General features: G+C 43.1%; 1 protein-coding gene across 1 annotated transcript; it reads right to left on the reverse strand.

Annotated features, from left to right (window-relative positions):
- Window positions 1-9138: 9138 nt before the first annotated feature.
- LOC147464453 (UDP-glucose 4-epimerase GEPI48-like) lies at window positions 9139-40514 on the reverse strand. Its single transcript, XM_086515096.1, has 9 exons — window positions 39662-40514; window positions 39494-39543; window positions 39287-39422; window positions 39105-39206; window positions 38797-39024; window positions 11102-11183; window positions 10098-10180; window positions 9925-10016; window positions 9139-9656 (listed from the first exon to the last, which is right to left on the reverse strand). The coding sequence occupies exons 1-9, from the start codon at window positions 39890-39892 to the stop codon at window positions 9557-9559; spliced, it is 1104 nt and encodes a 367-aa protein (XP_086371222.1). The 5' UTR covers window positions 39893-40514; the 3' UTR covers window positions 9139-9556.
- Window positions 40515-72089: the final 31575 nt, after the last annotated feature.

A 72089-nucleotide genomic window follows, 5' to 3' on the forward strand; every position in this document is an offset into this window, starting at 1 on the left:
TGTGCGCTGAGAGAGAGAGAGAGAGAGAGAGAGAGAGAGAGAGAGAGAGAGAGAGTAAGCATCACCCAAAGTCGACGAATAAATCAGGTGGTGATCCGGCTTTTATGATGGACCTCGTGCCAGAGAGAGAGACTTTTACTTTACTTATTAGTAAATATTGTTAATGGAAGCAAGCTACATGCTCTACTTGGAGGGCAAAGGTAGTCAGAGAGAGAGAGAGAGAGAGAGAGAGAGAGAGAGAGAGAGCATCACACAGATGCCCAAAGTCATCGAATAAATTAGGTGGAGATCCGGCTTTATGATGGACCTCATGCCAGAGAGAGAGAGAGAGAGAGAGAGAGAGAGGCATAACGTGTTTGAAGGGTCAAGCAGTAGCAAAGAGATGCACAAGCTGCTGAAAGAATTTGGCAAAGCTCAGCAAATATTATAGCAGAAGGAGCCATTGAAGCGATCGAGAGTTGCGTCTCACAAATATCAAGAATCCCTGCTCTATTGTGACCATATTGTAGAATGTCAAGATGACCAATCATATCGTGATTCCTATCAACAGCTAATAGCACTCTACCTTCTCACCTGAACCCACCACACTCAAATAAACATCTCAGAGTTTCTTTCCTTAGATGCCCAACGCAGAGACGACAACACATTTTTGAGATGTTTTGTTGGTTGTTACATTGACGGTGTTGCCCTACGCAAGTCATTCCCTTTGCCCTGATCCGCCACCATCTCAAGTCTATAACCTTCCCTCCCGATGCTTGTTATAAATTAGTCTGATAATCATGGCAAAAAGAAACACTCCTACACTGTCATGACTTTAACATGCATTAGATTTTTTAGTTTTTGTGTGTGTGTGTGTGTGTGTGTGTGTGTGTGTGTGTGTGTGTGTGTGTGTGTGTGTGTGTGTGTGTGTGTGAGAGAGAGAGAGAGAGAGAGAGAGAGAGAGAGAGAGAGACCACTTTGCAATTCAAGATCTAAGGTTGGGTTGAGATGGGGTGTTATTAGAGCACTTCTTCTGCAATCTGTGCTTCCATTCCCTCGGTTCAAATGGGACGAAGGCACTTACCCATCGTTTCATGCTAATTCTGCTCTCATTGATCAATAGTCACCTTGTGCAAGCACCTCAGCAATTCACACTATATAGCAGATAAGAGAAAGGTGTTTTTGAGGTGTTTCCTATTTGAAGGTGGGTCCAAAAGCAAGTGTTCTAATGTTTGGAAAATTAGCTTCTTCTAAGTTCAAGTCACATCCCTTCTTTGTGCCACCGCTTGTGTAAACACAACCTAAATAAAATTGGACCCATTGATCTCTTATGCCATGTGATAAATGATGTATTTTACAATCTTTACTAATTGCAAGCATAAAATCAAGTAATGATTCCGCTTTTGTAGAACATACTAGTTGCTCAATTGTAAGGAGGTGTAGACATAACCAAACACTTTAGATAATGTAAAAATCTTCCTATCATGGCCCTGTGCATCTATTACCATGATTTATCACTGTCCTAAACTCTTCAGAGTCTAGTAATGTCTATGATCATAGCAAATAAAAGATGCACTTTTCATTGTTGGTTTTCGCAAGTATGGCACTCAAAATATGGGTGAATTTTCATAAGCAACATTATATGTGCATGAGAGAGAGAGAGAGAGAGAGGTACTTGCTTCCTTCCGGAATTCTCATGCTACATTAAGTATTATCGATATGTGCACATAGGTGATAATGGTGTGCAGTTGTATTCTTTGATAGGATAGTTTTGCTCGGTTTATAGTTCACTCAAGAAATCTTGCTCGGTCTTTGAAACTCCTCTCCAAACCAAGGCGAATTAAAATGTAACATGCTTATTCTTTTGCTTGCTTGTTGATCCCCATGTCTATTCCATTGTGGGTGGGAATCTACTTTGTTTTCCGAATTTATCCCATCTTAGGGAATAAAGTCCCCACTCTCTTAAAAAAAGTTTTTAATGAGTTTAATTTTTTGTTGTTCATATCTCAAAATTTTGATGGGTTTCTGGTTCCTCCTCATATGTGTCTTTACTCTTGATTAGTATCCAATGACAAACATATATCCCTTGTAGGTAGTCCCTTCAACTTCCTCTTCGAGTCATGATTGTGAAATCATCAACTAATTGGTTACATTACGTCTCCCCAATCTCAAAAGAAAAATAAAAGCCTTTCAAAACATCTTAAGTGGTTTAGAAAATGAAAAGAGCCATCGAGGTGAAAAGTCAAAAGATTGTTTGGTGAAAGTCAAAAGATTGTTTGGTAAAGAGCTGGTAGACTTCACATTGGTACATATGTGTTTCTCTTCTCTTCCATTTTTCCTTTATAGTGTTTTTTTTTTTTTAAGTGGTTACACCTAGTAAACTTAAGCATAGGATACCAAGAGAGCAACCTTAACGGCACAGAGAGTTTGTTGATCAATAGAGCTTTGGAAAGGTTGGGCAGTCTCTTAATGCCTCTAAGTGTACCCATCTTTAAATGGAAAGCTTGGCGGTGGCAATGGCCGGAGGCTCGATGGCTAGTGTCGACGAAGAACACATGGAATCCTCCACTACCTTTGTCAATGAAAATTTGTCTATGGAAGGTATTATGGGGGGCCTGCCAAAACAAGCGACAAGATCTTATCCTATGGTATCGGCTTCGACAGGTGCTCGGATTGTAGAATGGCTAGGGAGGACATGCCCCACTTATTAATGGAATGTCCGTGGGTCAAAAGCCTAGCAGGTAAGGTGTGCAAATGGATTCAAAGTACCTAGAAGATAGGGTTCTCCAAGAATGATTTTCTTCTTGGAGGGAAAGGGATGAAAAGTCAAAAAGCTTTTGATATGTACTTAAGTTGTTATATTTTTCTTCTTCCACCATGTCTAGAAGGGCAGGAATGGCCGATTCTTTGATCAGGATCTCTTGGTAGCCAACTACTCAGAGATTATCCAAGAAACCAAGGTAATTATTATCAAGATTGGAAAAAGCAAGATCTTAGACGAATGGAATAGGATAACTTTCACACTCAAGTCTAGGACAATTTGATGTATGTGAGGTTGGGGCGTTTGGAGAAAAGCCTAATCATTGGTTTGCTATGGAATGTATGTGACTATGACTCGAACCGAGCATGATGTTGATGTAATAGTGTTCTTTTATTGATAGAGCCTCTCACATATTGTGAGATTTGCCAAAAAGAAAAAAGGATACCAATAGAGCAAAACCTATTTATATAAATTTCAAGGAAAAGCTAAAGAAAAGTGTCCTAGGGAAAGTTTAGCTACAAACTGAGATAGAAGGAGCGTTGTTTGTTGATCATTAATTTTGTGCTTCTCAACTACATTCACCATCTCACAAGCGTTGCGAGCCTAAGAGAATTTTGGTGCCAAAGCTAAACACTCTAAGATCTTTCAAGAAAAAGATGAGGAGAAAGGTGTGATGGAAATCTAGCTCGTATATTTTTGTTCATATCACGACCAAATAGATTTTTACATTAGAGAGTGTGATACATTCTTCTTAGGGAAAACAATAATAATAGAGAAAATCAACTAAATACCTAAAATTTGAAAAAATTTCCAAAATATCCCTTGAACCTCCAAAATCCCAAAACTACCTCTCATATTTTGCCGAGGAGAATTTCCAAAATGCACTTAAATTTTATTCAAAATTTATAAAATACCTCTGTAATCTCGTAAACATATTCAACGAATTGCAAAGGATGATAGAGTTAGGACTTTAGGTGGTATTGTGGGCTCTTAAGATGAAATAATTTTGTATTTGTAAACATAGATACCTCTATTTGTGAGCTCATTTGTGATTTTAATTTTTGAGAGGACCCTTAACAAGAGATCTATGTTATCGAAAAGAATAAATTGAGGAAAGAAATTGGAGCAATTCATTTAAATTTGGTACAAAGGATAAGTATTTCTAGAATTATTCAAATTGGGAGGTATTTTGGGACATTTCACAAATTTCAAGGGTATTCTTGTGATTTCCCCATAATAATATTAATTGCATCAATGAAAGAGAATTTTCACCATGATTATCTAGGGAGGTTTGATTGATATTGGAATGTGAGCGTTGCACATCACGTGAGTATGTGCCCACAATTTTACAATATTTTTATTGATAGGAATCTTTGCAAGATTCCTTCTCGCCACTCCGCGTGGTCTTTCATAGTAAGCAACATGGAAAGCTGAAAGACGAGGGGAGGAGGAGGAAGGTCGTGTTGTAGGTGCACGTCCAAAGATAACAAGCACAAATGTTATATATGACTGAAAATTATGACACCAAAAAGAGCAGTCATTTTTGTAGTCGATTTATACATTCCTCATCATTATTCCCCCTTTTATGCTTGCATGGATAGATATCATTCATTTTTTGATGTAGAGGAGGACACTGCTTATTTCAAAGGAAAAGGTGATGTTATTGTTTTTGGGGATATAAATGCTCGCACAAAAACATTGCAACGTGATACTCGATAATTTGATATAACATACATTTTAAGGGAGTTGGAGGAAGTCTTGTATGATCGTACTTCAATAGATGAGAAAGAGCAGGATCATTATGAAAAGCTGTTTTTACACATGGGTATGCTCATTGTCAATGGTGTATCTTTGTAGAGTGGAACCGATGGATTTTAATATATAAAATAATGTATCTCCATTATGTATAAACATGATGGAGATAGTGTGAATGACTATATACTACTCTCGGAAGTCATCTTGTATTGCATAAAGAGTTTAACGCTTAGCCAATGGTCCCCGAAATCAGACCATCGGACCTTATATATTGAACTTGCATGTGGAGAAGCAACTAAGCATGATAATCTTAATCAAAGGGAAGAGAATTTAATACTTTTTATGGATTTCAAATAGACACCAATGTATATTGAAATGATTGAACAAAAGTTATGGATGACAAAGCTTCAACATGACGCATTATTGAAAACTAAATGGGAAGCTTTCAAGAAATTTATTTGTTCTTATGTCGAAGAATGCTTTGTCTTCTCAACAAAGATAGATCACGCAAAAGATGATTTGATAAAGAACGTCAAGATGCTCGAACGTCCTTGAAAAAGCTTGATACAACTATGGACATAGACAACTATCAACGTTATTTACATACATACAAGGCATTGATTCAAAAGAAGAGAAGACGATAGAAAGTAAAGCATCAATTTTTTCAATTCCAAGCAAAGGCACGTGCATGTGAGATTTTAGAGAAACTTGAGGGACAAGCGGGTGGAGAGTTTTGGTAACTTGAGACTTGTGGATATGTACAAACATTGTAGGCAACTATATGAGCAACCAAATGCTGAAAAAATATCATTTTATGGTTCACTTCCATGTATGTCCTCTTGTTTTACTATTGAGGATGTGTGCAATGGACTCTAAAAGTTGGTCACTTGCAAAGTGAGAGATCTTCAAGGTATCAAGCCGGAAATGATTAAATGGTTGGGAGAGTTTACACATGAGTGGATGTGTGATATTGTCAATCTTGCACTTCAACATAGTACGCCTTTTGATTGGAGTACTAATTGGGTCAAACCTTTGCATAAACGAGGAGATGTAAAGAATGTAAATAATTATTGGACTATAATGATTGGGTCTCTTATGGCAAAGTTTCTTGGGTGCATATTGGAGATGAAATTGAGTGATTGGACTGAAGAGAATGACAACCGTGCAAAAGGACAAGCGGGTTTTTATCGATGCCATAGCACCATTGATCGTCTTGTCACTCTTCGTGTTCTCATGGAGGAAAGAGATTGTATTACTGCTTTGTGGACTTTAAGAAAGCCTTTGATATGATTCCAAGTAACAATTTGTGGAGAAAGATGGAAGAACTCCAAGTGCCAAGTAAGTTTATGCTTGTGGTTTCTCAAATCTATGAGAAAATGATGTGTCAATTGCGCATGGAAAGAGGAATTCCAAAAAAATTCCCAAGCACTATTGGGGTTAAACAAGGATGTCCGTTGTCACTAACTCTCTTTGGTCTATCCATCGATCAATTGGAACAAATGGTACTTGACTTTATCCAAGAAGAAGGCATTAAAGAGGTCATTATTTGCAATGCGAAAATTATGCTTTTGTTGTATGTGGATGATGTAGTGCTTCTAGCACACACTTTAGAGAATGCACAAAAGCTTATGGTTGTCCTTGAGAAATTTTGCTTGCACGGTGACCTAATTGTGAACAAATCCAAAACAAAGGTTATGCTTGTGAAAACCAACCATAAGGAGAAGCCATGCATTATGTCCAACAATGAGAGACTTGAAGTTGTTGAGAGCTTTAAGTACCTTGGCCTTGAGGTTCCGACCAACCACAAGTGGCATGAATGTGTTATGCACTATTTGGAAGCCAGAAAGAGAGCATAGTATGCATTTGAGAACATGTGTAATACGGAAAACATGAAGTGTTGGGTTCTCAACAAGCACCTTTTTGACACGTTGGTGACGGCAATTCTTCTTTATGAAGTTGAAGTGTAGGATGGGAGCATCTCAAAGTCGTATCAACGTCTACTTGGAAAGAGTTTGAGAATGTCCAAAAGCGTTTTCTTACAAACTTTCTCCAAGTTAAGACATAAACACTACATACGCTCCTACTTTTTGAGTCGGGATCTCTTCCATTTGAGGTTATGGGCATAGAAAGGGTTGTGGAGTACATGATAGAGATGCGTCAAAACCCCTCACATCAACTTCCTACAATTGCACGTGAATCAAGCAAAAAATCAAAAGACACAAAAGACCAAGATCTTGAGCACGGGATGGATGCAAGATATAAAGAAGTGGTTTGGAAGATGGGATGCATGACACTTGCTACATGATGCCTCAAGAGACTCCCAAGTGAAGGAAGCTTTTCTACAATGCCGATGTATTACGGCTTGGGAGAAATCTGATGGGTCACACTTCATACATTACACTATTCATATTGCCCCCAACTACAAAACCAGATTCTTTGCTCAAAGAGGAAACCGTACTCACCCTTACATGCTTCAGCCTATCCCCTTGTCAGTGACATGCACTATCGTAGCCATTCGGCTTAGCTCACTCCCTTCGATGCGAGACAGGGTGTTAGGGCAATGAAGAAGAGTCAAATTGATTGTGCACATCATGCTCACTGCAAGTTCAAGAGTCTGAGTACCGCCCAGTACTAAAGTGCTCAACACATCCGAACTTGCTTCCCTCACATTTTCAACCATGACTTGAACCTACACACTTTCCTCTTCCAGTCACAGTGTGGGCTCTCCAGTGCGACTCTCATCACCACAATTTTGGAGCATCAAGAATCATTTATCAGCCACACACATACTACATCACATGTAACTTTGGTCCCATAGATCATATTTGACCTCCGAGGACGATAATAAAAGCTATCTATCTATCTATCTATTTTTGTCTCTCTCCTTTGTACGATTTGTTGAGCCTATGTTCCCTCGATGTGTAGAGGGGGAGAAGGGACAAAAGCAGTTGCCTAAAGCAACAATTAGGACGTAGACGTCTCTCTCTCTCTCTCTCTCTCTCTCTCTCTCTCTCTCTCTCTCTCTCGGGATCCATTGTTGAGCAGCAAGGCGAGGGAGGGCGACAGAGACGCGTAAACATACGGTGGACTACCCGGGAGGAGGCACCTGGGGAAGGAGGGGGGAGAATAACCGAGGGATCTGATAAAGAAAGACTTTCTTTATTGGAGAGCCGATAAAAAATCAAAAGCCAATATGTAGTAGGTATGCGTCTTGTCATAGTATACAATAGCAAAACAATCGAAAATCTAAGATTCTCTGTGGAGATGATATCTCTCTTTGTCGATTGGAGGCAGGGAGGCAGGCCGCAGGGGGAGCGGACACTCTCTTTCTATTGCGGGCAAGAGAGCTGGCACAACAAGGCTCCTCTGTCTCACTCTCTTTCTAACTGTCGTGCGAGCTAGGACAATTGGTCTCTCCCTCTTTGGCAACGCTGGCGTCTGCCTAGATGGCTTAGCCCAACAGCATGAAGTATAGATATGATCGGGTGAGGGCTCAATTCCATACTCCCGTTTTGTGAGGGTAAGAGAAGGGGCAAGAGAGAAATTCCTCTAAATTATGGAGAAGAAGAGGGAAAAAAAAAATTTCGGCGGGGGGGGGGGGGGGGGGGGGGGGGGGGGGGGGGGGGGAGAAGATAAGATCAACTGCAAATGTTTGAAAATTTTACTTTATCAACCAAACCAAAATGTCGATGAATGAATGCAGTCGTTTGATGATGATGAAAATGGTTTTGCTTGTCATTTTAAGTTTGTTGCCTGGAACCCTGGTAAGAAAGCTTAGCGGCATTCTATACAATTTCTATCCTCTCTCATTGGCCCGGTAATTATTCCCCAAGTATGCGATGTAGATTTGCCTTTAGCCACCACAATAGCAACTTGTCGCTTCATCCCATCCCTATCCGAGAAAAAGCACTCGAGTGCGCTTGTTTAGAAGAAAAAATCATCTATCACGCCTGCATTGTACTTGCTTTCTGAAATTTGCTCATTTTTCAGTGTAACATCTCGCTAACACTGATGTTTCAGCTTTGACTGCTATATCCTTTTCTACTAACTTCTCTTGGTGAGGCCTCTAGAATCATCAAAAGTGGCCGTGTAAGAAATTATGTGTGAACGCATAGCTGAGACCCTTCCACCCTCCCAAAAGGCACCATCACTGACCAATCACAAGCAACCAGCTAAGAGATGGCCGCTAATCTTGTATCACAAGGGTCTAGATTAAAGCCATTTAAAGTACCATAATAGAAATATCAAAAATGTTTGAAAAAGTTGAATGTCACCCAAGATCAAAATATATAAATAGACCTTGTGCCAATGGTCTTTCCTTTGGTTTAATTTGAGGAAAACTTACAGAGAAGCATCTACATTCTACTGCAAACCTCTCTCAATCTGTTACTTCGTTGCCGAGAATTTTCTCTAAGGTGCTCAAAGAAAGCTCTATATCACCAAAAAAGAAAACCTATGTGAAGATTAGAGCAATCAATCCAAAATTGGTACGATCGTCTTCTTGGAGTTCTTAAAATTCAAGGGGTGTATTCTGAAATTTTCCACAAAGTACATGGGTATTTTGGTAAATTTCCATTAATTTAAATTAAGCAATTGTACAGCATGGATCAATGGTTTGAATTTGAATAAAACAAAGCACTCGGTTCTTGAAGCCGCAAATCTCTTCGCAGAGCTAGTAGCAATTTGAATTAAAAAAATGCTAAGGAGGTACAAATTTTTTGGTACAAGTTCACAAGCAAGTCTGTGAACTTCTGTGTGCAACAATAATTGAATGTTGTGCACGGAGAGTACACGCACAATTCCAAAAATAACCACTTCGCTGCTGCCCAACTTCCAAAAATGATAAGACAGAATACAAGACATGAGCACAGTAAATGCAGCAGCAGAAGGCTACTCTCCTGTTCGACGACTGCATGTCCAAATGTCGAATTGTACGAAGATTAATCAGCACTGTACAAAACGCCCACCATTGTCTTCCCAATTGAGTTTAGAATCTGATAATCTTTTGTGATGCTTCGTATCAACCAATAAGCTGATGCATGAAGCTGAAAGCCTTTAAGGCTAACTGTCTGTAATAAAATCCGGATCCCTATAGCCCCAAGGATTCTTACTAGCCCAGTTCCATTGATCTCGACACATATCATCTACTCCAAAGACAGCTCTATCACACAAAATTAACTATGAGCAAATTCCATCATGATCGGTAGGCAGAAGGATGATGTAGATGCAACTGCGTGCCCATGCCCACAAACCAAGCCTCAGACAAAACCCCATAATCTTCAGCAAAGAAACTCAGTAAACCCTTTTTTTTTGTTGGATCCAGCATGCACCGTGTGTGTGTGTGTGTGTGCGTGAGTGCGTGCGCGTCTTGAGATCTAGACATTGAATTTCAAGCTTGAATTTATGAACGTGGACGAGTGTGCGCTTACTTCCATTGTAGTTCCCTCTGTGCTTTTTCAGTGGAAGCATAAATTTCACTGCAGTCTCCTGGCCGTCGTTCAGCAAACTGGAGGGGTATCTTCTGCTAGGCAGAAAGTACAACCTTTCACATTGATTCAAGAGACACTGCTCGAGAGTATCCTTTTTATAATGGAAAGCTTACCTTCCCAGATGCTTTCTCAAAAGCTGCAACCATTTCCAATACAGAAGTTCCCTTCCCTGTTCCTAGATTATATACAGTGCAGCCTGATTTAAAACAGGCAAGGTGTCAGAATAAATCAGAGTAACAAGTTTCAAGACTAATTTAAAATAATGCCAATGACGCATCAATCACCGGCGGTAAAAGAACAGAGCCTTCCTTTCATAGCTATGGTAAAGGGGAAAACCCACCCAACATCCTAAAGAGAAGAAAAGATACCAGTGCCATCACATCAAATGGCCATCCTTCTTAGAGTAATGGACACGCAAGAAAGATGCCACAAACACGAAGGTAGGCTAGGGGAAGGACCTGCAGTGTCCTTTCCCCATAATGCAAGCGACCCATTGGCGACTAACGGAGGCCGAGAGCCATGGGAAGCTGCATTGGGGGGAAAGGACATTGCAAGTCCAGGGATGGGGACCAACCAAAGCAGCCCACGCGGACAGAAAATCCTTGTGCATGCCGATGTTTTTATGTGACAAGTACTGTGGCTGATGGCACAGTTTGTTACAATGTGCTGACTGCTTTTTGGGACAGGTACTGTGCCATCATGGTACCTGTCACAAACTGTGGGACAGTTTGTGACAGTGTGTTGACTGGTTTTTCTGCAGCTGATGTGTCAGCTAATGATGGCATTATTTTATAGTAGTCTTGGTCTTTTTTCTGACAGCTGATGTGTCAGCTTATGATTGTGCTTTTTTTATTATGGCTGTTGATGTGTCAGGTTCTGTATGGCAGTCCTCACTGCCTTGTTTTCTTTTGTGATGTGTGCTGACTCGTGAGTTGTCCAGCATCCAAGGTAGTCTCTAAAATTAGTGGCAGTCATGTACAGCGGATGGAGGGCTGGGATGCTCAGCTGGGCCTTGACGGAGAGAAACTGGACAATCAATTCCTCATTTGGAAGCCTAAACCACATTGTCTCTAAACTGCTATAATACACACTTTAAAACACAAGGAGACTTGCTAACCTATATCCTTTGTTGTGAAAACCTTTTTCAGAGCAGCAATGTGACCCATAGCCAAGTCCATGACATGAACATAATCACGAACCTGAAAACAAAAAGAGTAGATGTTAAATATTTTGCATGCAAAAGTTTAGCATGCCCAGAAAAAAGAAATATGGACTTGAAAAAAAAAACGTTCTATCCTTGCATGCACATTATGGCTTCAAATGAAACCCCTAGTAAATAAATGATGAATTGGAAGGGAATGCATACAACAAAGATCAAATTTTGAAAACTTGACTCTCCAGAGAAGCTTCTTAAGTCGTTACTTCAACAAAATGCAATTGCTACGCATATCTACCCAAGCTGTCAACAAATGAGTGCCCACCATCATGTGAAGAAACATGTGAAAACTCCCATTCTCTCACAAATTCTTGTAGAGTGAGTAGCGTCTCAGAAAACTAATGCAACGAAAAGGCCCACAAAAGTCTGATGGGAACCCATTGCTAGCCTGCATGTGGCCTCTAGTGTCCAATCTTAAGAGGCACAGCTCCAATGTACTTGACCATGCAGGGCGAGATTATTGATGAGGCGAAGTCACCATTTGGTCCAGAGTCTGAAACCCGTTCACTCTCTTAAAACTTCCCCAATTAAGTTTTGCTATTTTATACCTATTATTTTTTATTGTTAGGCATTTCATTTTTTGAAAAAAAGAAATAACAGAACGACGGAATAAAGTGGCCTGAGTCATAAGGGCACGTTGCCCCCCCCCCCCCCCAAAAAACAAACACACAACAAGGAAAGAGGAGATATCTTTATTATTACGGGGAAGTTTACAAGCACATGAAGGAAATTCTCATAGTTCCGTCTTGAATCTTGCACAAGTGGAAGTGAGAAAATAAAAGACTTGAGATACTGGGACTAAGGTCGTATACCCTATTGAGGAAGGCATGCTTGTTTTGTCTATAACTAGCTCTGATTGGTGAGACATCTTCGAAGACATTCATCAACCAGATGGACGACAGATCAAAGAAGAAAAGGTTAAAGAAGAATACAGCAAAGCTAGAGAACCGTATGCCAACACTCCAAATCGAGAACCAACCGTCCTTGATGCCGCTACAAGTAAACACCACCCAGGCGAACCACCACTTCTATGTGGTGGTTCGCCTAGAAGTGGATGTCTCCCAGGAGACTTCTGTCCACAGCTCCATTGAAGGAGTCTAATAGTCGAAAAACAGGCCTGGCCAAAAGAAGTCTCACAAAGAAAAGATGAGATTACCCACAAGCTGAATAACTGCTGCTTGAGCTGTGTACATCTTCATGACGTCAAAAAGGACTGCAACACCTCCAAAACAAAAATGAACTTACAGGAAAAGGATGATGAAGCAAGACTAATTCAATCATCATTGAGTTGTTAAACTACAAAAAAAGGGCAAAACAAAGCAATATTTACTCAATAATGAAGTCATGACTAGATGAGTAATGACTAAGAAGAGTTAAGCAAGCTAGTTGAGAGAGAGAGAGAGAGAGAGAGAGGGAGATGTATTTAAGTGTCACAACAAAATGAAGCATAATCCTACCAAAAATGTCACGTGCGCATTGCACTTGAGCCACGTGGACAAGCTACTGCTACAGGTCAGCATTAGTCTTAGTTAACTTAGGATCTAGCTTGGCAGTTTGTCAGCCTCTAGCAAGACATGCATGATTATGCACGTCTAGTTGCATACCCTCATTTGCACAATGCAATCACTTAAGCATATAGGCATATGAACAATCACTTAAGTGACAAGTCATTTATTAATAAGTGACTTTGACATGAAATTTATAAAAAATAGGTAGGGCAAATGGCTAAAAACCTATAAAAGAGACACTTGGCCTCCAATTTTTAGGCAAACCACAACCATTACCCGCAGGGCCATCAAGTGCCCCCAATACCCCAACATCCCTAGCGTTTCCATCAACACCATCCCCAACACCTTCAGCATCAGCAAATCAGCCTACCGTTTTTGCATGAAGTATTCAGCATTTAGCCATTGTATCAGCATTGTGCAAGTAGTCTAAGCAAGTATTTGCTCTGGCAATAGAGCAAGGGGGCCCTTAAGGGTGGTTGGGACCCGACATGCGGTGTCATCTCTCTCTCTCTCTCTCTCTCTCTCTCTCTCTGTGTGTGTGTGTGTGTGTGTGTGTGTGTGTGTGTGTGTGTGTGAGGTGCAGCGGAAGTGAATGTTGAACTTTGCTCAAGATGAGTGCTCCGAACTGTGCTCAAGGGAACGTTCCTTTTACTTACGGAAGGGAGAGCCTTTCGTTCCTTTAGTCAGAGAGTGCAAATGATCAAACAACGTGAATGAACTGTGAATGAAGGTACTGAGCTTGAGAGAGAGAGAGAGAGAGAGAGAGAGAGAGAGAGAGAGAGAGAGGAGAATACGACACCAGAATGTTGTCAAACCCTCCTCCAAGGGCCCTACTCTCTATGGCGAGAGAGGTCTATGTTATTGATTGCACAAATCTGGTACAATGGTCATAGATGGACTTGCCGACGATGTCGACGACAATGATGCTGGCGATGAGACGGGCTGAAATCTGAAAACGCTAGGGGCTGAAATCTGCAAATCTGGTATCTAGTGAATTCTGATACTGTCGGCGAGGACGGCGATGCGCTGAAAACGCAGATGCTGAAATCTGCGATCAGCGGGCTGAAACTGAAAACGCTGGCTGATCTGACCACGCGACGAGGATCTGCTGCGAGACGGTGAAATCTGCGAGGTTTGGGGCTGTTGTTGCGGAGTCTAAGTGCTGAAAATGGAAAATGCTGATGATCTGGGTTGATCTATCGCCAAGAATCTACAAAACGCTAGACTGATCTGCAAGTTGCAAAAACGCTAGGCTGATCTTGTGCCTGCTGCAAAAACGCTAGGCCTCCTCCTGCAGAAACGCCAAGGCTGATCTGCAAGAGAAAACGCTGGCTGGTCCTGGTGGCTGAAAAACGCTAGGTTGTCTTGCCGGTCTTGCTAAGAAGGTGCACTGCAAGTGTAGTACTTATTCTCCCTCTTCTGTCAGAAAGTGCTAGCGCTAGGTTTCTTTTAAAGGAGCTAGCAAATTTGCCCTACTCACTTTCCCAACAGTCACTTATTAATAATAAGTGAAAAATGGCTAAAATAGGGAGAATGGGTTCTATGCACTGTAAAATGCTCATGATGGCTACTGATTGTAATTCTGATGATCATGCTATGTGCAACCAAAGGATATGCAAGTACTCTTAAGTGCCTCGACATGCATGGCCTGCGAACAGACTCACAAAGGTGCCAAAACACTTCCTAAGCTGACCTGAACCCTAGACTTGAAGTAGCTTGTCCACATGCACATAGGGTTAGATGTGCACGTGACTCTCTCTCTCTCTCTCTCTCTCTCTCTCTCTCTCTCTCTCTCTCTCTCTCTCTCTCTCTCTCTCTCTCTCTCTCTCCGGTCACCTGCTGCTAAGCTGCACCACCGCCTGTTGCATCGCCATCGCCTATTCGCCCCTGCTGGCTGGCCTGGAGACGCACACCACCTGGGCTACATCCTGCTCCCTGCGCCACTTGGGTTGCACCCCTCATCCCCGCCTGTGCTACAGTCCCCGCATGTAGGCCTTGACACCCAGCCTCCTCCAAAGCCCACTCGCTTTCAATCTTGCTGCGCACGCGCACACACACACACACACACATCCAAACACATACACACCCACATACATACATACATACATGCCCACATCTCCCCTCACACCCACACACAGACACACACATACACATCCACAAATACACATACCCCCCCTCCATCATGGCCCTCTTGCCTTTGTCTTGTTGATCACCCACCGAAGCAAGGATTGAGGCCCTCGACATGGCAAAGGGAGCAACAAAGGAAGAAATGTCGAAGATGGACGAAAAAATACACGCCACAATCAAGGAAAACAAGAGGATGATGAACTTCGCCCTTTAACACCATCATCAACCGCCTCTCCAAGCTCGAGGAGGGAGAAACCTACAACAAAGCAAGAGAAGCATGGAAGAAAAAGGAGGAGAGATGGGAGATGGAGAGGGAGCAAGAGGAGGAATGGTTGAAGAGGCGAGAAGAATGGACCAAAGAGAGGGAGGACATGAGAGAACATATTGAGCTCCTCAAAGCCTCGATCGCATCTCTCACCCCCGAAGGAGGAGAGATGACCACGGACACAAAGGAAGCCCTCAAAGAGGAACTCACCAAGGCTTTGACCGCTAGCATCGAGGACAAATTAGAAGCCACTAAAAAGGGGTGGGTCGAGGTAGTGAAGAAGAATATCAAGGAGGAGGTAAAAGAGGAGGCACAAAAGGAGGAAGTCCTCATTGTGCACACCACCCTTGAGGAGGAGAAGTTGAGACAAGACCGACGTCTCAACATCCGCGTCACGAGCATTATGGAAAAGGAAGGCTCCACCCTTGCCGTCCGATGGAAAGGCATTATGCAAGAAACTCGGCTATAATGAAGAGGAGTCATCCCCTTTCATCAAAGCTTGGAACACGGGTAAAGACCTTACAAGGAAGAAGCCCTCATCCTACACTTCTCTTCCAAAGAAGCACGGACTACTTTCCTTCGCAAGAGGGTGATCTTGAGAGGGCTTGATGGACCACCCATCTACCTAGATGACGATCTCCCACCCATGCAAGTGGCACACCGGCGCGCATGCATGCCTAGAGTACACCAAGCCCGCAAGGAGAGGAAGAGGGCCTCACATAGAGATGGTCGAGTCATCATTGATGGCAAGGCCATAGCATAGGGACTTGCGACCTATGGGACACTCTATGAGGAGATACACATGGCAGTTTGGAACTGCAACGGCTCTCTATGGACACACCCAAGGAGATTGGAAGAGGTGATACATGGTAGAGACATCATCCTACTCACAGAGACACACAAGATCTCAGAGAGAGGTCACCCCAAGTAGGACTATCAGGATTCAATGGGAGTCTACACACAGGAAGTGTACACGGGCACAACACCTCCAGAGGATCTGGCGGAGTAGCCGTCCTCTATCGCCGCTCACTTCAACAGTATACAGATAGTAGCCCGTGATCCAGAGGCACGCTATATGTGGATACGGATTGAGCTATCTGAGGAGCACGTTCTCTATAGTGCCATTTGGTACTTTGCACCCAGCAAATCTAGGTTTGCACAGACAGGCGAAGGAGACACGGAGGAGGTTCACACACACAAAGGAGAGGAAGGAGGAGATCATGGAGTACTCTAGACTGGGTGAAGTCTTCCTCACGGGAAATTTCAACACCAAGACACAGAGTAGATAATATTTATGACTTCAACGACCCAAAGCTACTCTCCACCATGGAGGACACAGGGGCAACGAGGATCTCCAGAGATGCCACCACACCCACACCATATTGGAGACACCTACTTCACTTGGGATCACAGCACCGTCTCGTTATTTATAATGGGATGGCGCAATGGCCATCATCCGGCGGATTGACTTCTATACCGCCATCAATAGCCAGCGAAGGTAGTACACTGGATTACTCATCGGCTTTAGGGAGACAACCACCTGCTCACATCCTTCACCATCCCACCATTACCTATTGGAGCTAACCACGCATATCTCGCCCTCTCTTTCACTGGCTCACCTATCTCACCCACACCACTATACACTATACACTTCACACATGAGCTAGCCAGAGTTTACTCATCACATGGTATATGAGGAGATCTACATTCTCGACCCAACACGCCACACTCTACACTCACTAGCCACCTCTCCGCAGTTTTATACACCTCAACCCTCAGCTGCTTTCCACACACTACCCATAATGGTCGACCCCCACCCTCTGGGACGATGGGGAGTGCAGAGATCTTTACAAACAGCTACGAGCTCGACGAGCCTTGGAGGAGATTATCGAGAGTGAGGTCAGGCGACAGATGAAGGCCATCACACGCCGTAAACGGCGGGCCTTCGAAGAGACGTAGGAGCTTGAGCTATACCACCTTCTCATGAGTACAGACTATGCCACAGCATGGAGGATTCTAAGAGAGCCACGCCCCACCACCCCCCTAGAGGACCCTCAAGTCTGGCATGACTATGCCGAGCGCTTATACCAGATACTTGGCAGCCACTCATCCCAGAGCCATCTCATCCCCGACCTATCACCTCCACTTTCTTCACATCTAGTATGGTGGAGAGGGCCATTCGACGCCTTCAACATGGCCGCTCAGCAGATCACATTGGACTACACAGTGAGCATCTGATATATGCGGCAGACACTCTCTCCCTTTTGATAGCACGTCTTTTCAACCGTGCTTTGGTTGGGGGACTACTAGAGGAGTGCACACCATTGTGCCCATCCACAAATCTGGCGACACCCTGGATGCAAGGAACTACAGGACTATCATGATTGGTCACACATTGGCCAAATTGTACGGGGCAGTTCTTGAGGCAGAGCTTAGCACATATACAGATGGCATCAGGGCTATGCACGCCAAGACAAGTAGGCTTACGATGCACTTCTCAACTATCAACCACATTTTTGTGCTTCGCTGCCTGATCGACGGAGCGAAAGCACGGAAGAGGAGACTCTACTGCTGCTTTGTGGATTTCCGCAAAGCCTTTGACACCATCCCCAGAGAGAGACTCTTTCAGAGCCTTCAAGAGCTACGAATACCATTTGAGATGATATGGGCCATCCAATTTTTGTATGCAGAAGTCCTAAGTAGAGTGCGATGCCCAGGTGGACTATCAAATCCCATTGCTAGCACCATTGGTGTGAAGCAAGGATGCCCCCTTTCCTCAACTCTATTTGGTCTCTACATCGACGAGATACTGATGATATCATTCTAGTTTCTGAGACACAGGAGGGACTACAAAGCCACCTACGAGCCTTGGATGATTTTTGCACACATCGAGGGCTCACAATGAACCTTGGCAAGACCAAGGTCATGACCTTCCACACCTCCAGGAAAGTTCGGAGCAGAGGAGTACTCACAGCAGCAGGCGGGCAAGTCGAGGTGGTTGGTTCAAATGTATACTTGGGGGTGACTTTTACTGGCACCACTGGCAGATTATCCATGGCCCAGGTAGCCCGAGACCAGCTTACATGAGGATATGCAACACTCGCCACCTTAGAGCACAGATGCCATCAGGCCCACTTCCATGAGCGCCGTACCAAGGAGTGGCTTTTTGATACTCTAGTTACACCTGCCATGATGTATGCCGCTTCAGTATGGGTACCAGGGCTATCAGCATCTCTCTAGGCACAGATAGAGCCCCCACAGATCATCACGCTCTCTAGTTTGCTCCTCAGCAAACCCTCAGTACCACATGACATAATAAAAGCAGAGTTAGTTGCACCACTAATGCTAGTAGAGGCCCTCTTTCATACCGTTTGCTTCATCCAACGCATGCGAGGGCTCCCACCAGAGACACTCATCTGCAGAGCTTTTGAGGCATCGATACAGCTGCATCAGGAGGGGGACACAAGGGCATGGTACTCATAGGTTATAGAGTGGTTTAGATCTCATGGCTTGGCCATACAGATCTACCTCCTTTTCAGTATGATCTTGACTCCCCTCGTAGACGCCTCTCACACACCGAGAGGAATCGAGTTCTCAGACAAGATCTCTGGCAGCTATACATAAAGGAGACATGGATCACACCCAGAGAGCCTCTTCCCACAAAGGGCCAGTACTACAGAGACCACTTCCTCACCATTCTAGCAGATGGTTTCATCCAGAGATCGAGATACATGGATATCTACATGCCACATAGAGCACGGGTCGCCATCGGACAGCTCAAGAGTATCATCACACCAGCTAGAGATTGAGGCAGGGAGAGTTGCACATGTCCCCAAAGCAAAGAGGATATGCAAACTTTGCACATCAGAGATTGAGAGCAAGGAGCATTATGTCTACAGATGTAGAGCATATGAGGAGATCAGAGGCAGATATCCAACCTTGTTTGCAGATCAACCCACTCTACATCATATTTTTTAGTTCAAAGACCAACGACAGTTCGGCCACTTCCTCCTAGAGGCACAGCAACATCGGGACTCCCTCCTCCAAGGAGCATCAGCTGACGAGTGCCAAACACAGCTCAGACTTTTTTCAGAGGACCATAGCAACACCACCACCTCCAACCATCCAGAGAGGAGTGACTCTACAGTAGGCTGAGGAGGTCTGAGCTCACAGATGCCCACGTACCCATGGACGTAGGGCACCTCGCCTACACTAGAGAGAGATCCAGGAGCACTACTATAGATCTCTAAAGGAGAGACGCATTTGGGCTTTTGCACATCCAGCCGCCATCTTACACGGATTGTTCACACCCTACCCGCCCATGTATTATATATTGGATGGAGCTAGAGATAGGATAGCATTTCTTCTCATGATTGTATCTACCCCACAGCATATAGGATTGCACCTTTTCCTCATTTTGGAGCTTTACCCCCACCCTTGTATCACCGCCCTCCTTCCTCAGTCATTATACAGGATAGTCACTTTTATTTTTGTACCTTTTATCCTTTACGGATACACAAAGGACACCCACCTCATGTACTTTGATTTGTCTCATAGGCCGACTTCGGCCTTTTTATTGACGTTAAAAAATCTTTCTTTCTTTTCTTTCTCGCTAGAAAAGGGGTTGTATTTTGTGTACATAAGAGAACTCTGAAGATACACAATGGCCTATCACCAGAGGAAGTACAAAAGTGGGCTAAGAAGTAGTGAACTATACATACACCAATGGTGTAAAGAGCTTGCCAGTCCGTCATCCCATCTAGCCCAATCTATGTAAGTCCTCTCACCTAGCCGAGAACCTTCTGCATCTCACACATATGCATTCCATACAAGTGGCTCCCTCGCTACCTCCTCGATAGAAGAAGGCACGTGTCAGGTCAAAGCAAGACAAAAGTCCTTCCAAATCCTCAACAAGCAACGCATAAAAGGTGACAAATGGGACGTATCCAAGGGTGCATTTGTGAAGATGAATCTGATTGTCGGGCGCCAAACACCGAAAGAATCTAGAGATCCAAAATGAGGAGAGGTATGTGGCAGAGCATATTATACACACACACACACACACCTAGATGAGTCCGGGATAAGCCCAGATTCACCCTTGAAGGAAGGTGCAAGGTATAGCCCAGATTCACCCTGAAGGGAGGTGCAAGGTATATATATATATATATATATACACACACACACACACACCTAGATGAATCCAGGATGAGCCTAGATTCACCCTTGAAGGGAGGTGCAAGGTATAGCCCCATGGTAGTCACCCACAAGACAATATAACCATCAGTTCCATCATGCATAGTATTGACTAAATACCACAACATCCCCACTAACGTCATCAGTGCCCAATAGTGGGAGTAGAACTAGGTACTAACATATGCTCCCCAACACAACACATACCACACACATACATGAGCATAGATCAACACAAAGGTCAGCATACTGAGTTCTGTCATGACTCCGGAGATCAAGGGCAAGACTCAGCCATAATGAAGCCTAGCACTAAAAGAAGTATTAAATCGGAAAAATTAGCACAAAAATGGGGTAGTTGATAGGCACCACTAAAGATTAAAAAAATTATCACAATAGAATGATGCAAAAACTGTTTCCAAGGCCCTGCTCCTGGAAACAATCCACGAACTATGAGCTTCACAAGCAGTGCCTTGCTCTGCATCTCTGGATCAATGATCCCCTATCCTCCCTCCTCTCGAGGTAAAATCACCGTGTTCCAATGGACTCGTGGTCGAGTGTCAATAGAGCCATCCATGCCACCTCACAAAAAGTTGCGTACAAGGTGCCTTAAATGCGCCATGATGCCCGAGTGATGAGTCATGCAGGATGTGGTGAACCAAGCCGTTGCAAGAAGAACTTGATTTACCACAAGGGCTCGAGATAAATGCAAGGATGACCAATGGCAAAGTTTCTTCCTAATGGACTGTAGCATGGGTGCAAACTGCTACTCAACGGACGGCCATGGAAACCCAAATATCTCCAAGTCTTGCCTTTAGGTAGGTACGTGAAATTATCATGTGCACCCCAGAGACAATCTTCATCTACTCCTACTAGAAAGCCAAAAGACTTATGTTAGTTTATGAGAGCACCACTGGCCATGCCAAAAGTAGCAAGGGCATCCCGTAGATTGTCCAAAGTGGGCGTGTCCTATCGAACAAAAAGCATAGTGTCATCAGCATATTCTTGATCCAACAAATCTAGCGAGTGGAAGTCCCCTTGGGACGCTTTCGGAGGTGGGCAAAGCAAACCTTATTCATCCTATCTGCTTTGAATATCCATGCATGGTAGGCAAATTTGGATTTCTCGATCTAAATGTGACCGTCTCTCTAGTGTCAACCTCACACTCACCCAAGAACTCATCTCTTGGAAACCCCTCAAGTTGTCGGCGAATGCAGCTCAAGCGGTCGAGTAGGTCACACTTTCTACAAAACACGCGTCGTCGCCGCTCTGCAGTGGTCCGTCTGCAAGCTTCAGAGGACGCAGTGATGCATGTAAGCAGATGGGACACTGGATCTGAAGCAGCAGTGTGTGTCCAAACATCCCGAATCAGCTGAGACAATGAAGCATCCTCTAACACCAAGTCGGGTATGCGCGATCCATGTCTAGGCATAGAGGAAACTTCAAAACTCAAGAGCAACAAGAAATTAGAATGGGGCCTGATCAAAGAGCACTGTGCCAGGCCAAATCGTAATTGTACCACCATAGGATGTTGCCCATGTGCCCACATAAAATCTGTCTAGTCTCTCTAGCAGACGACCTGATTGTCGTCTAAAACCCCACAAAAACTGCAATGACTATGGAGTGCGAGCCACGGATGAAAATATGCCAGGTATCTGTGCCAGAAACTGCAAAGAGGAATTTGTCCCAAGCATCTTTCACATGGTGCCACATATGGTAAGGATGGTGTCACAAGCTTGGGCACCCCAAGTCGGAAATCTGACATGACACACGAGAGAATCACTTAACAATACTTCAACAACTTTAAAATCACAGTTCAATTTGGTTGACACAGCCTGGCGTAGTTCCGTGCCTAGAGAGATTGGCCCCAAAGACTGGCGCCCCTTTCGGTAATTATTTTTATATTAATGCTTGAGCGAAGTACACCTCACGAGGGGTCCTCTACTCTCAGACTCTACATCCAGATGCTCTGCAAAGTGAGGCCCCTAGGGTCCTTTTTATTCTTACAAGGGATGCCCAAAAGCAGAGCCCCAAAAGCTTCCAAACTTAAAAGCAAAAAATCCTAAAAACATCTAGCTTCAAAATCTGGCCCAATAGCATCAACGCGATTTGCGGAAATCCATACAGTCCATACAACTGTCAGCGCGAATTGCGGAAAGCCGTACAGGCTGCCACATCCCATATATAGGAGTGTCCAAGGTGGGCGCCCAGCTCAAGTGGACGGTCGGCCCTAAACTCGGGCGATTGGACAAGGTACAACCTAGACTATGGGTGGCCAGCCCAAAGACACTAGCCGTACAAGGAAGTGCCCTTGTGAAGCAAGGGAGTGGTGTAAATCTAACACTCTGAGCACCCTTACCTTTCAGCTTCACCTGCAATGTTTTCACAACAGGACTATTCGAGTGGTCATACTTGCTCGCAAGGCAAAGTTAGTACAAGGCTGGTTTCTGCGACACTAGTAAGGCTACCTAGCGACTTGTACGGTCGGTGTTTCAGTGTAACAGGGAATGGGCGGAACACAGCCCAAACGTTCCGAAACGGCGTTCCGGACAAGTTCCGTTCCCGAAACGGAGTCGGGAACGGGACGCCGTTCCGAAGCGGGGTGTAACCGGAATGGTGTTACGGGGCAGAACATGAGGCGGAACGGTGGAACACCAGGCGGAACGGACAAAAGTAGGCATTTGGGGTTGTTTGGGAGACATATTTGGGCCAGTTTGAGAGCAGGAGTTGATTTGGGACTAAGCTGAATGGAGGTAATTCAAACCTTATTGTAGTCGACCATTCCAGTCCCGTTCCGTCCCCCCCCCCCCTTCCCGTTCCCGTCTCGTTCCGCATCCTCCCATTCGCGTTCCAAGTAACTATGCGGTGTTTACATCGCAACAGTAGCTACATCCACAGTACCCACGAGTTTGGAAGAATCTTCATCGGTTATGCATCCACAAGCATCAGAAGCAGTCAGCATCAGAAGAACAAAAAAGTATCCAAGAATAGAATTTCGACAGTTGTGCCTCACCTTTAACAGAGGGATGTCACGTGCGCACTTCACTTGCGTACGTGGACATATTCTGCTACAGTCTAGCATGAGTCATTAGCTTAGAACCTAGCCTAGCACCTTTGTGAGCCTCTAGCAAGACGTGCATGTCCAAGCCAGTCATAGTTGCATACCCTCTCTTGCACAGTACCACATTTTAGCACTTGGGCATTTACTCCACTAAACCACCGAGTGCATTTTATAAATAAGTGACTATTCATTCACCCTTGTTGGAATATAGGTAGGGCAAATGGCTGAAGGACCTATAAAAGAAATCCTTTGGGCACTAGTAGAAGGCAGAGGAGTAGTGAAGGAGCCTCTCAAGAACCAAGCCGTACCAAGTGCCACAGGAACTTGGTACTCTCCATCAACGTTTTCAGCCCAGCAGGATCAGCGTTTTCAGCCAGCAGGATCGCATCAGACTTCAGCCCTTAGCCTCGTCATGGTTGCAGACCCTAGCCATTGACATCACTAACAATTACCGGCATTCAGCCATAGCGTCATCGTTGTCGTCGTCGTCGACATAGACCCCATCCGTACCTCTTCCTCCTCCTCGTCGACGACATAGAACCCATCAGTACCTCGTCATCCTTGACATAGACCCATAAGTACCTCATCATCGACATAGACTCCATCAGTACCTCATCGTCCACATCATCGTCGTCGACATAGACCCATCAGTACCTTGTCGTCGTCGACATAGACCTAGCAGTACGTCGTCGTCGTCGTCGTCATAGAACCCATCAGTACCTCATCGACGTCGTCGTTGTCGACATGGGCTTGTCTTCAGTCTGTCCTCGTTGTGCCTTTTTGGGGCACTTTACAGAGATGTGCCCTTCTTCCCCGCAACCAAAACACTTCTCCTCTTTGAGATAATTATCCCTCTCTAAGAGTCAATGGAAGACGTGTATCTTTTTTTTCCTGGGAATTCTTTTTCTTTCTATTTTCTTTGTTCGAGATCTGTCTAGTCCTCTGAGTCATAATTTCATCAATAAGGTAGGTCAAATTCCCTGCATGTATCAAGAATCCCCGTTTTGCATGACCCATTAGTTGTTCAATAGAGTCACACTTTTGTTCAAGGCAGTAATCTAGGATCTCCGTAGGGAGTCTGCAACTCAATCTGTCCTTTAAAGGTGGCCTTCTTAAACGAAGCTGTCCGTAGAAAAGAATCCTAAAACCTCTCGTAATATGCGTCCAAAGAATCTCCCTTGGTTATCCGAAGATGGTTCCAAGCGGTTCTTACATCTCGTTCGTACTCCTGGGTCAACCAAAAAGAAATAAAGAGCCGTTTGAACTTCAACCACTTGACTAGGGCTTCTTTCCTCACAAGAAGAGTGGACCACCATATTCGAGCATTTCCTTTTAAAAATGATGCAGCCCTCTTGATCTTGGAGTGCTCTGAGTAATGCCCTCTAGAGAAAAAAATTGAATGTCCACCCTCTTCAAATTCCTTTGCCTTCTTGCTCTTATCTTCAAGGAAATTGTATTGGTTGGCTCTGTAAAAGTGCTTCTTCTTAGTACAAACATGTGGTCGTCGGAGTCCGAACTATCAGAGGATGACTCCTCCGTAGAGCTATCAAAAATTGGTCGGAATATGATCTTCTTTACCTTTTCTTTTTCTTTCGAAAGCTTTGCTTTTTGCTTCGCTTCTTGTCCTCACTCGAGTCGGAAGAGCTAGAAGAACTGTCAGAAGAAGAGGAAGAAGATAGTCCTTCAAAACGCACACGCTTCTTTTGCTTTCTTGCAGATGCAAAAGAAGATTGACGGCCCAAGTAACCAGGGTAGTCAATCCCCTTCTTACGCTTCTTCAATTGCTTTTTCGATTGATTCTTTGTGTCCAAAAGCTAACTGATCTGGGTCTGATTCACCTCTTGAAGTTCTTCTTCAGTAAACATCCTCGGAGTAGAAGGTTTCTTGATTGCCAATTTAATTGGTGGTTCGATGGCTTTTTGCCACTGAGTATGCACCTCAACCATAAACTGTTGGGTCAAAAATTTTGTAAACTAGGGATCTTTAGCAAACTGATTTTAATCTGCTTTGTGCAATCGCCAAACTGTTGTCGACGTTGCATCTTCAAAAGTTCATACAATGTAGGCCGAGGTGCCCGTACTCACCTTCTACTAGATCGCTTGAATTTGTCGTATTGCCTCCTCTCGCCTCAGCGGTTGCAAAAGAGGTCAATTGATTCTTTTCGGAATCTATAAGTGTCGCGAGAAAAAGGGATCGGATTTTCTGGTAGAAGAGAAATCCGTCGTGCTCTGATACCAATGTAACAAACTTAGACACCCCAAGTCTAGATTTTGTCGCGACAAAGCCGAGATTCCTTACCACTAGTTCTGTAATTGGACACTTAAGTGTCCTGAGACACTAAAGTGTCTTACTTTCCTTCCAAGTTTTGGCAATTTATTTGTCAAGGTAGAAAGAAGTTTTTTATACCTTGCTTCTACCATAGGTTGGTTATAAGAGAAAGAAAACACTGGATTTTTCTCCATGTCAATATACAATCCGTACGGATAGAATCCTGGTAAGTTCTAAGTCATAAATTTTAGTAAAATTTCAAGCTGTTTTGCCAAAAAAAAATCATAAAATTCTTCTATCTTTTTATAGAGATGGCCTTTTTTATGTTTAAAAAAGCCAAGTGTTAGCACTTAGTGTTACAAAACAATGGAATGCACTTTAAAGACAAGTTTTCACACGCAAGTTATAGACATAATTTCATACTTGAGCGCGTGCTGAACAAGAGCATAATTTTGGTCTTCCAATTGGGGTTATTCTAGTGTAATTTGAAAACCACAAATGACTTTATAGTTGAAACCAAGAAACTACGTATTTTTTGGACTCCCTAACTCAAATAAATCTCGTTGCTTGAACTATAACTTGAATTTTTTATCGTGAAAAAACTCTTGAAAATCTTGAGTTCTCCATAATAACATTAAAACCAAGGTTTTAAGCACCCCATTTGTGTATGTACCACGTAGTTTGATATATTTAGTTGATCTACATAGAAAGTTTAATATTATTTGAGGTTTTGAATGCTGATGTCTCAAGAATGAAAATATCAAAGTTCTCTCTTATGCGGTTTTGAATACCAATAATTGTTGCATACCAAAGCTCTTCTACTTGCCACTTTGAGTCCTCAATGGAAAGGGTAAGCAATGTATCACTTTCTAAAACTCACAAATACATCAAAAACATATTTTCTTTTGTATACAACGATATGCTTGAAATGGCTATATCAAACACACAAAACTTTCCATTATTTTTTATACTCCCAAGTCGATTTCTTTGCACATGAAACTTTCAATTATCTGTAGCTCAAACCATCAATCGCAGTCTTACGAGATCAACTTGATGGGTATAGTTCTTGATCATGGTAGATTCTAAAATGCGAGGTTATATTTTTAAAAGACGTTCTAGCTATAACATATTTAAGCATATCAAGAGGGATTCTTAAATAAACCGACTAATGCAAGTAGCACTTAATTTAAATTTGTAAAAAAAGACACTTGGTACCAAACTAGTGTTGAAACAATTCACAAATCACGAGAGTCAACATGGCCGGCGTGGTTCCGTGCCAAGAGAGATTGGCCCCAAACACTAGCGCCCCTTTCGGTATTTCTTTTATATTAATCTGTGAGCAAAGTACAACTTCCCGCGGTGCTCGCTCTCTCTGAAAAGTGAGCCCCCTTGGGACACTTTTAAAGATTACAAGGGTTGCTAAAAGCAGAGTCCCAATAGCATTAAAACTCAAAAGCAATGCTTCCCAAAAGCAACTTGGCTAAAATCTGCCAACAAAAAGCAGCCACGTGATACTCTGCCACGTCAGCCTGTCCGTATTGCTTTGTCCGTACAGCAAGGGCTACCACGTAATCAATTTGTGACAAACACCATCCAGCTCGGTACGAGTACCTCACCTTGAAAAGGAGAGGGATGCCACGTGCACATCTAACTCAATGTGCATGTGGACAAGTTGTTCCTACTACTAGGGTTTAGAAGTCTAGGAAGTGTTATGGCATCCTTGTGAGCCTGTACGCAAGCCGTGCATGTCCAGGCACTTAAAGTTGCATACCCTCTGATTGCACAACCCAGGATCATTAGCATCATGAGCATTTTCCGCCATAGGACCCAGTTTTGCGATTGCATATGAACTACTATTTTCGGGGTGGAGGTGCATGGGCGGATTTCAGAAGGGCGCCAAATTGTGATTGATTCGAAGGTCAGGTTCGTAGGCGGAGATTCACACGCGAACGCCTTTTATGGAGCTTACCGGACGCAAGGCTTGAACTCAAAAAGGCTATCGCCCATTTTCAGGTCCGCTTGGCCCCTCCTTTCCGTGCACGCCTCTGGAGACGACTCGTCGTGCCCTGCTGCTCGCGCACTGTCCAACGTTTGTAGAGCCTCCCTTTCCCACACACTGGCCTTGAAGCTCCAAAGGCTCAAGCCTTTTTAAGGACGCTTTCCTGCAGACCAGACCCTCGAGCAACCCCTATATAGAGGTGATTTCCTGCCTACAGATAGCATAAGGGGTACTCTCCTCCAAAGGAGGTTGTCACACTTGCAGAGCCACAAAAGTTTTCCAAGGGTGAGCTCCACCGCTTGCAATAAAGCGACACGAGCAAAGGAAAGGTATTGTCTCGAGGTAGAAGGCACATTCAAGAAAAAAGGCTTCTACAAGCTATATCTGACGAAAACTTCGAACCTCAAGATCTCTCAAAGCAAACTCCAAGGCTTCACCAAGCACTTCAAAGGAAACCATCCATCAAGCATTCAAAGGAGCAATCTTTTCTCACTCTCTCACTAAAATTCTTGTGATTCCAAAGCTTCAAATGTTTGCATTCAAGCACAATTTTGCTATGTATGTTTACATATCCATCACTGAGGATATTGGCGTGTGCACTTGTAAGACACTGGCCTTGGGCTAAGACCACTCCATTGCACCATGAGGGATTGGGAGATTAGAAAGATCATTTCAAGGGGAGGAGCATTAGCATTAGTTTTTTGTTTTGCATTAGTATTACTTAGCTTTGCATATTCATTCAATAAAACTCACGAGCAAGCTATGGCAGCAACAATAGCAGCAGCAACACCAAGATGGTGCAGGTAGCAAAGTTGGAAGACGAAGTAGGAGTGGAGGAGGACAAACGATAAAGCTGTGGCAATGAAAGTTTTTTTGCAGACTCTTGGACTAGAGCTGTGTGTTGGACTCCTGAATTGAAGTTGTGCTCCTGGATTGAAGTGTTTATCATAAGTTGTCTCCTTGATTGGAGATGGTCCTCTGAATTGGGGATGATGGTCAACCTGGATTGGCGTGGCTATTTTCTATGTCATAGTCCAAACCACAAGTGTCATGGATGCTTGAGAATCGGAAACTTTCCAGAAACTTTCTAGAGCTTTCCAGAAACTTCTAAATTCTTTCAGAATCTTGTCCAAGCTTCTAGAAACTTCTAGAATCTCCTGGATACTTTTAGAACCTTCTAGAATCTTCTAGATCCTTCAAAATTCTTCTAGAGCCTTCTAGTGATGATGTAGGCGATGACACAGGCGATGATGCAGGTAGTGACTGACTCTCAAGCATCCATGACAACAAGGGGAGGGTTGTTGGGAATTGTGGGCTTTGTCCTATGTTGGTGTGTATCTCCTCTATCCTACCGGGATGCATAGGTGGCACAAAACCATGTGTTAGCATGTAAAAAAGATACTCAGTGTGGGTACCCATGGGAGTCATTACTAGAGGGTGTGGACTCACCAAGAGTTAGTTAATGGACTCCTACAGTGGCTTGAAAGGTCACCCACGAGTTTGCAAGTTGGATGGGCTGATTTGGAGCCTTTGTATGATATCATCAGTGATGCCAAATGCGATGCCTTAGCCAGCTCTATATAATGAGCCTTTTGTAACAGACTTGGACACTCCAAGTCAAGAATCAACCGCGACAGCACCAAAATAACCACTTCAAAACAATTCACATATCACAATAGATTTGCACTGGCCCGGCGGAGTTCCGTGCCTAGAGATATTGGCCCCAAAAACTGGCGCCCCTTTCGGTTTTTTTTTTTTTATTAATCAGTTCAAAGTACAAGAGAGTGGGTCGGGATTCACTATCAGACTTTGCATCCAGATGCTCTAAGAAGTGAAGGCCCAAACCACTTATTTAAATGTTTACAAGGGATGCCAAAAGCAGAGCCCCAAAAGCTTCAAATCAAAAGCAACTGCTCTCTCTCTCACAGAGAGTCAAAACTTGAAAGCAAAAGCATTCTCTCTCTTTCTCATTGCGTAGAGAAAAAGCAAGATTTGCGTTGCTCAAAACCTTTTTTTTTCTTTTTTTTTTCAGTCTCTGCGATTTCCGGAAATTAGGGTTTCTGACAGAAATTAGGGTTTGTGTCACAAAACGGGAGCGTACACGAGCACTTAGAAAATCTGAAAATTATAATTCTTTGAAAACATGAGAGAAGGGAGAAGATTGACACAATATGATGGGCTGGTCCCCCCCCCCCGTTAAGAGTATTCTTTTATTCAGGGAGAATTCTTATACAAGCACGAGAACCCGAGGAAACCCCTCCATTCTGTAGTCTTAGACCCGAAGGTCGTGCTTTCCCGTAAAGGGCTTGGGCACAAGGCCGTTCCTTCCCGTGAGGGACTTATGCGCGAAGCCGTACTTTCCCGTAAGGGACTTAGGCGTGAAGCCGTACTTCTCATGAAGGGCCTTCCCGTGAGACGGGAGATTCCTGCAAAACAAACCACACAAAGCAGCAATTCTCAATGCGTATCAACACCTTATACCTGTCGCTCCTTGCTCGGAGAATCAACCTCCCTACTCAGTCGTCACGCGAGCACTTGCAAATTCCGCCGCCAGTCTCTGCTCCAGATTCCCAGCGCTTGCACTTCCTGCTGCTTCCGGCTCCTCCAAACTGAAACGCTGGCTACCCTTTTATAGGGTCTGACACCTGGCAGGAATAGGGGTCCAAAAGCAGAGCTTGGCGCTCCTAGAGAGAGGAGAGAGAAAATCGCATTTTTTAGAGAGAGAGAGAGAGAGAGATCGCAATTCAGACCCCCTACGTAGGTTTTAACGCTGGCTTCTTTTTTAAGGGCCTTGCTTGCTTTTTTTTATTAATAAAAGCCTGGTCACTTAAAAGTGACCGACCACTTTAATAAAATAAAGTGTGAACCTGTTCAAACTTTAAAAACTCACTCAATTAGTGAAAACAATGCTACACGGACACATTTCAAGCGTCCCCAGGTACGGGACACGACACAGATGCAATGCAGACACAAACTCCTCGCGGGAAAACATCTGTCCTCCCGCGACTGTTCCTGCTTTTCGTAAAAAGCTTCATTGAACCCATCTTTATTCTTGTGCTTGCGTTCTTACGCGTATTTTCTTACTCAGTTCGGATTTCCTCCTTAGCCTACGGGATGCCCCCTTACTGATGCACCCGTCACCCATCATGTGACGCATCAGAGGCACTCGTAACCCGGCCCTTTCCACCGAACTTACGGAAACTCCTTCGCGATGTTTACCGTCACCCATCAAATGACACATCAGAGTTGTCCGTTCCTGATGGCAGTTCCTGTAGCTACAATCTTTTTAACAGTTCTTAGTGCACATAATAAAATATCCAAAAAAAAAGAGATTTAATCATTAAAAATAAGAAAATAGTCCAATTAGCAACATCCCTCTGGCTTCTAAACAGTTGACCTCAACTGTAGTGCTTGGACAGTATCTCGGGATAAGCTGCTAATTCCTCCTGCGTCATCCACTGAGCATCTAGATTCGAATAGTTCTTAAACTTAACCAAATACTTCCGTGTTATCTTTCCGGATTTGAGAGACCGCTCTTGATGACTTACTATCTGCTCCGGTTGGAGTATTTCTTTTGTTTCCTCAACCTCAGGAGGTTCCTCAGGGCTAGGCTGGCTCGGAGGCGGTCCTACATACGGCCGGAGTAAACTGACATGGAAAGCATTATGGAACTTCCAATTAGGCGGTAGCTCTAATCGGAAAGCGACATTATTCACTCGCTGAGTGATCTTAAACGGCCCATAATAACGGGTAGAAAGTTTTACTACTTTCCCCTTATGAGACGCTTGTTTCTTAAGTCTTGCCTTTTCAAACTTGAGTAAGACTAACTGTCCGACTATTAAGTCTAGATTCCTTCTGTGCTTGTCTACAGCTTTCTTATGCTTTTCCTGAGAGCGTAGAATAGCTCTCCTAACTTGCCCGTAGGCGGTGTCCAAATCCCGGACAAATTCATCTGCTGCAAAGATCTTATCCTTAGTTAAAAGGATGGGTGGAAGCAAAGGCTTACCATAAAGAATCTCAAAAGGTGCTTTCCCCGTCGATGAGTGTATGGTATTGTTATACGCATACTCGACAAGAGGCAAATATTTCTCCCAGTCAGATTGCCGGTCTGACACATAAGCTTTTGGTCTGACACATAAGCTTTTAACATATCCAATACTGTGGAATTGGCTATCTCACTTTGCCCGTCCGTTTGAGGATGGTAGGCACATGAAAAATTCAGCTTTGTACCAAGATTATCCATCAAGGCACGCCAAAAATTTCCTGTCATGCGAGGATCTCGATCACTCACAATAGACTTAGGCATTCCATGGTGCTTAAAGATCTGTGCTAGAAAGACCCTAGCCATATGATCTGCTTTGATCGTTTTCTTGACTGGTATAAAGTGTGCTTGCTTGCTAAACCTGTCCACAATGGTCCAGATCGCGTCATTTCCAGTCTGAGTTCTAGGGAGGTCCATGATGAAGTCCATGGCAATACTTTCCCAAGGTTCATTAGGCACAGGCAAAGGTTGTAGCAACCTAGGCGTCTTATGCCAATCATACTTCACTTTTTGGCAAACCAAACATTCCCTGACATACTTATCAATGTCTGCTTGAAGGCTAGGCCAAAAGAAATATCTTTCCATTGCTAAGGTTGTAGGGAGAATACCCCGATGACCCGCATAAGGCGAAGCGTGTGCTTCTTCCATGATCTTCTTTCTTAATGGTTCCGCCACACATATGGCCTGATGGTGGTAGAGATAACCGTCCCGAATGGAATAGGGAAACTCATTCTCTCCACGATGTAGCTTTCCCCAGATGGTGGAGAAGTCTGGATCATTCGGATATAAATCCGGTAGTGCTTCTAATTCTTGGTGATACACCGAAGTGATAGCGTTCACCCTTGGCCGCCTAGACAGTGCGTCTGCGACTACATTCTTACTCCCAGCCGTGTGAAGGATCTGGAAGTGAAACATAGACAAAAAGTTTACCCACCTCATCTGCTTCTCAGATAGTTTCCTTTGCGTAAGAAAATACCGCAAACTCTGGTGATCAGTCTTGATCACAAAATCCGCTCCTAGAAGATAGTGCTTCCAGTTGGATAAGGCGTGAATCACAACCGTGAGTTCCTTTTCGTAGATTGATGCATGCAACTCTGCATCCTTAAGCTGTCTGCTTTCATAAGCCACTGCATGGCCTTCTTGGTTTAACACTGATCCGATGCAATCACTTGAAGCATCGCAGTGAACCTCAAATGGTTTCCTTAAGTCAGGCACTATCAAAATAGGTCCATGGCTTAGCAAGTACTTGAGCCGATCAAAAGCTCCTTGTTGTCTCGATCCCCATCTGAAAGGAATCTTCTTCTTTGTCAAATCATGAAGTGGTCCTGCTACATGAGCAAATCCTTGGACAAACCTTCGATAATATGAACATAATCCCAGAAAGCTACGTACATCATGTACCGTAGTGGGAATAGGCCAATCTTCTACCACTCGGATCTTGGCAGGATCCATACTCACTTTATTGTGGGAGACTATATGGCCGAGATAGTGTATCTCAGAGAGAAAGAACTCGCTCTTCTTTGCATTCACATCCAACTCATGCTTTCGCAATTCTTGAAACACTAAGTCCAAGTGCTTCCGATGTTCCTCTTCTGACTTAGAGAAGATGAGTATGTCGTCAAAGAATACTCCCATAAAAGCTCGATACGGGCTGAAAATGCGGTCCATCATGCAATTGAACGTCGCAGGAGCATTGGTCAAGCCGAAAGGCATTACCAAGAATTCATATAGTCCAAAGGTTGTGCGGAAAGCAGTCTTATGGACATCCTCAGGGGCGATCCGTATCTGATGATACCCACTCTTTAAGTCTATGCGACTAAAGACACTTGCACCCTGCAACTTATCAAGTATATCATCAATCCGAGGGATCGGAAAGCAATTCTTGATTGTGATCTTGTTTAAAGACCGATAGTCTATGCACATTCGAAACGTGCCATCTTTCTTTTGCACCAGTAGAACTGGAGAGCAGTAGGGTGAAGCACTTGGCCGTACTAACCCTTTCTCTAGAAGCTCGTTGACTTGCTTCAAAATTTCCTCTTGCTGAACAAGACTTACCCAATAAGGGGATTGATTGGGAGGCGAGCTACCCGGTATGAGATCTATGCGGTGATCTTCCGGGCGTACCGGAGGGAGTTCATCAGGAAGTGTTTCCATGAAACAATCCTTGTACTTTTCAATAAATTGAAGACGCTTAATTTCCAGACTAGAGAGAGAGTCCCTACTAGTTTTATCCTTTGCAAAAATCATGTAAGCAGAAACACACTTCTTCATTTCTTTCTTAATGGAGATATGGCTTACAATTGGGAACTGCCAATCACCTGCATCAGCATGAATCTTTATTTTCCTACCCCCATGATCAAAAGTGAGGGTCTTTTCCACATAATCGGGAATAGGTGTCATGTGGAAGTGCCATGGCATACCCAAGATGATATCACATCCCTCGATGGGTGCCATCAAAAATGATTCGCGGTCCTTGTACTCGCCAATCCGAAGATTGAGCTGTCCTTGCACGGGAGTTGCATTGGTTGTCAACCCCTCGAATGCAGATCCGGATGTAACCGGTGTGCCAAGCTGAGCCGGTGTGAGGCACAAACGTTCCGCAATATCCAGGGAGATGAAGTTATCCGTGGATCCTGGATCATAAAGAATCACTACTCACTGGTTGTTCAAAGACCCCCAGCCCTTCAGAAGTTGACACTTCCCTTTCTCCATTTCTGTGTTTCCTTGAACATCCGGAATGGAGTTCGAGTTTGGTGGTGCGGGTTCCTTCCTTGCTTTCTCTTGCCTCGTAGAGGCTTGCTCTTGCCGTTGCTGCTTTAGCAGGCAGTCCGGTTTCATATGTCCTTTCTCGCCACAGTAGAAGCATCTTCCTTCCTCTCTGAAAGTTTGAAGTTGAGTAGGAAAAAGGTACTTAGTTCGCTTGCCAGTGCCCTCTGGCTTCTTAGAATGATCATCGTCTCTAGATGGAGGGCGTTTTCTTCCTTGGCCCCCTTGATCATCGTAGACCCCTCTTTCTCTTGCACGGTAAGTACTATGCTCCATCTTTCTGGGCGTCCCAGTTGAGTGCAAATCCTCAGCAATGATTGCTGACTCTATCATCCTCTGAAGATTATCATGCGGATACACCTTCATACTCTTTCGAAGCTGCGGTTGGAGACCCGCTTCGAACTTTCGTTTCTTCTCCTTGTCGGCAATCTTCATGAAGGGAGTGACCTTCAGAAGATCCGACCAATACTTGTCCACATAGGTCGTTACTCTTTCATGTTCCTTCTGGGCAAGCCAGTCCCATTCCTTCCGTGTGTCCTGCTCGAAGTCAGGCGGAAGAAATTGTTCATAAAATTCAGATTTGAAGCTCTCCCAAGTTTTGGCCTGAGAACCTTCCAGAATCTTGGCTAACCACCAATTACTTGCCGTTTCCTTGAGGTGCATCCCCACATGGCGTAATTTGGATTTTTCTGTGAAGTGCCCATTGGTAAAGGCGACTTCAAACTGTCTGATGAAGGACAGTGCTTTGGAGATGTCTCTCCGTCCGTTGTAGGTTTCGAACTTGATGTCCTTGTCGCCCGATTTGAAGACTCTCATGCGATGTTGAGACTTGCGACCATGCTTCTTGAATCGAGGTTTAATTTTAGGTTGATGTAGGGTAGTGGCAGTAGTAGCGGCTTCCTTCTTCTGACGAGATGATCGAGAGGTAGAAGTATAATTAGGAGAGTAAGATGGAGATGAGATAGAGATGTCCTTGCTCTTGTCTAGCAAAGAGAGCGCTTTTTCTTGGCCTTTCCTTGAAGTAGGCCGTTCATTCCGATCCGTAGATCCTTTGTGCACCTCGGCACGTTCTTCTTCTCTTGCCTCCTATGGTCTCACGCCAACAGTGTTGTCTGGATGCTTGGCTGCATCAGTTCCATTCGTTTTCTTCATTCCGCACAAAAGCTTTTGGACGTCTGACAACAGTAAGATTTGTTGCAACTCCGCAAGCTGAGCTTGCACTTGTTGAAGCTCCTCTTCAACGCTTCTCCCTTGGCTCGACATGGTTCTTCCCGTTCTTCCCGGAATCGTCCTTCTTTGCAGAGAAAGAGAGGAGTCCGAGCTCTGATACCACTGTCACAAAACGGAAGCGTACACGAGCACTTAGAAAATCTGAAAATTATAATTCTTTGAAAACATGAGAGAAGGGAGAAGATCGACACAGTATTGGGGACCAGAAGATGGACTGGTCCCCCCCGTTAAGAGTATTCTTTTATTCAGGGAGAATTCTTATACAAGCACGAGAACCCGAGGAAACCCCTCCGTTCTGTAGTCTTAGACCCGAAGGTCGTGCTTTCCCGTAAAGGGCTTGGGCACAAGGCCGTTCCTTCCCGTGAGGGACTTAGGCGCGAAGCCGTACTTTCCCGTAAGGGACTTAGGCGTGAAGCCGTACTTCTCATGAAGGGCCTTCCCGTGAGACCGGAGATTCCTGCAAAACAAACCACACAAAGCAGCAATTCTCAATGCGTATCAACACCTTATACCTGTCGCTCCTTGCTCGGAGAATCAACCTCCGTACTCAGTCGTCACGCGAGCACTTGCAAATTCCGTCGCCAGTCTCTACTCCAGAATCCCAGCGCTTGCACTTCCTGCTGCTTCCGGCTCCTCCAAACTGAAACGCTGGCTACCCTTTTATAGGGTCTGACACCCGGCAGTAAAAGGGATCCAAAAGCAGAGCTTGGCACTCCTAGAGAGAGGAGAGAGAAAATCGCGTTTTTTAGAGAGAGAGAGAGAGAGAGAGAGAGAGAGAGAGAGATCGCAATTCAGCCCCCCTGCGTAGGTTTTAGGGTTGGCTTCTTTTTTAAGGGCCTTGCTTGCTTTATTTTATTAATAAAAGCCTAGTCACTTAAAAGTGACCGGCCACTTTAATAAAATAAAGTGTGAACCTATTCAAACTTTAAAAACTCACTCAATTAGTGAAAACAATGCTACACGGACACATTCCAGGCGTCCCCGGGTGCAGGACATGACACAGATGCAATGCAGACACAGACTCCTCGCGGGAAAACATCTGTCCTCCCGCGACTGTTCCTGCTTTTCGTAAAAAGCTTCATTGAACCCATCTTTATTCTTGTGCTTGCGTTCTTACGCGTATTTTCTTACTCAGTTCGGATTTCCTCCTTAGCCTACGGGATGCCCCCTTTCTGATGCACCCGTCACCCATCATGTGACGCATCAGAGGCACTCATAACCCGGCCCTTTCCACCGAACTTACGGAAACTCCTTCGCGATGTTTACCGTCACCCATCAAATGACACATCAGAGTTGTCCGTTCCTAATGGCAGTTCCTGTAGCTACAATCTTTTTAACAATTCTTAGTGTACATAATAAAATATCCAAAAAAAAAGAGATTTAATCATTAAAAATAAGAAAATAGTCCAATTAGCCACAGTTTGCAGGAATTTTAGGGTTTCTGGCAGAAATTAGGGTTTCTGCTGTCCGCCACGTCATCACTTTGTGACACCTTTTGTACACACTTTTAAGTTGAATCAATCAATCTACTTCTGCATCTCCTTTCGAACCTTTGAGGTTTTAGTAAAATAGCCTCCAAAGAAAGCAATGTCAAACTACTGAATGGCTTTCTGGGTATCCTTGTGTCTTGAGAAAGTGTCGAGCTTTATGCTTTGGCCTCCATCTTTGAATTCCTTCGTGCTCTTTCTCAGCTCACAGTTATCATACTTAGGTTCTCGAATCAGATGATTCCTCTTGTTGCCAAGAGTAGTGCCAAAGGTATAAGAATCATCCTCAGAGCCGTCAATAGTTTTTGTTTTCAAACGACGGGATCTCTTGTAATTCTTGTGAAATCTCTTCTTCTGATACTTCCATTTCCTCGACCCTCATTTTACGTTCGCAGTAGAACTAGGAGAAGAACTTGAGTCATCTTCACTCAGTGAACACGCCGGCGGTGTCTCTCTCTAGCTCTGTTCTATGCTAACTCCTCAAAGGTAGATTGCCGGCCGAGATATCTGGGAAAGACTCGGACTTCCATCTCTTAAGGGAGTGTTTCCCATGTTTGAGAAATTCGTTGCTCTTTCACTCCGTATTCTAGTTTTAAAGTTTTCAGTAATGTTCGCGTGTTGTTCTAAGATTACCACCTTGTCAGTGCCAGCCCAATGACAAGCAACTTCTCCACATGGAGTGGGCTTCTTTTTTTTATTCTGCCTGTTTGGTCAAGATATGCTCGCCATGTTCAGCAAGTGGACTCGTCTATTCAGTCTCTAAGAATTCCTCTTAGGTTGTTCTAGTGAGAGCTATTGGAGCCTAATCCTTTGGAACGGTTCTTGATGTGTCCCTAAAGCTCCAAAGTCATCTTAGAAATATCAGCTTCAAATCCCCACGTATCAATCATTCATACTAAAAAAATGAGGAAGTAACATCTGTGTTTTATTTTAACAAGCAATCTTGACATACTTGGCAGATAGCTAGGCAAAAAACATCGGTATTGATGAGGCCGCACCATCTAACTTCTCACAGCATGCCAAATCTAATAATGTTTGATGGCAATTGTGAGATTTTTTCTTCGGCAGCTCTTGAGGGGCCTCATTAGCTGTCTTGGCGACTAAATTTCTAAAAAACTAGCACAAATTATGGATAAAATCGAGCTGTAAATTGGTTGAAGTATTTGTTAAATCATACATCAAGTATGGTAGATAGCCCTTTTTTCTTGAACTCATCAACCTCCACATCCTCCTGTAGGCTTCAAAGACCTCTGCCAATATCAGACACAATAATATTGATACTTCAACTACATCCAATCTAAGAAGGCTTCAGAGAGCCCTATCAAAAAAAAAACAGTCAAAATTCCTATTTGGCCGCCATATGAGGCCCTATGAACTTGGTCAAGAAATTCATCCCCCTCGTGATGAGGAGCCATTTCTGCCAGATTCATACCCTCCTCTAGTCACTTCACATCCTGCCCCCCCCCCCCCCCCCCCCCAAAAAAAAAAAAGAAATTGTCACTCACTTCTCTACCGTCAGAGAGATGCATGAATGTGCTGAATTAATCCTGGCAGATTAGAAGGCACAAATATCAAGCCATTTATCTACAGTCACAAAAATGCATGAATGTGATCAAGCATCTATCCACTGTAACAAAAAGATATGAGGGAACTCACCCCTGTACCATCTCTTGTTGGATAGTCCTGCCCAAAAACTGTCAACTCATTTCGCCTTCCTACAGCAACTTGCTGGAGGAAAGGCATGAGATTGTTTGGAATGCCTCTAGGATCCTCTCCAATCAATCCACTTGGATGAGCTCCAACAGGGTTGAAATAACGTAGTAGAATGATCCTCCAATCAGGGTCTGCTACCTGAAGATCTCGAGCAATTTCTTCGACAAAAAGCTGGAAGAATGTGCACATACTGAAGATGCCAACCCAAGCGAAATAACAAAGTGTCATCTTTGTGTGACAGTCAAAAATACCTTGGTGCGGCCATATGGATTCATGGTTGATAATGGAAAATCTTCTGTGCACGGAACAGCTTTAGGTTGGCCATACACAGTTGCCGACGACGAGAACACAAGCTGTAATGAGGACATGATCAGAGAAACGAAGTATGTGCACACCAATGAAAAGATATTGAATGCAGGCTATGAAGCCTTGCCTTTTTACAATCATGTTTGCCCATAACTTCAAGAAGGTTGATGGTGCCAATCATATTGTTCCTGTAGTAATACAAAGGTTTGGCAACGCTCTCTGCAACAGCCTTCAGCCCAGCAAAGTGGATAACAGCATCAAACCTGCATCAAAAATGTCAATTGTTTGAGACATGAGGCCAAGTAAATCAATTGACGACAGCATACACACATACTTTGCAAGGGAAAAAACCATCTCAAGAGCATCCCTCTCTCGAAGGTCCACCTGCAAGCAAAAAATATTTCCAGAAAATATGAGCATCAATTAAGAGGGTTAAATCTATTGACCAATTTTGCTGTTAGCATAGATCTGCATGTTGAAATTGTGGCAAGTAGGCTCATACCTGAAAGAAGTAGAGGTTATGGCCATTTTTGCCAGCCAGATCTGCAACTCTCTTAATAGACTCCTCCACAGAATTGTCAAGGCTGTCAATTACGACAACCTTGTAGCCTTCCTGCAAAAGCTGCAATGTGGTATGGCTTCCTATAAAGCCAGCTCCGCCGGTGACAAGAATGGTCTTCTGATGATGGTGGGGATCTGAACCATTCGAGATCCCCCTCATGATGTGGTTCATGGTGCTGAATACACCAGAATGCTGCAATTATTCTGTGACAAAATGCCACAACTGTGGAACCAGATTTTCAGAAGAAGGTTCAACAAGGATGTAAATCAATCCTGCTGCTTCAAGGCACTATCAAATTCTGGGTTCTGTCAAAACTCTATGGTGAGGTAAAAAACAACCATGTCCAATGTGCATCCAAATATAATGCACGACTCCACAAAAGCCTTGCAGAAAAGCAGAGCCTTCCAAGATGCCACCAAAAATGCAGAACCAAATACAAAGCACCGCGTTACCACCGCAAAACAACACGCAGAACTAGGACGAGAAGAGTTGAATTGGGTTTTTGCGGGCACCAAGGAGGTGGCTCCTCGATCAAAAACGACACGCAGAACTAAGAGCAAGGAGGAGGCTAGGAGCTGAATTGCGTTCAATGCGTTCTTTACGAACACACCCGTGCCACCACGCAAGCCACACGAAAAGCAGTGCAATGTAACAGAAACGTCTGATGCATACGAGCTTTGTACTCTCTCTCTCTCTCTCTCTCTCTCTCTCTCTCTCTCTCTGTGTGTCTGTGCCCCCTTCTTGAAGGAAGCGCAGAGAGAGAGAGAGAGAGACGGCTAGAGAGGGGGAGGAGAAAGACGGTATACTTGTTGGAATTTTAGAAAGATAAAATTGGCTGCCACGTGGTCCTCTCTCACGACCCTGAAGTGGCCCTACCTATCCTAAGTGGCAGATCTGCTCACCCTTATTGTTCTACCCTTCTCAACGTGGATTATTCCTAATCAAAGTGTCCAATGCCTAAATAGCTAGCCAAGCCTGCATAAAAGCATAGCCTCATTAATTACACATCTAGCCGACGTAGTCGTGGCTTTGATTATTCAAAAGCCAATGATGTGGCTTTTTTTCAAGAATATAAAGGTTAGCTACGATATTCAATCCTCCCCATAGAGTAGGTCACACACTCTCTCCCATCGAGCTAGAGGCCCTCGCTCTCCCTTCCTAAACAAGTTACGCAAGGCGAATGAGTAGGACACTCTTCTCTATTGCTCCTGCCCTCCTAGTGTCCTTGGTTGCTAGCCGTATGTAACCTTCCCAGTGCTCATAAATTGTAACAAAAAGCCCAATTGCAGGCAGGCTCTCTATTGACAGTCCTTTATTGCTACATCCCAGACCTAGCATGGTAAGAACAAGTGAAAGGGTCACGACGGCTTTCAAAAACAATAAGAAAGTGATAAAATTGTTAGGTTGAATTAAACTGGTATCAGTGTTTGGGAAAGGATTGCCTCAGCTTAGTCTTGAGCCGATTACAAATCGAGACTAGCTAACTGCAAACCATGGTAAACGAAAGAAAAACCGACGAAATATGTTAGAAAGTCGTCCAAAAATTTTGCAAATCTCAAAATTTCTGCTAGTATTTCTGATTTTTTTCTTTGTGAGGAAGAAACTCGATCAGCAGCCGCTTAATAAAAGAGACTTTCTTGAACATTAACACTGACTGGAATCAAGCTATAAAATGCAAGAAATGTAAAGCCATGTGAAGTTGTGAAATGAAAGGTGAAATAAAAAGAACTAATTAATATATATATGTATGTGTATAGAATTTATTAGAATTATGCAAAGTGAAGCTTCACTTTAGCATTCTAAAACAATAGAATGCAAAAAAAACATGTCATGCTCATGTTAAGCCATGACAACATCCAGGGATCATAATTACATCCACCCCTACTACCCCGCCTCCACATCCTTGATGCCCAAGGTCCATACTCTTGTCATTTTGAGATCTTTTAATTACTGATGGCCAAGATTTGCCCCCATCCCAGGCATTCCGTCAGCTGACAACAAGGCACAAGTACTCCTAGACCAATCCTCCGAGTGATGCTTGCATCCGAGTGCCCATATTAGAACATGTGTGTGTGTGTGTAAAATTTACTAAAATTTATGCAAGGTGAAGCTTCACTTTAGAATTCAAGAAAAGTAAAGACATGTTACGATGTGAAATGAAAGGTAAGTCTCCATCATGTAGGATATGAAATGAAAGGAGTCTCCCTAACCCAACACAACACTAAGGGTTTCTTTTAGAAAGCCAAAAATTGTGAGGCACTCGCGTGCTACGCTCGTGAGATAGACTATGATTATTGAGAGTGGGGAAAAGTGGGAAGGAGTAGACCCTACGAGTGGACCCTTGATTATGGAGGTTGGGAATGATTGGACCTTATGAGAATCCTAAAGGCAATTCCCTCGGTTCTTAGATTGGTATCAGAGCTCAGGGAGAGGGGAGCTATGGAGGAGGGGGAAAGCATTTCATGGAGATGCATGCTCTCTCTCTCTCTCTCTCTCTCTCTCTCTCTCTCTCTCCAAGTTGTGATGGCATGGGCAGGGCCCCTTACGCGGAAGGTGAAGTGTGTTATGGCTACTCTCAATGATGTTTCTCTCGATGTTATCTCTCTCTCTTGTCAGACAAGCCCAAAGGAATGGTTCCTTTCATGGAAGAACTCGGCAAGGCAAAGGGCAACGCAAAAATTGCATCCTAGGCGAGAAGGGGGGAATTCATGTTGCACAAAAATAGGAAACACCGGGCTCTTTAGGTGTGCAAGGGAATGGGGAGTATTATTCAACCCTGCGGCTCATGCTGTCAAGCCCTCCATCGAGTATTTTCTTCATGTTCGTCTTTGGCGCACCTGCAGGTTTCGGCCATGGCTTCGCTTTCCACATGTTCACATTCTTTGATATATTTTTTTCAGGCGCCCAAGGGCAGCCAAGGGGCCCATCCCATGGGCACTAGCGGCATGGTGCCTAGCAGAGATGGTAGTATTTTTGCAAGGGCTAGTTGCTTTCGAATTTGCAGCACTTTCAAGTTAATCGTACATAGCAGCGGGCATAAAAGCCTCGAGATATACTATGGTTCAGGAAAGACCCTCGACAAGAGATAGAAAATTATGGTCATGGACCTCAAGTGGGTTTGAATTCAGCAAGGCCGATGGTATTCCATTAAATGTTGGGTCTCGGAGCAAGGCTTGTTCGGTTGGATTTTCATACAATACCGAAGTCACATCTTCTAATTTCACTATGGTGGCGAATATAATTTTGCATCGTAATTAGATGGTACAAGGGCTCAAATGTGGCAAAATGCAAATTCTTTATAGGGATTTATGATGAGCTTATGCAGACAAGCAAGATTACCTAGCAGTATGGCAAATCAAATACCGCCAACACTCGAAATGTTCAGAGCGGGTTTTCGAGAGTCAAGGAATCTTCGACACATGCAAGAGATCATGCAGAGAGCAAATTACCGAGCGTGGACCTTAAGGTTGGAAAATTTTTATGATTATGTTACGTTTCTGACTTCACATATCATTGTATATTGTAGAAGCCTCCATCAAGTTTTCAAAGTAACTTTGGGATACAAAAGCAAGGCTTGTCGCTAGAATTCTTGAAAGGAGGGCAACAGGTTTTGAACAATTGTGTAAGACACCATCGGGTGTGATTTTTCGGTGTCTTGTAAAGCATCAATTCTTCATGGTTTTGGTAAGGAGTATTGCAGGTGCAAGCAATCCGATTGTAGCTGACGAAGAATTGAAGTTGATTTTCGAACAAGGTTTGGTAGCATTACAAGCCGCCACTTGGTCATGAGGCATGCGGCTAACTACTCCATGATGGTGTTCAAATGCACGCAAGGCATGAGTGGCAAATCATGTAGAGGCTTCTCTAAGGGAATCCAAATTATGGCATTATGCACATCATTTCGTCTAGTATTTCAATAACAACAGGGTCTTCAAGTTCAGGCAAGGCCTGCGGCATGTAAGGCAATGATGCTCGGCATGGCCGACTAGTTGCTTTCATTTACGAAGCTAGAATGTTGCATTTGACGAGGTTCTAAGGGTAATTGACAACGAATATAGGTACACTTTGTTCATAAAATTCAGACTTGTCGAAATTTTATGCTTCCAATATGGCGTCCTACTTGACATGGTCGGGGAACGGCAAGCACAATTTTCTTTAAATTCTGTCTTGACTTTCAGTTTGGACACAAGGTAACTTATGGGTGTATCGGCAATGAAGGGTCATAAGATTAGAGCACGGCTTCGTACGACCACAGTACATAGACCATATTTTACCTATGGAGTACGACTTCGTATGAGGCTATCCATGAGCAAGGCTTGTGTAGACAATTGTTGTCTTACTGCTTTCAAAACATTTGAAGCTTGTGCCTCCAACATAGTGTAGAGGGACAAGCCATGCAAAGCTATGGAAAAGCAAGGCTTTCAAGAGCATGACTATATACCTATGTATACGCATTGGGTGCATGGTCACTCCAAAGCATTTACTGCTACAGCCGGAGGCGTGGAGTTCCCTGCAAAATACCCGAAATAGATACTATAGACGATGAAACACAGAAATCTGCATACCTGGCAACCATCCTTGCACATAATCAAGCTACACACGAGCAGAGAGAGATAGAGAGGGAGATAGAGCGAGAGAGCACGTGCAGGCGCACCTCCTAGAGCGGAGTGCTACGCCGACACGGCGAGAGAGAAGAGGGAAGAGGAGAGAAGAACAACGCAAGCACTGGGTGCAATCTCCCCCCGTGTAAGAGTGACCATTTCCCTCTTGTACGTATTTGTTATATAGATTTCTTGAATGGTCAAATTGGTTACAAACTGGCCGGCTGGTCATAAATGGCCAAAGCTCATAAAAGAGCACTTGAATAATCAAATATACATAAAATATAATATCCTTCTGCATAATCCATTATCTGCTAATGCTTTTGCCACCTATCAGCTGCAATAAATGGATAAATATCAATTCCATAACATACCCCTCCGTTGGAAAGCAACTATCCTCAGTTGCGAAGATAAAAATCTGCAAACAGTACTTGTCAAAAATAATGATTAGAAATCTGTATCAAATAGTAAAAAAATTTCATAAAATTAGACAATATTGCTTATGCCTGCCGTCATCCATATACTACCTATTCTAGTGTCCCATACCACTAGAAGAAGCAGTATATGTCATACCCTAATGAATCAGGATATCATTGGTCGCGCTCATCATCAATCTCATAATGTCAAGTCTCATCACAAAAACGATGCTAAATAATCACCAGATACCAAATCCCAATCCAATTCCAATTTCACAATATAAGTCCAAATCCAAATCACTTTCATTATGTACCCGGGTAACAAAATCATACCAGTTACAGTGGTGGTCAATCACTGTAGCATGATTTTGTGATTGGTGTTGCCTAAATCGGCGAATCTACACCCGACGTGCTGCCTAAATGGGCGAATCTGCACTAGATGAGCATTGACAGACTGCCTAAATCGGCGGATCTGTGTGCTTGTGACCAATGGACTAGACAAGGCATAAAGGAGAGAATAAAAATAGTTACTATGTTGACATCGCAGTGCAGTATATCAAAGGCACGTAAAAAATTGTTGCGCACTATCCCAAAACACCGTGGCTCACATGAGTAGCTGCAGGGCTTATTGATAAATCATCAAAAAGTACTTGTAGTACAATTAGAAGCCATGATCGAAGCATTTGATGGAGTATTCAGTGAGTAGATAATGTAGAGAAATGAAATTTAAAAATAAAAGTGATGTATCTGAGATTCCATTTTATAAGTATTAGTGATGACATGAGAGATGTTGGGTTGCCTAATCTATAAAAGATTGTCGGTAAAGCAATTATGAAAAGGGGAGTGAGGTTAATGTACATACCTTGAGGGTACACTGCATCAAAATTGTATGAGCCAGTGTGTTTGTGGAGAGAGATATGACTGTAACTTGCATCTGAGGCGTGTCAAACAGATTTGTAGAAGATAAGGAGAACTGCGACTATCAAACTTGCACCATAGTATAATTAACAATTCCAAAATATGTTAATTTTGTGTTAGTAATTTGAAATAAAATACAAGACTATGTTGTCTGTTGAGAATTTGATTCAAGATTAGTGTGCGATCACATATTAAGAATATACAATGTTAGCACTTTGATTCAACAATCGCGAAATAAATTAAATGAAGCTGGAACACAAATTAAAAGTTAGCCATAGCCCTGTGAAAATGGAAATGTGAGAAAATGTTGCAGTCGTAACAAAATAGCACAAATAGACAAAAACCACGAACAAGGCCGGAAAAAAAAGGTAGGTAAGGAGATCTAATTGGATTTTATAGTGCAATATGGGAGATAAAACTCATGGTTGCTTGATTTAAATGTGTGTGTATGAGTCCGTATATCACCGAAATTGATAAATGAGTGTGTGTGGGTGTGTTAAGTGTTCTCTAGATAATGCGGTCATAAACTAATGCCCTCGATAGTCTTTAGGTCTACATGCCAGTGGTACATTATATTGTTGTGCCCCTACACTCTTCATAAAACCCATATTACTTGAATCATATGTAGCCGGTGTGTGTGCACAATTATAGACCCTAAAAATTCCACACTAAAATCGTCATCATCATTGTCGACGCCTGAGGATAAATGGCATCTGGTGTTGTGCGAGAAAGTAGTGCATTGTTCGCTGAAGAACGTCATCAATGTGCGCCGCTGTAAGTAGTGGTACTGGAAGGGGAAAGAAGGAGAGTTAAATGAAATGACATACTATATTACTCATCTTCAAAATGCCTAGGAGACCTCGCTGATACAATCTTTATGGAGCTAATACAATGTCTGGGCACAAAATTGAAATGAAATGAAGTTAAAAAAAACTAAAAGTCTAAGGGCATTAGACTAAAATAATCAGCGGCATTGTCGACAATTCCCATGGATGCTCTGCAACGGGTACTGTCGCAGAAAGTATTGCATCAATCCGAAAGAGCTTTGTTAAGGTCCATCTGTCTAATTAGTCAGGGGGATGCCACTGTTGTATGGGCGTCAAATGCAGCAAACGAGGGGGAGAGAGAGAAAGAGAGAGAGAGAGAGAGAAAGATGGAGGGGAGTGAAGACAGAACAAGAAATGAAATGAAATGTTAAATGATCCGTCCTTGGAAGCCTATGGGAACACACTAATACAATCTCATAAATTTAATACAATGTCTGGGTACAAAATAAAATGGAGTAAAATAAAGCCTAGTCGCTGCAGAGCTTCGTCAATGTCCACTATGGGAGGGGAAAGACAAATAAACTGAGACACTCCGTGTGACTCGAATCCACTATCGAGATACAACATAAAATTAGGTCAAGGGGAAGACAAAAGTCCTGGCCTGCTGGCTCTGATCCGCCACTTGCCTCGCAGCCTCCTTCGCTTGCTAGCTTCTTCCAATGCGTGATGAGAGAGAGAGAGAGAGAGAGAGAGAGAGAGAGAGAGAGAGAGAGAGAGAGAGAGAGAGAGAGAGAGAGAGTCTCTTTTACAGCCGTTGTTGAAGAGCTTCATTATTGGTCGCCTCTGTAGGCAGTCGGACTGTGAGGAGAAGAAGAAGACTGTGAGGGATGTGGTGTAAACGAGGGGTAGAGAGAGGGAGAGAGAAAGTTTGAGAGAATATTGATGTGCTCCTCTCTCTACAAGGCACGACAAGACCAGGGGAAGGCTTAGGGGTACATACACCTTGATTGGTTCTGGCTGGGAGTGGGGTTTGACGCTATTTTTGGTGGCCATGCTAAGCCGGCAACGCATGCAAGGTTTGGAGGTTTAGAGGGAGGTGAAAGTTAAAGGTTAATTGCGGCTGGTCTCCCAGAAGTGATGTGGGCCGCATGGTGGGCGCTACAAATGTCACTACTACTCTGTGGAGTGCATGAAAACAAGGAGTGTTGAGTGTATGGCGGACTGCTTGTGGTGGTTGCGGGGCAACTGAGTGAGAGCACGAGGTTGGAGAACTCCGAGAGACTGAGTAGGTGGTAACCATGATGGCTGGTCGGCATCAACCAGGATTAGAAAAGAAAACAACTGAATGTCAAGTAAGGAAGAGAAAGTCTGCACGCCCTGTGAGTTGGTGAACAAGAAAGGGGCCGTCAACAAAAGAGAGACAGAGAGAGACTGATTCTAGGTGGCGGCCAGAGACAGAGAAAGAAAGAGAGAGATGCTATTGTTCTGGATGTGTAAGGGAGGGAGGGGGCAGTTGGACTGTAAGTCGAAGTAGTGGGTGGCGGTCTGGACTCTGTGCGAACTGAAGTGGAAAAGGAGTGGTACGTGCTAAAATAGATATATATACATAAGGTTGGCAGCTGATCTTATTGGTCTACATGAGAATGGCGTCCGCCGCCATTGGGTACAGCATTCAGTGGCTGAGGACGACTGTCTAGACAGAACACTGAAGGTGGCCGCCTTTGCAAAAAGGAGAGTTCACTGGCTGGGCTGGATTAACTGGAGCCACCTTTGCATGCCAAAAGGAAGGTGGGAGTAGTGTGTAGGTGTGAGAGTGGTGGAGGTTTGTCAACAAAGCTGCAATTATTTTGCTGCATGGCCGTCCAAAGAGTGTTGCAGCATTAGGGTACCTCCAGATTAGCTGCATGAAAATTGTGCCATCCAAAAATTTGGTGGTTGTGCCCACTTTGGTGGAAGTCCGCTGGCTGTTACAGTGGTCATATTGTTGGTGGCTGTCAGTTCTCTTGCGCATGTTGTAGATTGGACAACTATGAGCGTGCATGGTTGCAGGGCATGCACAATATTTTTGTCGCCCTAAGCCGCCACACACCCATGCTACTGTAGGTCGATGTCGGAGGCGCACATTACCGAAATGCGGCTGCTGTAGGTTAAAGACAAAAAGTTCCCACTACCAAACTACTGATCTTCCTCTCGAATTCCTCATTATTTTTCCCAATCCACTACTGCTATGAATTGACGAGCTCTCCTACTGCCGCATCTTGCGATGCCCTTAGCCCAAGGCACCTATTCTGTGGTATGTATATATATATATATATATATATAATCATGTTGCAGCCCATCGCCTTTGAAATGCTATAGAGCAGGTCGCCCTGCTGCAGATATCACATTGACAGTCTCTTGGGATTGTCTCCCACATAGTAATTTAGATCGACGCCCGAATGGAAGATTAGGCTTATGATGTGTTTCTTCTCCTCGGCCCGTATACTCCCTTTCAAGGTCACTTATTTTTATCCTATATATATTTTTTCCATTATCTTAATAATTAATGGAGAAAAACACTTATAATTTCTTCTTCCTTACTACCTTATGAAGTTCACTACATTAATGAAGATAGGCAAAATAGTTTACCTCCCTTCCTATCTTCTCTTTTATAAAATAACCAAATCTTAGCAATACAATTCCTCCACATCTTGCTATTAGTTGCAAGCTACATACATGGGTAAACTGACCTTTACTACATACTATCCTTAAGAGAAGGACTATCTAAGATAATAGAGGAATTAAAAATAAAACAAAAATAAATCCATGCAAAACATTTGAGTTGACCCAAAAGAAATGAACAATTTGATGGTAAAGCGAAGGCAAAGAACTTATCTTCACTATTGTGGGCAAAGATCCTCATAGCCGTGTCCGTTGTATACCCAAGACATAGCCATAGCTCTGATACCACTGCTACACCAGGAGGCGTGGAGTTCCCTGAAAAATACCCGAAATAGATACTATAGACGATGAAACACAGAAATTTGCATACCTGGCAACCATCCTTGCACATAATCAAGCTACACACGAGCAGAGAGAGACAGAGAGGGAGATAGAGCGAGAGCACGTGCAGGCGCACCTCCTAGAGCGGAGTGCTACACCGGCACGGCGAGAGAGAAGAGGGAAGAGGAGAGAAGAACAACGCAAGCACTGGGTGCAATCTCCCCCCGTGCAAGAGTGACCAGGTACACTACGACTTCTGGGAGAGGCAACAAGGTTAGTACATTTCAGGTTATACTTGTTTTTTTCTGTAATTTAACCTTTCATTTGCGATTTCTCTATTGTGCAAAGCAAAGTGCTTTGCCAACCTTCATGCGAAGCAAGGCTTCTACTCTGTATCAAGGTACTATCTGTCATAAAATCTAAAATCTACATATTCCAAATGATTTTCTCATATTGAACTGATCATTTAATGTGGGAAAATGGATGGGAACAAGAGTTAGAATATGTGCTTTTAGACATATCTTAGCATGGGACCAAAGGGAAAGGAGGCTACATTTCATGAAGGGTCCAAAAGGGAGATGGTCTACCAAAGAGAAATGAGCAGGTAATGGAGCTTAAAAGACCTTAGGGTTAGCTTCATTAAAGACCTCCAAAGGTTAGTATCTAAGTCCTTAGACCTAGGACCTTTAGGTATTTCAGACCTTAGGCAAGCTAGGCATGTGCTTGAGGTGCTTGTCATGACTCGTGCTTGAGCTGCCCAAGGTGGTTGTCGTGCTTGAGCTGACTAAGGTGCTTGTTGTGCTTAATGACTAAGGTGCTTGAGGTGCTTGGCATGCTTGATGACCAAGGTGCTTGTGGTGTTTGAGTCAAAGATGATCCCTACAAAGGAGGGGGCGAGCCCTAAAGGTAGGTGCATGAGAGAACACACACACACACACACACACACACACACACACACACACACTCAAGGCAAACCCTCTCCACAAGAGGCATAAAGGACAATGTCAAGCCCCTAGCTAGGTTGCCCTCTTAGTGTGCCTGAAGCCTATTGGATGGCCCTTAGGGAGATCCAATGATCATTTAGATGCATGTAAATAATTAATTAAGCTCTCTCTCTCTCTCTCTCTCTCTCAAAGGGGAAAAGAAGGACACTTGTCCAAATGTTACCCCTATTGCTTGATTTGACCATAGTGTGTGATTGGTCAGCCCTTGCATGGACCAACGAAATGCAAGCTAGAGTAAGGAGAGAGAGGGATCGACCAAGGCAAGGAAGGGGGTCCCATTGTTGCGTATTCATTTACACACTCTCACAATCTCTCATGTTGAGCAAGAACTCCATCTCCTTCTCCAAGCTTGAGAAGTAGAGAGCCTACACCAACACCTCTTGGCTCTGGAATGCAAATTCAACCAAGAGTTGAGCTTCAATGGCATGCTCATCTTGACAACATCAACAAATTAACATGCAAGGGTATGACATCCACTCACACTTAGGCGCCACTCTTGTAGCGGCCACCTCATTCCCACCAACCCTCTCACTCTCGCTCACCACTCATCAATTAGTTCACGGTTTGCATTCTCTCCCAAGCACTCACACCCTCTAAAGGAGTCGATGGTGCAACGCCCTCTATTCAATATCATGGCATGCATGGGGCGGCCGTTCTTCACTGGCAGTCAATAAGGCACATGCAGTGGAAAAGTCAAACACACACCTTACCACATTCCCAACCTCATGCTACTTGGCTGCTAGTATGGTTGAATTTTTTTTTGATGGAGCACCGTCACACCAAGCTGGAAATCTATGCAACAGTTAGATTTGAGACCCGTATCCAAACCTTTATCACACACGCACACACCTAGTCTCAATCTCGTCTCTCTCTCTATCGAACTTTGGCTAATCACCATCTGACTATCTCTTTCTTTCTCTCTCTCTCTCTATCTATCTATCTATCTACAGCAACCCCAAGCCACAAACTCTCTCTCTCCAGCCATCCTCCAAACTTAGGTAGATGGCGCTACAACTACCAGCACCCCCCAACCCATTCGCACACCAGTCAAATCCTTAAGCAACCACTTGACTGTAGCATCCTCAGTTTGCATGGTTGTTCATGCAGCCCATTGTGACGTAGTGGCCCCACTTTTTCACCCTCTCGGATCTTACCAGCCTCCCATACAAATTGCAAGCAACTCACTGTCACACTCCTACGAGATCACTTTACTTTTTATTTTTACTATTATTATTTTCTTTTTTTTTCCCTACCACACGGTGCAAACTCCAACTCTGGATCAACTTCCTCATCTGTAATAATGGTTGTCGATGCAGACTCTAACAAGGGGCACTTATCATTAGGGCAACCGTCGCCACCTCAAGGGCAAGTAGTTACCTGAGGGCAAAGGAAGATCGCAGTAGAGGATGTAATAGAATTAGCCTTCTAACTTGAGTTGGAGCGGAAACTGAATAACATATTGAGCATTCCTTTGTGTGTAGATGTAGAGTGAGAAAGAAAGTGCTTGGATGGAGAGAGCAACACTAACACATCACTTCATTTACATGGCATGAACAATACTTGTAAAAGAGAGTGAGAGTTTAGAGAAATTGACACCAATAGAGGACCGGATTAGTTGGAGCCGGTCCCCCCCCTCCAATAGGCATTTGTATTATAGATTCTTCCATGATGGAAGACTTGTTTACAATACAATTTTTTGATGAGGTGAAGATGGCAAGCTTCACTCACCAAGCATTAGCATGACAACAACATTAAACATGATTAGCATGAACTTGAGAAATGCCCAGCCTCAATCCCAAGACCTCAAACACCATGAAAGGTGAGGAGAGCTGGTAGGGAGTGAGGAAGAAGAGAGAAGTAGAAGTAGCTCTATGAGAAAGCAATACCCCCTTGCACATAATCACTCATAGCTCTTGTAGCATAGATTAGCATAGTGATAATCAAGATTAGAGAGATTGATAAGAAAGCATAAGCATTCTCTTGTGTGAATTTGCATCCATAGCCAAGAGCTTGTTGTAGTAGGCACTCAACTTCTCAAGCTTGGAGAAGGAGATGGAGTTCTTGCTTCACAAGAGTGTGTGAAGAGAAGAATGAGAGAGAGAGAGATAGGTAGCTTGGTTGACCCCCTTTCCTAGGATTCCCTTGAAGCTCATTGGGTCATGTAGCCCTCTATCCAATGAGAGTTTGGCTCCCTTTGGGGCAAGTTGGGTAGTCTCTTGACAAGTTTCCTTCTTTCCCTCTTGTGAGGTTAAGCTAGCACACCCCTTGCTTAAGCACAGCCCTTGCCTACTTGAGCAGTGTGCCTCTACACCTGACATGTGGCCCCTTTCCTCTCATGAGAGTATGGGCCCTTGGTGAGGTGCAAACATACTACTCACATCCCTCCTTTGTAGGGCTCACCCCCTTCTTTGTAGCAAGATCTTTGAACTTGGTAAGCAGGCAGACCCCCTGCTTAAGCATAGCCCTTGCTTAAGCAAGCTTCCCCCCTTGCCTGCTTGGACCTTAATTGCCTAAAGTTTAAAAATTAAAGACTATGGCCTAAGGCTTTTAACACTTACCTTTGGAGGTTTAATGAAGCCAACCCTAAGGTCTTTTGATCCATTGGTTAGCCTTGCTCTTTGATAGACCATTTCTCATTTGGGCCCCTTTACCATTGGCCCCGGGTTGAAATAGATCTATAAGCACAACTGTATCTTAACCCTTGTTCCCGTTTATTCTCCCACATTAAGTGATCAGTTTAATATGAGAAAATCATTTGGGTTGGTTAGATATTAGATTTTATGACATTACCACTCTCTTGAAATCATAGTCGTCCTCGATTATGAGGTAGAATAGATAAAATCGTAGTCATTAGTCAGTGTTACTTAGTGGGTAGAGGATCCCTTTTTACCCGACGACATCTTTCCAAGATGGATGACTAATCCATTTGGTGCTTGGGAGACATAGCTGCCTTTACCATGTCTTCTCTTTAGTCCATTTCATTCTCCCAAAGTAGAGTGACAATTTCTACTCAGTGTTTGAGAGACGTCGTCATCCCAAACATGATTCTAAGCATGCATACTATTTAAATTTGTGCACAATAAAAAGAGAACTAGTCTTATAAGACAAAAACATGGATCATTTAAAAGAAATTTGTACATTTATTTATTCTAATGTAGCATTGTAAGCATTGACAAGGTTCATACTATCCTTAAGTTGTATTCCTTGCATCCATCTAGCATCTTCAAAAGGATAATTTGTGAATTTAATAAGATGTCGTCGGATAATCTTACCATGTCGTAGTACCTTGTCTTCATGGCGAAGGAGAGCTTCGGGTTGTAGCACCTCTTCTTGGTCTTCAACTTTGGGAGGGTCTTCAATAATTGGTTCACTTGGTGGCTCTCCCTTGTAGGGCTTAAGTAGTCTCACATGAAAAGCATTGTGTATGAGCCAATGGTTGGGCAACTTGAGTTGGTAAGCCATCTCATTGATGGGCTTCAAAATTTGGAAAGGACCATAATATCTTTTTGCTAGTTTAGCATAATACTTTTGATGGCCCATAGGATTTTTGCCCGTGGTTTGCCATAATCGAGCCTTAGGAAACTTAAGCAAGACCCAATCATTTGCTTTGAACGTTAAGGCCCTTTTGTGCTTATCAGCAGCAGCTTTTTGTAGTTGTTGAGAGATGGATATAGCCTCCTTAATCTTTTGAAAAGATTCTTGTAGGTCACGGCTATACTCATCGACAACGAAGATCTTCCCATGTACTTTGAGTAGCAAGGGACTTTTAGGTCTTCCCTCAATGATCTCAAAAGGTGCTTTTCCCGTAGAAGTATGTATAATATTATTGTAGGCATACTTTACAAGAGGTAAGTACTTTTCCCATTGTGAGCGTTGATCTACTTCGATAACATAAGTCTTGAGTAGATCGAGTATCGTAAGATTGGCTATCTCACTTTGGCCATCCGTTTGTGGGTGATAGGCCGAAGAGAAATTCAATCTTGTTCTTAGATTTTCAAAGAGACCTTTCCAGAAGTTACTGGTCATTCTAGGACCTCTATCCGACACGATAGATGTTGGTAATCCATGATGTTTGAAAATCTGAGATATGAACAGAGTTTCCATTTTGTGTGCCTTAATAGTCTTTTTGACAGGAATAAAGTGTGCTTGCTTGCTAAACCTGTCGACTATTGTCCATATTCCCATATTCCCATGGATAGACTTGGGTAATCCAAAGATGAAATCCATGGATATACTCTCCCATGGTGAATTTGGGATAGGCAATGGCTGGAGTAATCCAGGTTGCTTCCCTCTATCATATTTGGTCTTTTGGCATACTACACATTTTGAAACATACTCTTGTATGTCCATTTTCATGGTAGGCCAATAGAAGTACGTCTCTACTCCTCGGAGAGTAGGTTGAATACCTCTATGCCCTGCATATGGAGGAGCATGGGATTCATACATTACTTGCTCACGAAGGGAATGTGTAACACATAGCCTATTGCCGTGGAGAAGATAACCATCCTGCAAGGTGAATGGTTCCTCTTTCTTTCCCATAGCAATGGCTGACATTATGTCTCTAAAGTCAGGGTCAGTAGCATATTCATCTATCATAGAAGATAGATCATTGTGAGTAGCTATAGACACCACATTAACTTTTGGTCGTCGTGAAAGTGCATCAGCCACTTGATTGTGCTTACTAGCAATGTGAGCAATATGAAAATTAAATTGCGAAAGCATCATGAAATACTTGAGACTTTGGTGGTCAGTTCGTAGAATAAATGAAGTCCCCAATAGGTAGTGCTTCGATCTGTCTAGGGTATGTAGAACAACTAAAATCTCTTTCTCATAAATGCCCAAGACTCATTCGTCAGTATCGAGCCTTCGGCTCTCATATGCTATGGCATGCCCTTCTTGAAGCAAAACTGCTCCAAGGCAATCACCACAAGCATCACATTGGACCTCAAATGGTTTTGAGAGATCCGGAAGCACGAGCACTGGTTGGGAAGTAAGCTTCTCTTTGAGCTTATCAAAAGCATTTTGCTTATTAGCAGTCCATACATACCTAACGTTCTTCTTAGTTAAGTCGTGTAGTGGTCCTGCTACTTGAGAGAATTTTGCTATGAAGCGTCTATAGTATGCGCACATACCAATAAAGCTTCTTAGCTCATGTAGATTCCTTGGGTTAGGCCATGCCTTTATGACCTCTAACTTGGATGGATCCATACGGATACCATCTTGAGAGATAATATGACCTAGGTATTGAATCTCTTGAAGGAAAAATTCACTTTTCTTTTGGTTGAGAAAAAGCTTATTCTCCCTCAATGCTTGAAAAATCACTTGGAGATGGTGCTTATGTTCCTCTAAAGACTTGGAATAGATGATGATATCATCAAAGAACACTCCAATGAATTTTACGGTACGATCTAAAAAATTTCTCCATTAGACGATTAAATGTAGCTGGTGCATTAGTCAAGCCAAAAGGAATGACTAGATATTTATAAAGACCAAAGATTGTGCGAAACGTGGTCTCTAGGATATCTTCATCCACTATCCTTATTTGATGATAGCCATTCTTAAGGTCAATCCTACTGAAGTAGGTAGAGCCTTGTAGTTTATCAAACAGATCTTCTACCCGAGGCACGAGAAATTTGTTTTTGATAGTGATATGGTTTAGTGCTCGATAGTCCACACACATACGGTATGTACCATCCTTCTTTTGCACTAAAAGGACTGGAGAACAAACGGGAGAGGAACTAGGCCTGACCATCCCTTAGTCGACCAATTCTTGTACTTGCCTCATGATCTCCTCTTGTTGAGCTTGAGAGACTCAATAAGGAGGCTTCTTAGGCGGTGAGCTTCCTGGAAGGATCTCAATACGATGGTCATCATCCCTCCTTTTGGAGGTAAGTCCATACGGATATCATCGATGAACACATCTTGGAATCCTTTTAGAAAATTAGACAAGTCTAACTCTTCAGATATTTGACACCGCCTAAGAATCATGCTTGGGGAAAGGTAAAAGAGCATGATGCCTCCTAACCAGGTCATTGAGAGTTGATGTATTTGACCATCTCTTCAGGTTATCCCACACAGAATTGCTACCTTTGCTCGGCAAAGTCTATCTTTTGAAAGACAGTGGCCTTGAGATGTAAATCCCAAAACTTGTCTACATACTTGTGGATAGATTCATGAGAGAGAAGCTTCAAGCTGTGCCATTCGGTAAGCACTTTGTCCTTTGCATCGCTTGCAAGGAATTGCTTCATGATGGAAACTCGTAGATTTTTCCATGTCCTTGGGGCTTCACCTTTGCCACGGAGGCTAGCCCACCATTGACGAGCTGATTTTTGAAAGTGCATAGCTACATGGCATAGCTTGGAGGACTCCGTAAAGCCCTCGTCTCAAAAAGCTGCATCAAATTGCTGGATGAAGGTCAACACTTTGTCGGTAGCACCAAAGGTGCCATCATAGGTGAGAAAAGAGATAGTCTTTCCTCCCTCCTTGAACTTCTTTAGCTTTTGGGACCTTCGCCATGCATGGAATGATTTGCGATGTCCTCCCCTCTTGTATTCTCTAGGAGAATAGCCATAACTTTCGTCAGAAGAGGAGGAAGGTAAAGAAGAAGGAGAAGAGGGTGACCTCTTCCTAGCCCTTTTCTTCCTTTGTTTCCTCTATTCTCTTTCGGAATGACGAGGAGAAGGACTGTGTGTTGATCTTTTCTTCTTGGGAGGAGTGGGTGATCGTCTGGATTGCTCTCTTCGTGGAGCCACTTCTTCAGAGGAACTTAAATTTTCATTGCTTTCTTGCTCTTTGGATTCCTCCTCTCGAATGGGAGAGAGTCTTCTTTTGGGGTCTCTTCAAGAGGCCTCCTAAGCTCTCTCTCCTCTTGGAGAGGAAGGGAATTTCCATAAGCACGAAGTTGTTGAGTAACTTAGGCTTGCAAAGCAGGGTTGCCCATAGCTTGCTGCAACCTAGTGACAAGATAATTCACAAACATGGGAGCATCATCATTAGCACCTTCATGTGCAAAATCAAAGCTATCAATATTCATTCTACTCTCTTGATTATTGTCAGCCATGTTAACAAAATTTATGTATGCACTTAGTGTATGCTTTGGCAATTCAAAACTTTAGTTGCCACTCCTCTTAGCCTTTGAAAATTGACTTGTAAGTATCTACACCCACGGCTCAACGTGTTTAATTATAGAGAGTAGAGGAGTAGGTCTAGCATAGCAGAGTTGTCAAGGGCTAGCTCCTTTCGGACTTCGTATGGCTCAATAATGGTAAAGCCGTAGGCAAGTCTAAAAGGACTCCATTATTAAGTCCAAAGCTTCTGAGGTGTGCACCATATCCAAATAGTGGGCTCAACAAAACCAATAATAGATCCCAGTTCCACTTACCCTAATATAATTAACAACATCAACTATGTATAGGCTACTTAAGGACCTCTCTTCTTAAGCAAGAGAAGAGAAACCAAATGCTCTGATACCGATGTAATGGGATTAGCCTTTTAACTTGAGTTGGAGAAGAAAATGAATAACACATTGAGCATTCCTTTGTGTGTAGATGTAGAGTGAGAAAGAAAGTGCTTGGATGGAGAGAGCAACACTAACACATTACTTCATTTACATGGCATGAACAATACTTGTAAAAGAGAGTAAGAGTTTAGAGAAATTGACACCAATAGAGGACCGGATTAGTTGGAGCCGGTCCCCCCCTCCAATAGGCATTTGTATTATAGATTCTTCCATGACGGAAGACTTGTTTACAATACAACTGTTTGTGTTCCTTGGACCTTCTTGATGAGGTGAAGATGGCAAGCTTCACTCACCAAGAATTAGCATGACAACAACATTAAACATGATTAGCATGAACTTGAGAAATGCCCAGCCTCAATCCCAAGACCTCAAACACCATGAAAGGCGAGGAGAGCTGGCAGGGAGTGAGGAACAAGAGAGAAGTAGAAGTACCTCTATGAGAAAGCAATACCCCCTTGCACATAATCACTCATAGCTCTTGTAGCATAGCTTAGCATAGTGATAATGGATATTAGAGAGATTGATAAGCAAGCATAAGCATTCTCTTGTGTGGATTTGCATCCATAGCCAAGAGCTTGTTGTAGTAGGCACTCAACTTCTCAAGCTTGGAGAAGGAGATGGAGTTCTTGCTTCACAAGAGTGTGTGAAGAGAAGAATGAGAGAGAGAGATAAGTAGCTCGGTCGACCCCCTTTCCTAGGATTCCCTTGAAGCTCATTGGGCCATGTAGCCCTCTAGCCAATGAGAGTTTGGCTCCCTTTGGGGCAAGTTGGGTAGTCTCTTGACAAGTGTCCTTCTTTCCCTCTTTGAGGTTAAGCTAGAACCTCCCCTTGCTTAAGCACATCCCTTGCTTAAGCACAGCCCTTGCCTGCTTGAGCATGGTGCCTCTACACCTGACATGTGGCCCCTTTCCTCTCACGAGAGTATGGGCCCCTCGTGAGGTGCATACATACTACTTACATCCGTCCTTTGTAGGGCTCGTCCCCTTCTTTGTAGAAAGATCTTTGAACTTGGTAAGCAGGCAGGCCCCCTACTTAAGCACAACCCTTGCTTAAGCAAGTTGCCCCCTTTCCTGCTTGGACCTTAATTGCCTAAAGTTTAAAAATTAAAGACTATGGCCTAAGGCTTTTAACACTAACCTTTGGAGGCTTTAATGAAGCCAACCCTAAGGTCTTTTGCTCCATTGGTTAGCCTTGCTCTTTGATAGACCATTTCTCATTTGGACCCCTTTACCCATTGGCCCCGTGTTGAAATAGATCTATAAGCACAACTGTATCTTAACCCTTGTTCTCGTTTATTCTCCCATATTAAGTGATCAATTTAATATGAGAAATCATTTGGTTTGGTTAGATATTAGATTTTATGACAGAGGAGGTTGAGAAGGAAAAGTTTCATCGTGTTTGTTCTACAATTATAAGTGAAAGCATCCCCATCATCATGAGGTTGAGAGGTTACATGCTTGACTAGAACCCTTCACCTCCTTTTTTAGCGCAACTCCAACATCAGTGAGCCCAAAGCCAACCTTTTTTTTGGTTTTTTTTTTGGACATTCCACATCCACCAACTGAGAGATGTCGCTCGAAAGACAGCCACCTTGAGATGTTCAGGAGACACTGATTGAATCAAATTGGACCCTGCCTCTCATAGCCCATGAGTCGGGTGAAAATGAAGTTGCAAAGTTGTACAATCAAGGGTATAGTTCTTTTTAGTGTCTTCTAAAGCTTTAAATCGAGCTCTTTCTTTTTTTAATATCGAGCCTGAATGGGTGAGACTATAACAATCTCGCTATTATCGTAAGATCATACTAATTGTGCCCTATATTATCTAGGTCTAACAAAAGAGAATGGTATTTAGTCTCACTATATTTTTTGGGTTAAGCTTTGCCCTGTAAAATTGTCTGATCATTGCTGGAACTCTTCATTTAGCTTATTGTAATAAGAATACTGACTTAACTATCATATTCCTGTTAAGTATGGAGCCTGATTTACCCTTGTAATTTTCTGTGGTAAAAGCGCACATTTGTAAGGCCCCCATTATGAGGAGAAGCCATCGTGCGTGAAGGAAAATCACTCACCGGAAACCAAAAATTTTCACGGACAAGAATCAGGGGCAACTTTAAAGGCCTCGGGGGCGGAGGTCCCCGAGACTTTTTTTCGACGGAATATTCTTTTTCGCCGGAATATTATGGCCGGACGGCGGCCGGAAAGTGGTCGGAAAACAACCGGTCGGTTGGCCGGTAGTCAATGGCCGATGGCCGGTGGTCGGAAGTCAATGGCCGGTGGCCGGTGGCCGAATTCAATGGCCGGTGGCCGAATTCAAAAGCGGACTTGTCTTCTCAAGGGCGGCCACACATGGGCGGATTGGAGGGTCCGATTTGGACTTATTCGCACAAGGGCGGCTACACATGGCTGTCTCTCATAAGAGAGGGCAGCCCTTTTGGCCTATAAAAGGAGGCCATTTCTACACACATTTTATAGTGTGTGAAGTTGATGCAACAAGGTGAGTGTGAGGTGGTGAGAGTGAAGCAAGGCGGGAGCTCCATTAAGGGTATAATCCCTTTGTAAACTACTTCTTATTTTGAAGTACTAAAGCCATTGAGTGGCTGCTTTCCCGTGGACGTAGCCCACATTGGGTGAACCACGTATATCGTGTGTACTCTCTCTCTCTCTACTCTACTCTATAATCTCGTGTATATAAATCTGTCTCTCTCCATTAAGTAATCTACTCAATTATCTATTTAGCTACGTCTTATTTCCTAACAATTCCAACATATGCGTAACTCATAGGCACAAAGTCTCTCTCTTATGTATCCAATGATCTATCCACATATTCATTACAATTGAGTACTTCCAGGCTTAAAGAGCATGCACCTATACATATGTTTGCCACTTTTTGTGCACTTTCGTGTATCCATGCATTCCATGATTGGATGTAAGCACGTATTTATGACTCTCTCTCTTTATCTTTGATTTCTTGCACCGATTCGCACCACACAGCAGCACGTGCTAACAAGAGACTAGCCACCCAAGACCTCACCCACCTCTCTTCTGACATACCCACTTTTCACAACCGCCTTCTATCACTTTCATACCGCATACGTGCCAACTTCCTTAGAACCTACTCTCAACGATACTGATGGTGTCTACCTTTTCCTATGCTTCTTCTTGTCTATCCATGGATACTCCGTCTTCCTCATATCTAAATTATATGAATTCAACATTAGAGAGTATTATTGCACCAAAAATGAAAAATAATTCAACAAAATTGCTTTGCCTAGCCTATATAGTGCAATACTTGTGATTATTTCTAACAAATATACAACACGTTATGAAAGACCCTTTCGTTCTTTTTACAACCTTGTCAGGTATTATATTTATCGTTAGTTTATACTTTAAACTTCAATAATTAGAGACTTCCAAGTGATCAAATACCCCCACTATAAACTTGTTTTTTCCCCCTTTTTCACCCTTTCTTGAATGTTCCAAACTGATATTGACCTACACTGCATAATTTTTGCCATCAGTGACATCATGACCGAGTTTAAGCATCACATATATTTAATGAGAATATGCTAGAGCACAATCTTATGGCTCAAGATGCATTTGGCTTTAATATTCTTGCAATAATCATGACCACATGAGGGCTCTGACAAAAAATACTTATAACTACCTACACTCAAACCAAATGCTATCTCGATCATTAGAATGCAAATACAACTACGTAAGCAGCTACCTACCATAAGCATCTCTTTCATCACTATTTGTACAAACTATTAGCTAAATAATGTTTGGTTATACCGATAAGCAATGATGTAATTATATTTTCACTTTAATTGCTCTACATGTATCATTAATATTCCATCATATGGTATAATGATAGTGAAATTGTTTCTGTATAGTACTTGTTGATATAATTTCATCTATTTACTTCTGTATGACATCCATGCTACTGTTTCTAATACTCCTCTATAGATGGTTAAGGTAAAACATATGAAAATAAGGATGTTAATTAAATATTATATGTATTTGTAAATAATGTAGTTTTTGATACTTACAAATATGTGGAGTTTTTCTTGTTTTGGAGACTAATAGTTTTCACAACGCAGGCAGAAAATACAAGTAAACAGTCTCAACTGACACGTGTTGATTATGAGTTGGCTACTACCTTTTCCTTCAAAAAAACCTTTAGTTGATTTGGGACAAGTGTCAACATTTGGTACACACTTCATTGTACAACCTACTCCAATTTGGTACTGTTACCATATACATGTGGTAGTGATGTGTGTGAACACACTAGGACCGCCGGGGCATTTTTTCCCTCTTTAGGAGTTTTTTTCCCCCGAGCATTGTATATACGCCCATCACTCTAGGGCTATCTATCTTTCCATTGCACACTAAGTAACACACTCTCTATTGTGTGCATTGAGCTTCCTTCGTCTTCTCCAAGCTGTGTGTGTTTCTCTGCAACCCTAATTCCAACAATTGGTATCAGAGTAGGTTACGTCCTCCCGGGCTTAGTCGCCAGATGCTCCAGCACACGCCTGCTCACTTTCTCCGATTATAGTGAGGTTTGGCGAGCGTTCGCAAGGCGACAAATATTTTGGGTGAGCTCTTAGAGCTCAATCTGCTCAGATTTCTGATTCGAGCTCATTTCGGCCTCCATTTCCACTACAGGCAGGTCTGCACATGCAATTTTGTCATTTTGTGCAGAATTTTTGTCAGTGTCTATTTCTGCTAGCAGGTGCCTTACAGCCTTCTACGGTTTGTGCTATATAGCACGTGTTGTTCCTGCTCTGTTTCTCCTATTTTCGGGCAGTTTTCACATCAAGTGCAACATTTACCATTGCTGACAACAACACAAATGTCTTTAAGATGTTTGTTGTTGTTGAGGACAGGTTGGATTAGGGAGGTAAATGGCACCCAATTGAGGCTCTTGATAACTCTACGGAATAATCTCAATGAGCACTCCACACACACACATATGAGTGGTGCAAGTAGACGATGTGTAGGGAGGGAGTAATCAAAAGAAGAAAAACACTAAAATTCAAATGCAAGTAATACTAATGAATGATGCTCATTCAAAGAGCTTATTAGAGAGCAAATGCACCTAACCACTTGCTTAATCAAACATTTAATGAGGGTGTGGCTCAATGGGCTAACACCATGAACATATCTCATAATCATAAGCTGATCAAGAAGTAGATTAGGAAATGCTAATAATGTCAAAGCTCTGATACCACTTGTAATGCCTGTAGTGGATAGACCATCAAGACATTCATCATGGTGAGAGCTTCATAACAAATTAGGAGAAAATAGATTAGAGACAATGTAGTCAATGAAACAAATAATGGAATTGCTTGATTAATTAGATTGAGGGTATTACAAATGAAGCATGGTGGCCTTATATAGGCTCAATGGTGGAAAATGGAAATTAAGGCAAGAGGGATATGTACTGTAAATATAAAGGGGCAAGCAACAAGGTTGGTAGGCGAGATATGCTCTCTATCATGGATCTCTACTTTTGCTTTGATTACTTGATTGATAAGTATAGTGTTGAGCCAGCAGAGGATCACACCCACATTTTTGCTCACACTCATCATTTTGTAACCATTGATTGTAATAAATGTCTTTCCGACATTAATTTTGATTTGAGCCATTCATTAAGTAACGGGACTCAATTGAGTTTCCAGCTTGTAATCCCGAAGTAATTTCACTTGCTGATGTAATTAGTTAGAGATGTCTCACCTCCAAGGTTGAGGTATATAAGCCAAAGTTTTTGTAACCTAGGGATTCAGATTATTAATCAAAGTGAGTTTTTGAGCGCCATGACTGTGTCTGAGAGAGAGAGAGAGAGAGAGAGAGAGAGAGAGAGAGAGAGAGAGAGAGAGAGAGAGAGAGTCTTATCTACTTGCTACGCGAGCTACGGAGCCGCCATTGGAGAAGCGACACCGCCATTGTGTTAGCAATGGCGAGAGCTACGCACAGATACCAAGAGTGCGCGCTATTGACTTCTATGTGTGGTAAGTTCCTACGAGCTTCGGTGTGAGTTTTCTTCCAACTCATGTGTCGGAATTGAGCGTGCAGCATATCTATAGAACCACAACGAGTAGAGCTACACATTAGTACCATCGGGGTCAAGTTTCGGTCACCTGTATATTTCAGCCTGTCTTCATACGCGTTTACCGCACGGAGTGGTTATAGGTTGATTTTGCAGTTCAAGTCTTTAGGGTGTTGTTCTTACCTAGTGTATAGACTTCCCCTTGAGTTTGAGATCGATTCAATGATTCTAGATCCTGTTTCGTATAACATTCGTTCGTAGTACGGATTTCAGTCACTTGCGTATTTTAGAACTTAGATTTGATTTCCTTAGTAGTGATTGTCATTAGAAGGTCGAGTAGGTGATTTGACACCCACCTAGTTGTTTCCATGCGCCTGCGGGTCAAGCTCCATCCTCGTCTGACAAATTCTGTTGTTGGTTGAGTTCTCGCTATTTAGCTTCCGCTAGCGGCGTAACCGCCTTAACATTTGGCGCCGTTGCCGGGGACGAGAGCCCTAAGTAGGTGACCTTAGACTAATCCTACGAGGTGAGTCGTATAAACTACTTTGTATATTTTAGTTAGAAAAGATCTAGGAGTGGTGGACTCCGAAGATCTCGAGAGATACTAGGAAGTGGGGTATTCCTGGGTCTTCCGTGTTGACAGTATTTTTAGTTTAGTTTAGATTTGTTGTTGTTTTGTTGGTGTTGAGTAGTTGTTGATAGAAGAAGAATTTGCTAGTCCGTCAGTGGCAGTGGATCTCTTTAAAATCACAATTACCAAACCCATTTTATGATTAGGAATAGCTTAGGTAGGACTTCATTTGATCCTGATCTAGAGCTAGTAATCATTGGAGTATTTGCTTGATATGGTTGATTGCATGTTAGATCACTAAACCGTCGAGTTAGTAGTGAAACTTGCAATAAACAAAAGTCAGAGAAATTTTCTGTGTATCTGGGAGTTGTTGAGCACTTGAGAAAGCTTTAGGAAGGATTCTGTGCCAAAAAACTGGAAATCTGCAACTTTAGACATCACACGCGTATGATGTCTAAATGACCAACAGAGACCAAAACAGAAATTTTGACTTTACCAGAGTGTTCAAAAGGGGGGTTATACCCTAATTTCAACTTAAAACAAGAGCATTAACACTCAAAGAAACCCAAAAAGACAAGTCGGAGTCCAAGAAATGCAAAGAATAGGAAATTTTGGATTCAGATCTTGTTTTTACATTCAAACCTGACAAAAACACTTGAAACTCAATTATAAACATTGGAGAAGGCTTAAAACCAAAAATAGTCAAAATCTGGGACAAAAGACATCATACGCGTATAATGTCTTTTAGCACATCCACTGCTTATTTTTGATATCTGACCTGACAAGATTGTTACAAACACTGTAGAAAGCAAAAATATCAAGTCTTGACCCAAATTGATGAAAAAGACATCATACGCGTATGATGTCTTTGACCTAATTTTGGACATATTTTGATACTTTGCCAACACAGATCCATTGTAATAGCTGTCTAGAGGTTATATTTCAAGTTTCATCCCATTTGGATCACAATTGACCCAAAACAAGTCAAAAGCGGAAAATTGCCAAGAAAAGCCTAAATTAGCCATAACTTGCTCAAACAGAGTTCAAACTGAATTTTGTGAGTGGACAGAGCATAAGGGGGCTACTGAGAGTGAGCGTAACCAAAATAATCCAAATCTGTGAAAAAAGACATCATATGCGTATAATGTCTTTTTCAGCATAACTGCAACAAAATTCTCACTTGATGAAACAGAAGTTGTCCAACTGACAAGATTAAACATTTGACCAAGTATCAATCAGTTTGGATCAATTCTGACCACAAAAACTTGGGAAAACAAATTGCCGAAACGGAAAAGTTAAAGTCCTTTAGGGGAATTGATGAATTTGAGATCGGGCAGGAATCTCCAGAATAACCAACCAAAACAAGGGGAACAAGCAAGTGTCATATCAACCGAGGGAAGTGTAAACCAAAGTTGGGTGCAACCATTAGAGCCGATCTTTGAAGGAAGTGTTTCTGATACTTCTTCGGAGAGATCTTACAAGATTTTCACTGAACACTTGGAACACTTGAACCTGAACAACAGAGAAAATATGGCAGCAGGCCCATCAAACCCTTCCGTCACAATGAAGCTATTGTTCATAAAATACCAGTACGACAATGAGCAAGGTGCCAAGATCTACAAAGATGGAATGGACCGCTATTGTGGAAAGATAGAAGATGGACCTAGTGAGTTCAAGGACTTAGTGCCTGTGAGCTATAGCGGAGATAGATATCTAGATGACGAGGGTACCATGTATTTGGTAGTCCTAAACCCTAACATTGTGGACAAGTGGGGATTGATGGGCACCAAAGCCAAAGTAGATGAAGAACTTGAGGAGAAAGCACCAATAATGAACTTCCCTGATGCGAGGTTAAGAAGAGAGAATGAAACTACAAGGATCAGCACTGATAACATCTATGTGGGGCTATACAAATATAATAATGGGGAGCAAGATCTCTATTATAGATGTGAAGAACCCTACACTGGAGAGTTGACAGACCAAAAAAGACTATATGTCTTTACCTACACAGAGGGATCGGAAGTGAAAATTGCCGCTTACGACAAGTATGGGAGGCAATACTCAACAATGGGCAAGAAAGAATTAGAAGGATATACATACTTTGGGGGACCACTACATCAGTATTATGCTACTTCTAGTTCACAAAGACCAGCACCAACAAATGGAGTGCAAAACCCAATGACAACAGGAGGACAAAGAATTCAGGCTGCTGACTCTTTCAGTTAACCTCAGTACTCGAAGCCCGGACCAATGGGATCATTACATTCCAGAGAGTCAATGGATACGAATCGAGGTAGTGCAGTTCCAATCCCCACATATACCACTCCAGGTCCAAGGTTCGAAGCGGAACCATCACATTTACCTCCTAGTAGTAGACTCAGGGAAGGGGAACCGACAAGGGTAACCCATGAAGTCCATGATGCTAGAGAAAGCTTTAGTCGGGACACAGGAGCAATGAGATTGGTAGCAGACCATAGACGTATGAGACCATCTCAAGTAGCCAAGTGTATGCCAAAGAAGTATGGTGGTTCAGGAGATCCGTATGCACATGTGTCACTCTTTAAGCAAGTCTTAAGAGCTGAGCAGATAATAGATTTCCATACATAATATGAGGGATTTGGTCTTACTCTAGAAGGTACGGCATTGACATGGTTTCAACCACTGAACAAAGGGGGATTCCATGACATTGACCATTTGCTAAGAGAGTTTGCTGAGGAATTCTCAAAACGAGGGATTAAGCACAATACGGTCTCACAAATATATGCTTTTAAACAGAGAGAACACGAAAAAGTGAAGGAAGCTTCACTTCGCTTCAAACAATACATTGAGAGATGTCTAGTACGTGAACGACCACAAGATGACAGACTATCTGTTCTCTTTATTGAAGGATTGAGAAACGTCACTCTCAAGAAGGACTTGCACTTGAAAGCTTGTACAAGTTTCGAGCAAGTAACGAGAGAAGCATTGTACTTAGTGGATAACTGTACGGTTTATGGAGAGGTGTCAGCGGATACAGATTTTGCATCCAGTAGCTCTTCCTCCGTAGCGAGCGAGACTACCACTAAAAAAATTGTTCAAACAACAACCATGCCAAATGTAGAGCAAATGATAGAAGATGCTCTAAAAAGGATGGCACCATACCAAAAACCATTGCCAAAACCACTGAAATGGTGTGCTATTGAACAAAAATGGACAAACCATCCAACAGAGGAGTGCTATTACAACAAAGGGTATGTAAGGGAGCGTCAGTATGCACCTCCTGCTCAATTAGCACCACCTCGGTACATCCAGTACCTCGATACCCAACGGGAAATGTACCAGGACCTATGGGGATAGAAAGACCGCAACCGGTATTGGGACAACAACCACCTTTACCAGGAGCAAGACCAGTGGGCATTAGATATGCACCAACCTTAGAGAATCAGGAAGAAAAGCCTTAGTGCCTGTTCAAGCCTATTATGAAGAATCTGGTGCACACATGTCTCCAACTGTGTATTACCCACCAGAAGAACCCAAACAACTAGAACCATGGGGCATGATTGGGAATGTTGGAACACCAACAGTTACAAGTGCTTCTGATGAAGAGAGATACAATTTGGACGCAAGAACATTGATGTTCATAGCTCATGGAGGGTTAACAGGACAAAGACCATCCTATCCACAAAGGACGAATCAAGTGGGACCAAGACCAGCACTAGGACCCTGTTACAAGTGTGGAGGTGACCATCTGATGAATGTTTGTCCACATACGGAAATCATTAGAATTAACGCTTATTGCACTGAGTGTGGGGTTACTCACTTCATTGAGGATTGTTCAAAGAATCCAAACAAAGTGCAAAAGACGACATTGAATATGCTAGAAACTATTCCTACCAGCAGTGGGTCCGAAAATGAAACTCTGATACCAACGCAAGTTGTTACTAGAGCTCAAGCTAAGAAAACCACTAGAGAACCTGAGAATGGAAAGTTAGCGACTGAAGTGGTTAGTCAAGGACCGCGGAGTCAGAGAAACACATGGAAAGCTAGAAAAGCACGCATGAAGTTGAGAAAAGAACGTGAAGACGCTATTCTAGCTGAGGAACTAAAGCGAACTAAAGATAGATTAGAAAAACTTGAGAGTCAAAACGGGAAACGAGAGATGAGCCCGGAAAGAACGAAACAAAAGAGTATCAAAGAAACAACGAGCTTAAGCTCAGGGGGATCAGTGCTAGTCGACAAAGTACACGAACCATTGGACGCACTGATGAGAGCTTACGAAGCTAGGTTAAAGAACAACCAAACACAAGAACAGAGGTGGATGACATACCCAAACGCGGAATTGGAAAAGCAGAGACTTGAAATGTGCCAGAGAATGATCGAGACTGCACAAGCCTTATTAGAACCACCAAGAGAAACAATGAATTGTGGAACGGAAAACCCAATTCAGCAAGAGACTATCATTTCACGGGTAGCTGAAAAGACTCCCAGTGCACAAAAGCCTGAAAATACACACAAGGATGACCGCATAGTATTGAACACAACCGATCAGGAGATAGAGAGTTTTCATCCAGTCATACAGAGGATTTACGGAAGAGATGAGGATTACAATGAATTTTGGAAACAAGTGAGAGAGGCAAACTTTGCAAACGAGCTAAGTTGCCAAGCTAATCAGAAAATTGGGAAAAGGACATCAGGAATCCTCCCATAGTGGAATTTGAGGCAGGATCTCAAGTGGACTTGGATCTGCAATCTTACTGGGGAGATGGGGGCTCTGTTAGAACAATGGAGAGCAAACCTCATTCACTGAATACCTTACCTTCATACTTAGGAGAGTATGAAGCAAAATCCGAGATTAGAGCACTTCCCTCACGAAGAATCTCATCAGAAAAAGTCATGGACTCGCAAGGATTGATAGAGATCTTGTCAACACCAGTGACATGCACTATCACTCTAGCTGAGCTTTTGAGGCTAAGACCACATATGTGGACCACTGTAGGAAAATGCTTGGAGAAATTTGGGATAAAAGACCCAACATCGAGACTGCAAGAGGGTATACAAGAGCTGAGCAAACCACAAAAGAACGCTAAGCCTGTACCCTTAAACAAGGTCGGAGAGTATTGCGAAGGTGAAGAGGGGAATACAACCTTACCAGTTGAATTCCAAGGAGTGAACACGATGGCAATACTAGACAGCGGAGCTGGGGTAGCCATTGCTACAAAAGAAATCTGGAAAAAATGGGGAAACCAGCAATAAGGAAGACTAGGTTGAAACTCCAATTAGCAGATGGACACATGGAGAAACCTATGGGGTTATTAGAGAAAGTCGTAGTGACTTCTTGCGGCATTGAATACGAACATACTTTTGCTATTGTCGATTTTGGCAAGGAGAATAACTATGATATCATACTGGGAAGACCATTCATGAGACAATTGAAAATGGTCCAGGATTGGGGCTACGATCACATATACCTGAGAAATATGGAAACCACTACACGTGTGAACCTGAGAGACCATAGCTACAAAGATGTGAACCGAACACCGGTAGAGGAGTTTGATTCAGCTACTTTGGCGGGATCCGAATTTCCAGCTTGGTTAGGTAAGCCCAAGGAGTTATGGATGTGTGGAGCCTCGAAATGTGGAAGTCTGAGGCGAGAAGAATATGTTTTAGAAAGGGCTATCGAAGACGAAACTTATATAGGAGAACCCTTTCCAGAGGACACGCTTGAACCATTAGAATGGACACATATTCTAGCAACCCTAGATGTTTGTGCAATTCCGGATGGTCCCACAACGAAATTTTGCGACAAGGACGGGTACGACGTGGTTCCGTACTTCATGTTGAGAACTGTACTCGAAAAAGAAACTGAAAAGAACGATACACTGGAAAAGGAAGATGAAGAAGAGGTGTTTCACAACATTCCCGATCATCCAGAGTGGGGAAATGAAGCAGACAACGAGTCAACGGACAATTCAAGCGGAAACGAAGAAACTATAACGGATGTCCGATTTTATGATTTCCCGAACCAAACTAAACAACGCCAGAAACACTATAGAGCAAAGAGAAAAACAAAGGGGATTAGAACCAATCCGATGCCTAGAATAAGAGGAAAAAATCAATTCCTAATGCTAGTAAAGGCGGAAGATTGTGTTAAGGACAAGATTTCTAGAAGAATGAGAGGCAATGATCAAAAGAGCTTACGAAAAGACAAAAGAAGCTCAAGAAATCAAGTTCAAAGGAATGAAACGAAAACTGAAACAGAAAAATCAAAAAAGAACAAGCGCAACAGAGAACACACGGAGTCCAAGTTAGAACGTAGAAACAAGTACAGAGAGCTCAAGAAAACTCTGAAAGAAGTTTGGACGACAGAAATTGAGAGTGGAGAGGACGAAAACGCCAAAATCAAGGAAAACATGGATGTTCCCTCTCACTACAGGAAATTCACAATAGAGGATAGGAAGGTGGTATTAACCCAACCTATTCGAGAGAGAAGGGAGAACGAATCTTATGACGGACCGGAGGATGCAAAAAAAGTTGATTTAGCAGCTCCAGGTGAGACACCTAGACCGGTGTACATAGCCACAGATTTGTCTCCAGGCGAGGAAGAGAGACTTTTGAGTCTTCTCAGAGAGTACAGGGATGTGTTTGCATGGTCTTATAAGGACTTAAAGGGAGTTGACCCATCATATGCCAACACACAATCCCACTAAAACAAGACGCAAAGCCTAGCAGACAGAGACCATACACATATAATGATACGTTTGCTAAGCGAATCAAAGAAGAGATAGATAAGCTAATGGAAGCTGAATTCATATACGAGATTGAACACACCGATTGGGTATCTCCGATTGTGGTGGTACCCAAGAAGAACGGAAAACTCCGAGTGTGTGTCAACTTAAAGAAAGTGAATGCTGCAACAATCAGGGACAATTATCCCCTGCCGATAACTGATCATGTTCTAGAGCGTGTATCAGGGAAAACAGCATACTCCTTTCTTGATGGTTTTTCAGGATATAACCAGCTAGCCATAGCACCGGAAGATCAACATAAAACAGCTTTTGCAACGGAGTGGGGAATTTATGCTTATCGGGTTATGCCTTTTGGTCTAACCAATGCTCCCGCAACCTTCCAGAGGCTGATGACGCATGCTTTCAAAGAATACTTAAGGTTGTTTCTAGAAATATACATGGATGACTTATGTGTACATTCTCTTCTGAGAGATGAGCATCTAGAACACCTAAGAAAAGTATTTGAGAAATGTAGGACATATCGCATTTGTCTCAATCCTGAGAAATGTGTGTTTATGGTCCGACAGGGCAGAATTCTGGGACATATTGTCTCACAAAACGGAATATCCACGGATTTAGAGAAGATAAAAGTTATAGTGGATATGCCTAGACCAACCAATGCGAAACAAGTACAGAGCTTTATGGGACATTGCGGATATTATAGACGATTCATTTACATGTACGCTATAATAGGCCAACCACTTTACAGGCTAATAGTGAACTTTGAATGGACAGAGGAGTGTGAGGAATCATTCAAGAAATTGAAAGAGGC

Source organism: Adiantum capillus-veneris, chromosome 1 (genome assembly GCF_014529385.1).
Source record: "Adiantum capillus-veneris isolate H3 chromosome 1, ASM1452938v2, whole genome shotgun sequence".
In the NCBI taxonomy this organism is placed as follows: domain Eukaryota; kingdom Viridiplantae; phylum Streptophyta; class Polypodiopsida; order Polypodiales; family Pteridaceae; genus Adiantum; species Adiantum capillus-veneris.

What these genes read in the sequence shown, in the direction of transcription:
- LOC147464453 (XM_086515096.1), bottom strand. Translation starts at nt 39,892, where the DNA reads ATGAACCACATCATGAGGGGGATCTCGAATGGTTCAGATCCCCACCAT. An exon ending in ATGGTTTTTTCCCTTGCAAA is followed by an intron (nt 39,423 to 39,493) that starts GTATGTGTGTAT and finishes TTTTTGATGCAG; the next exon opens with GTTTGATGCTGTTATCCACT. An exon ending in CAACAAGAGATGGTACAGGG is followed by an intron (nt 11,184 to 38,796) that starts GTGAGTTCCCTC and finishes TTTTGTTTTCAG; the next exon opens with GTTCGTGATTATGTTCATGT.